General features: G+C 29.5%; 1 protein-coding gene across 1 annotated transcript; it reads right to left on the bottom strand.

The window, feature by feature from the left end:
• Nucleotides 1–19,835: 19,835 nt before the first annotated feature.
• On the bottom strand, nucleotides 19,836–48,695 carry LOC123298870. The gene is made up of 4 exons (XM_044880966.1): nucleotides 48,692–48,695; nucleotides 47,148–47,483; nucleotides 32,965–33,101; nucleotides 19,836–22,574 (listed from the first exon to the last, which is right to left on the bottom strand). Exons 1-4 carry the CDS (start codon nucleotides 48,693–48,695, stop codon nucleotides 19,836–19,838), a joined length of 3,216 nt encoding a protein of 1,071 aa, XP_044736901.1.
• Between the last annotated feature and the right edge of the window lie 23,394 nt (nucleotides 48,696–72,089).

Genomic DNA, 72,089 nt, shown 5'->3' with positions numbered 1-72,089 from the left:
GCGTAACACGAAATGGTTCAATTCATTTTGAAAAGTGAAATGGTAAAATAATTAGGTACCTTATTCAAAAAAATAATTCAAAAGAACAAACTCAACTCAAATATTTCAATTTCAATTAAAATATTTCCAAAAATTTGTCCCAAAAAAAGATAGTTCTCTAAGTATCCTTTTCATCTCATCTGATGTCCTTGACCATATCACTTTGATATTGATTTAAGAAGTAGTGTTATAAGTTTAAAGTGTTTATCTGTGGGTCTGTAAGATTTTCATTAGCATCGTAGCCCCTAAACAGTCGAACCGACTTGATTGAGAACATTTTAAGTCTCCTAAAAAAGGGTTTACATATGGAATAAATCGCATTTTTTCGGGGGTTTTTTAAATTTTGTAAATTTCACTTGTTTATGAAAATGACTATGCAGGGGATTTTTTGGGGCGAAAAGTCGATCTAGCTAGGTCGATCTATATAAAACGTCGTTTTATCCGTCTTTTCATGAAAAACTGAAACATACACTGCAAAATATGACTCTTCCTGGCATCTATTGGTGTATATCGTAGTTAACGATATAAAGTACATTACCGGGACATTCAAATTGGTATTTATGTGGAGTTTTAAACAGTAAACTAAAAAATATTTGTATCTGAATGTCGGTAGATCATCTTCTACATAAACTTGTACACACCATTGCTATTTATTTGTTTATTATTTAAAAGTTATTTTCAATTTAAGAACAATAATTATTTATTTGTTATACAAAATATATTCATGTAACAAACTTTTGTAAAGTAATTTTATTCAAATAAATATACTTCACTATGTAGCTGTAGGTATGTATGATGATATTATATTATATTGTAAATGAAATACAAAATAATAATAATCTTAGTTTATAATTATAATTTAATTGTTTTATACGCGACTGTTATATATAAGAACGACTGACTATACGAACGATCATTGTTGTATGTGGTTTAACAATGTGTTCTATTTCTTAATATACACAACAACATTGTTTATATTTATTAATTTTTATATAACAAATAAAATAATAATTTGTTACAAATTGTTAAGTTTTATGAAAATTTTGTTGTTGGTTTGATTTTATTTCTTTCACATTGGAAAATGTTATTAAACTTGGATTTTATTGTTATGGAAATTAGTGTTTTGTTTCCAAGATTGAGAGTGATTTTTATATTAATTGCAGAAAAGAAACTTAGTTCTTTTTAATACAATGATATCCTTGAATGCATCATACCTGAGATCTCAGATCTGATCATGAAAACTGCCCAAAGAGTGACACTATTTATCGAAAATATGAAACAAGTAGAAATAAGTAGATGGAATTATGGAAACCATAGTAATTTACAACAATAATGTTTAAATGTATGAATGATCTGACTAATAAAAAATAGCCCAATCTTGTAATGTTCTAGTTGTACCCTAGACCAGACATGGGCGAGTTATTTTAAGTCGATGTCACCATTGTTATAACTTTATTGTGTGTCATAAACTATATTGTGTTTCTTTATTCAAGTCCGTATTGCTCATAGAGGAGGAAGCGAGACGGGTATACGATTCGTCTACCTATCTCACTTTCTCTTATAGTCACTGATTAGATTATCACTGTCTTACTCGTATGGTAGTTACAGTAGTCTGAGGGACTTCTCTGAGCCACGTTTGCCCATGCCTGTTCTAAACCACTGTTGCCTTTTTTTAAGATTTAAGCCTATTTATGACTGCCATATTAATTGCTTGAGGGGATTTTCCCAATATTAACATCTGTAAAAGACACTGTCATGAGGTCTACAAATAGCTTCAGGTTTTAGAAGAATAAATGGCGTCACGACTTTTAACCCGAAGACAAAAGATCTGACGACAAAAGGACCACAACAAAGATTCGAGGACAAAAGATCCAATAACAAATAATCCGATGACAAATGAATAAAGAAGTTACGATTTTATGATTTCGGCTTTTTGGCTTTTTTGGTTAACCCTGTGACAGCGTCCACTTACACATCCAAGGGTTAGTAATACCATTAATGGGGTCGAGCTAGCACGAAAAGCGCCTTAATATGCCATAGCTGCGATAAAGAATGCACCTATATTTTGTAATATTTCTCATCCAGAGAGAAAATGGCTGTATTGAAGATCCTAGAGGATAACATAAAAATATTATATTAGCTAATTTGTGGAGTATAAATTTAGTTAGGCTTTATTTTACTCTTAAGAATAAAATTTAAGCTGTGAACAAATTACCCTTTCATTTTTAATCTGAATCAGGTAAGCGATCTAGGTTCCAATAAACACATCTATAAAATGTATACTCAATTTATTCAAATATAAAATGCAATTAATAATTGAATTATTAATCTATTTAAATGGAAAACTCAAGTTAAGTTACACCGATCCAATCGAATAGATTACACAAAGAAATCCGGTTTAAGTTTGAAAGAGGCTATAAAAAAAGAAACTTTGATGCTTAAACCAAAAATTTTATTATTGTATCGATATTTAAAAGGAGAAAGAAAGTAACCAACAAAACGTTTGAAATTAGAAAATGTTTTCGAACATATACATAATATAAAGTTTATATGAAAATAGGAAAATATACTGAAACTTTTAAAAAATAATTTTCCATTATAATTTCCTAATAAAATATTTATAGAAAAAAAAAGTTAAGAAAAATTATATTGTTTTGTTTTTTCTATTAAGATATTCAATTTTAGAAAAAAAAGAACTTTTAAACATACAATAAAGTATTATATTCAGATATGGTAGTCACTGGCCGGGATTGAGTACTCAGAAAAGTGGTGGAATATATTTTTTGTTTAGTCAAAGTAAAGAGAGTCCTTTATCTAATCAGGAATAACGATAATATAATGTAGTTAAAATTATTGTTATTTTTGGAGTCGGTGTCAGCCAACGAAACAACTCTGACAGAACAGTTTGCTACATTAGCTTGGCTGACACCGACTCCAAAAATAACAATAATTGTAAATACCTTATATTATCTTTTTTTTTTTTACTTTATAGTGCATATTAATTTCTTTGAAAAAGTTTTTCTTTTGAAGACGGTTTTCTTTTTGTTAAAAGCTATTTTTATTTTGTGATTTTTAGTGAATCTGAAGTACACTAACTAATTTGTCACTAAAAAAAGAATCATCGAAATCGGTTGGCGTGATAATGAGTTATTCGTCCTCTTGTAGTGCATACTTAATGCAAATTTAAGACTTTTATGGTTTTTCATGGATGCCATGGTTAGAACTGGGCCAAAATGAAATGGGGCCACACGAAAAGCACCAGTTTTAAAATAGAAAAAGAATTATCAAAATCCTATCATCCATTTTGACTATCTCTGAATCCTAATATGAAAATATTTTCTTTAGTTTAACGTTTGACCTAGCTGGCCTAAACTAAGAATTATTCCGGATAGTTTACATTTTAGAAAACGCTTATGGTAAGTCACTTTTACGCCAAAGTCAACTTTGAAATGTGGATCGTAATGATGAAGACTGAACGTCCAAAAAAGTCAGATAAACATCAATAAGATATAGTTGCAATCTTTTTTTTTTTGTATTTATTTTGTTAATAGGACTCTTAGATGTTTATGTAGAAAAATTAAAGATAAAATTTTGTATGAATACAGTCCTGAAAATTGGAAAGATATTTTATTAAAGAAAAAACAAAAATAGTTAAGATATTGTATATGCCAACCGCATTGAAGAAGAAAAAAAACAGGCAAAAGGCCATCTTGAATGTAATACATTTATTAGGAAATATGTGATACGTGCTTCAAGTATAAATTTATTTTAGTACTACCTCAGATAGAAAAACCATACTGTACATGGTTCACACGTTTGATGATCAATAAAATAAAAGTCTGTATTTTTATTTTTCGAAGTGCAAGAAAATTCTATTGCTAAAATAATTTATTTAGAAAATGAAATTTTCTTAAACTTTTCTTGTCAATTTGCCGGTGGCTTTTTTCTCTCCCCCTTTTTCTTCGCACCTTGAAAAAGAGAGAGCTCTGAGGATTGAGCTTGAGGGCAAATATTCATGAGTCACATATGTGTAACAGTATAGCGGTCTGATGTTTAATGACAGAAGAAAAAAGTACAAAATGATCTTACAAAATTGAACATGTGCATAATCAATCATTCAAAACAGCCAAAAAATAAATCTGAGAAAAAGTAAGCGTTACATTTATAATATTCGAAGATACGATGGGAACATAGTTCCTACCGTGTGTCCTACGATACCTATCGTTCTTTTTTATGCATGAAAATCTTTGGTTGGGTTGAAAATGTCTACACACGTTACAAGATGATGAACGTTCTATCTAAGATAATATTCACAAGCTAATACAAAGGTGTTTGTTTTCTGTATACGTACCTAGAAATTCATTTAAAACTCGAAAATAAGAATAACATAACTATCAAAATAATATACCCATCATTTTATCCTAAATGTTTATTATTTATAACGGAACAACCCATTTAAATGTATATAAAATTGAACGTGTACCTTAGATTTGAATAAAGGGGTTACATAAAAATGGTATTTATATATTGTATTTCGATTACCTTCCTGGAATAACTTAGATGAAACATCGCGTCTTATGAGTATATCGGGAAATTGTAAGATGATGAATGATCTTTTTAATATTATGAAATTTTGAAAAGTGGATAAAATTTAGATTTGCGGATATTTAACAGTGATAAGGGGAAAATAGACACAAAAAACGTCAAAACCGTGAAAATTTCAAAAGCGACATGGATCCAGATGCGGATTTTTTGCATTAGGTTCTAGAAGGTATTTATAAACTTTCTGACAGTTGAAAAAAAGAATTCTTGAGAGTACTTGGGGGCTGGGCATCCTTATTTCAAAAGCAGAACTTCAAAGGATTTCAAATTTATATTATTTCCCAAATTTTTATTATTATACCTCCATTTACTACACAAAATTTTCCGTTTCCATAAGTGAAGCGAAAAGCAGATTTTTCTTTTGAATGTTGAATTATTATTTTCAAGCAAAGAATTTGGTAAATCATCCAATAAATAACGATCAAAGACAGCTAGGGGAAATTTTCAAGTGTGGTTTAAGCCCTTCGATGAGGAAAATCGGTCCATATAATTAGCTTCAATGCAGAAGACAATTTAAAAAAAATTTTTGCTTTACTGAAATACATATCTTTTATTCGAAACATTTTTCGTAAACTAAATAGATTTCAGTATTTACAAGATCAAATTCAAGAACTCTAAATGTCTCTAAATAAGCTTTTCTATTGACGACAAAAGCAATTATGTAACAAATTTCTGTCAGCATGTAAAATTCTTAAAGAGTGGTTTGATCTGCTTAAGAGAACCAAGCAGATTAATTCGAGACAGTTTTTTTCTGCTAAAAATTAAAAAAATTTCTATGAATATTATTAATTAGCGGTTCTTTTGAAAAGTAACAAGAGATCATTATTCAAGTTAAAGTTGTTCTTGACTAATAATTGAAATCTGCATGATGACAAGAAAGTTTTGCTTTAGGTATCTGTCATAAGTTTCGTCACATTCATATCAAGACCCAACGCAAAGAGCTTTTCAAACAATCCCTTCTCTCTGTCATGCCAAAGCCCAAAAACCAACACAATAGCATTTACAAATACATGCAAATAACAATAATGCATATTATGTAACTATAGAAATAAATCGGATTTAAATTGTCAAATAGCTGCTTATATAAAATAATAATAACAATAATAACAGTTAGAACAGACAGACAGACAGACAGGCAGACAAGCTTTGGCTATGCTTTAGAATAGAGAGCTGTAGTAAAAGAGGAGACTACATCCATAACATTTAAGAGAATGAATCCTCTCTAGACATATAGTTGTACATATACATATAAACACACAATATATACATACGTCATACCACTTGAATAAACTTGTACAACAACTACGTCAAGCATAAATAAGCAAGTGATGTATGACAAGTTAAAGGAAGTACGCAAACAATGCACAATGTATGTGTGTATGAAAAGTCTGCAAAATATTCCAGGTCAAATTATATTTCATGTAGTGTTATCACCTGAAATGCCCCAGTATTATTCGTAGTTAAGGTGTCAAGAAAATTCTTTCAAAATCTTTTAAATGGCTTTTAAATTATATCCTTTTAAGCATATCACAGTGGAGTATTTATACCAGATTTCCGAACAAAAGTCAGAAAGGTGTTTTTTTGATGTAGTTTGATAACCACTCCATCACGAATAGGTCACTTGAGTTACGTTACCCCCGCCGCCTGTATTGTAAGTCGCAAACTACCTGCTCTTACAGATGCATGTTATTGTTGTTGTTGCTCTCGATTTACCGTGTCATTTAATTCACGTTTACTGTGTTGGTTAAATATTTGCTGTTGAAAAAGGTAACTTTTTTTCATTAAATTTATCTCAAAGCTTTTTGCGTATGTATTTTGCCCGGTAAAATTTTTTTGTAATGTTTAAGTATTCTATAACATATTTATGAAAAAAATCTTCGCGAACTTGCGTCTTTTCTTTTAAGACTTAGGAGATAAGGATAGTGATTAAGATAGCTTAAATCAAAAGTCAAAAGAGCAAGCAATTTTCCAGTGAAAATTTGTAACTTATTATTCGAAAAACACCTAAGGTGGAAACAAAAGGCAACATAGATAAGCAAAAAAGTGGTACAGAAGGAAAAAACAATTAAACAATTCAGAAATTAAAATAATTGGATTTGACGACGAAAAGGCTATGGTAAGCCACATAAAGGGAAAGGATTCTAAAGAGGCAGAAATTGATCCACGTAGTTTATAAACACTCCTTGTGGTGGATAGAATTTGTAATTCTTATGTTCAATGTTATGTATGTAATCATCGTTTATATGTATATAGTAGAGTATTTACTTGAGAAATGGTGGAAGCGACGAGTAGTAGGTAATACAATGCTATTGTGGATATACCACTTGACTTCCCACACCCTCCACCATTTTGGTATATATTTTGACTTTAAAAAGAAAGAAAGATATTAGTTAGTAAATTTATCTTGAATATTTTACAAATTCCCTGTAATAAATAATACGATATTGCACTGAATGCTTACTATTTACGTGAGTATTTATGTTACAGTCAAAACTATAAACTAATTCTTCATATTTATTCGTTTTGGATGGTTGGAACTACGAGGTACCATCAAAACATACCAACAATAACGGAACTTGTATGCAATTTCATTGTCGTAGAAAAAAAAACAGTGAAATATTTTATAAGATGGTTCCTCTTGAAATAAATTATCATCAATCATGCATATAACTTAAAGCAAAGTTATACATTTGTTGCTTGTGAAAATCACACATCGTTAGAGATTCAATTATCTTTAGAGATTTTTTTAAATTATCTTTAATTTAAAATATAGGTTATGCACCAATAAGAATGCTTTCAATAAAAATTAACTGTATTTATTAAAATTAATAAATACTTATTAATTAATATCAAAATTATTACACAATCGAAGGTAATATTTGTTTGATTACATCTTTAGTCTCGTGATTTGAAGGGCTTGAAAAAGAATTTTAAATGGAGCGTAATCAAAATGATCATAACGGGAGTGCCGCCGAGTTAAAAAATGCGTAAGTTAAATCCGTATTGATATTGTATTTTTTTGGTAGCATCTAACATCACTAGTAATCGGATTTATGTAAATATTCAATAAATAAAAGTAATATAAATAATCGTCTTTTGACTATGTAATTTACGAGATATAATTTTTAAAACTTCACATAAAAATCTTTGTTATTTCACGTCTTAAATTTGTTATGTTACGTTTTGAAAATTTAAAATGTAAAAACCCAAAACAATTTGTGGGTTTTCTGTATGACTTTAAACGTTAATAAAATAGAATCTTTATTTTTATTGGAAGAAATTTTACATTTTCTAATAAAATTAAGTTTCAAATGTTGTTAAAACAATAAAAAAAGATGACACACTCTTAAAAAGTTTTGTTTCATTATTATTACTATTCACAACAAAAATGTCATAATCGATTGTCAATTTGTCATTTACATTAACATGTTCCAATAACGTGTTATAGAGCACATATAAAAGATGAAAAAGTATCATGTTATATGTATTATATGAAATTTTCTTGAACATACAAAGTACTCTGTCCTCCAAGTTTCTCACAATATTTTTATACATAAAAATTCCTATATTTATGGTCGAAAAACTCGAAAAGTAGTCGATGGATTGTCTTGAAATTTGGATAAGCCATTCAATGTATATTCAAGAGCGTTTGTACATAGAGGAGAGTGGGGTAAACATGGACACCGGCTAATTATGGGCTGTCTCAATCGTGTTCACCATCGTTAGTGTACAGATAGTTATCAAGACGGTCTGCTGCGTACACTTGCGAAAGAAAGTTAATTTAAATACAGTAGAATCTCGATAAGTTAAAGTCCAAGGGAAACACAAAATATTTTAAGTTATAGAGGTTTTAAGTTATCAAGTGTCTATGTTAGGTAAAGGTTAATATAGAGGTATGTACATGTTTCTATGTACCCTAGTTAATATAGAGGTATGTACATGTTTCTATGTAGTTACTGAGGGCCTATACAGAGATTATTTATTTAAGTTATAGAGGTTGCGTATTTTAAGTTATAGAGGTTTTGGGCTCTGATGGGAAGGGAACATAGTATTTTTTGAAGTAACAGAGGTTTTTATGTTACCGAGGTTTAAGTTATCGAGATTCTACTGTATTTTGTAGGCATTTCTTATTATTTTTAAATAACTTGTATTTTATGTTTACCTATTATTATAAACAACGCCTTAAATCTTACTTGGCTTACAAATACTTAGGGTAAACGTAGGTTTAATAGCGCAATAAAGCAACAATATCAATGGCGGACACTCGTCTCAAGGAAATCTCGGACGTCCGTTATTACCCAAATATTAAAATGAATTGAAATAATGCTTAAATATGTTGAAGATGCTTCAAAGCTATAAAAGAATAATCGGTAATAAAACCTAGAAACTTTGCAAAATGTTGTTCGTAAAATAACAGAAAAAGAAGTGAGTTTTAGAAAAGCTGAAGAAAAATATGACGCTCTAGCTCAAGAAAGCTAAAAAAAAAACGTGGTAAGAAGCCTCTTTTAAGCACAAGATTTTACAGGTGGTACGTAATCAAAGGGCTACATTTGTAATTTGTGTAATAAGTACCTAACTGTTCGCAATTTCCCAATTTTTGTCCGCATTTGCCCGAAACACTATTGGAGCTTTCCCATAGTTATCCGCAATTTTCTCACTCTCCCCTTCATGTATTACAAAGTTCACCTGGGAACAAATATTTAAAAATCACTGAAAAAAGGATGAAAGTTATATAAATGTCAAATATGTTTCTGGACTATTTTTATTAACTCCCCTAATAATTAATATCAGACAAAGCCACAGCGAAACATTCCCGAGTTTCGCTATTTTGTTAATACTATAATTAATTTAAAAAAAATTACACAGTTATTCCAAAGTTTTAAGTTTCCACTTCTATTGGCAGTCCTTATGACTGCCTATCATTTTTTTAATGAGTTTTTCATCTGGTTTTCATATATTTTTTTAACAATCATTTATTTTATGACATTTATATTTAAGTATATGTTACTCTAAAATGGATAATAAAAAAACAACTTATTGTATGAAAATTTAACAAAAATAGGTGAATTTCATGTTGTTTGTTGTATTATTATTTGAAAACAACAACAACAACAATAACAAATGATATTGGGTGAATGTGATGTTGTTGTCAAAAATAACAAAAACATTTTTATATATTTTTATACATTTTCTGAAAAGTCTTGTTACTTCTTTTTTTCTGTTGTGAATGGTGGTACGTGTAACACATTTATTTTATTCGTATTTTTCTTTAATTTTTATTGTATTGTTTGTGTTTTCTTATATTGGTAGTAAAAAAAGTAGTCTGTATATACGTTATGTGTTTGTGTATACTGACGGATACGAAAATTGGGTCACAGGTACAGATGGAGTAGAGCAGTGTTTGATTTTAAAGATGCTGTAAATCGGATCAGTTTTTCAAATTATTTTTAGGGATAAATTAAATTATTTTATCATATTACCAATTTAAAATATATTAAAAAAATATTTAAGAAAATAACAGAAATTGGGAGAATGAATTTTTGTTGACAAATTAGCCGGGATGTCTGGATTCATTTTAATGAACATCCCTTTGAAGTAATACGAAAAATTCTTTTATAGGGTAATTTTCATCAAATAATTTTAAAAATCACATTTATTTTAACAGATATTTAAAAGCTAGTTCATTATTCATTAACGAAAACAGGGCGGATGGCAGCAAGAAGAAATGTGAGTTGATTTGTGGAGTGGTATGACATGTAAACGAAACATAAGTAAATGAAATTGTCTCGACTGTCAAAAGAAAACGGTGGCAAGCCTCCAGAACATTCTTGTTCCTGCCTAAAAGTTGCCGAGCTTGATGGGAATTTAGAATTTAGATCCAAAGACGTAAGAAGTAGAATAATACTTTAAATTAGAAAGCTGATTCTCATTAAAAAACTAACATTTTTTATTTAAAACATTTTTTCGGATATCGTTAGCGAGAAGCAGAAAATACGTTAATTTTGAAAAATGTTTTAGGCAAAATTTATCAAGGTCATTAAAAGACATTCGTCTGTGTTAATAATTTTTAAGTGCAGGTAAATTTTTAAGATCATTTGAAGATCAAGGTCAAATTATCTTAAAAGCTAGAAATCCAGGTCAAAGTCATGGACACAGGCAAATATCTTGTATTGTCCTTGACAACTTTTGGCTAAAGCATTTTTCTAAAGCTATCGTATTTTCGTTCAATTAAATGCAATAATGACATTTTAAATCGCATTACCTTCGAAAGGTAACGATAATCGAAAAAAGTTTGTTTTTTTATGAGGATCAACTTTCTAATTCACAGTGTTAACTTCATACTTTTTAGGACTTAAATTGATTATTAAAACAACCCGCGGAACTAGGTCCAGTTTGAAGTCAGAACATGATGTTCCCTATAAAATTCAGTAACTTTTGCTTAATTTATTTTTGTTAACTACAAAACGTGCTATTAACCATAATAGATTAAAATAATTCATCCTGTATTTCAATTTTCCTTTTGCCAAGGATTTACAAAATTTGGAATTAATGTGATCGGATTTTTAACCCTCCAGTATAATAGTATTAGAGGTGATATTTATATTGTTCTTGTGTGCTCATTCATAGCAAGTAAATTAAATATAAAATGTTTATTTTAGTGACGATTGTAAATAAAAACCACAATTACTCTCTAAAAACTTAAATAATTATTTATCTTTTGTAATTGCATGTTCGAGATGGAAAACTTTATGTATGTTTTGATGTACTCGTTTTCATATTTGTTTTCGTCAAACTAGTTGGAGACGGTTTATTTTTATTTTTTTTTCGTTTTTTCACAAACATGTACAGGAAGCTTCAAAATTACATGGCACTATTTTATGAGCGTTTTCTTTAGCTTAGTCCGTTATCACTCGCATCAACGATTTGCTAGTTTATAGTCGCGTTGCAATACATAATGTATTACAAAAGGAACATAGTTACGACCCAGTGTCCCATGACATCTGTGATACTTTTAATTAATGAGATGACAACAAAGAAATGCTCCGACTATTCGAAGATAACTCGAAAAATTTTAGAAATCGAATTATACTTTTAACAATTTGAGTAGTGTATTGTTAAAATAATTATCTTTTTTCACTAGTATCTTTATATGAAATTTTTAAGACACCCTGGATAGACAAAATAAATATTTTGGCGTTGTAAAATGATAATGTTCTATGTAACATGTTGTCTCGTCACTACGAGTATCTCGTCAATTTGGTAGTCTTGTCTCATATGTTAAGAGAAAAAATTATTTGCACTCTTGTCAAATAACAAACAAATCTTGTATTATGAAATACCAAGTGTTTACCAAGCATCAAGGAAAATTACAAATCTATACGTCTTATTAAGAGCAATGCTCGTAGGCATACTACTTCTTACTTTCGTTTATCCACTGCTACGGTCATGGAGGTATTGGAAAATTAATTTATACGGGATAAGAAGAAGTCAATGTTACTCCAAGACATCGAGGTCTCCCTGCACATAAAAATCACATTCATCTGAACTTTGACGTTTTGGCGTGAAAGAAAGATAAATAAACAAAGTGAAATGTTGATATTGGGAAAGATGATATTGGCAAGGGGGAACCGATGTGTTAAAATAGAACTACAATAAAAAGTTTAAATTGGGTTTTAGCTTGAAAAAATGGATAGAAATTAAGAAACCATAGTTGTTTACAACAATATTCTTAAAATGTTAAAATGATCTGTCTAATAAAAAGAGCCACTATTTTAATTATCTAGTCATTCCATAGATCACTGCTGTTTTTAAGCCTGTTTATGACTGATAACCACGTGATGAGTGATTTTCTCACTAGATAGATTTACAACGTTTCACTTTATTTGATATTTTGAATGGCTTCTTATGATCTAATTGTTCGTATCTCCAAAGACTTGAGATGAAAGACTGAAAGTGCTACTTTAAGTTTACTATATAGAATATAATATATTAATTCACTATTAAATGTATACACAGTTGGAATCGTAATACGAAAAGGTTTCACTGTAAAATCCCAGAAGAGCTATTATTATTCTCAGCTCTAACCAGAAAGTTAACATAATTTCTATATAGATATTTAATTAATATACCTTTTAGCTAAAAGCATTACCATCAATTTAGAATACAAAATTATCTTGTATTGAAAAAAAAATTCTCTGCTTATACAGCAAAATAAAAATTTAACAAATCTAGTGAATAAAATAGAAGGTTATCGCCAAGAATTTGTTCTGCAGAAGAAAAATTTATTCTGCGACAATGCATATGGAGAGTTTGTTCAAGTGATTTTTTACTTTAGCCAAGGTTACTTAGAATATAAGCTCATCTATGCTAATGGCTGCTTTTTGCCGTGCATATCAGCCAGTCTAAATGTTAACGTTTACTCCAGCGTTCCTACTATGTTTCTTTCTTCCAGCAAAGTTAAAAATTATGTGTTCTTTGGGTAACGTAGTAGAATTAAGACCGTCACAAGTTAACATGACCTCCTTTACATTACTTTTAATATTTCAAGATTTTTGTTCTCCCTATCTGTCAAACATACGATAAAAAACGTAGTTCCCAAAAAGTCTGCGTTAATCTTAAAATCGGCTTATGTGACACAATACTAAAAATAATGACTTAAAAAAAGTGTAAAAATCTTTAATTATAGTTTTCCACAGAAACAAAACGATTATAATTAAAAAATTAAAATAAAATAATTTGAAAAATAAAAAAGGATCTTATTATAAAGTTTTCAAAAAATAAAAAATATATATGTTAAAAAAATACATAAAACAAACACATGCAATTTTAAAACCATTTGATATCATTAAAAATTATAAAAGTTTATGTAAGATTCTATTATTATTATGGTTGGCTTTTATTTTAACACAAAGTATATACTTGGTATATACGTAGGTAGAGGTAGGTACCTACTACAATGGAAAAAAGATGAGAAAAAAAAACATGATGAAGTATAACAAAAGTTGATATAAAATAAATGGCGTAGTTAGTTAAAATTTATGTATACAGGTGAATAATATTTAATGTTATTTATTTAAAAAGCTAGCTGTCTCTCGGGACTTTATATCTAAGTTCATCTTTTTGATTACCAAGTAAAAAGAGTGGCCGGATTTGTGGTGAAGAAAATACTGGACAATTACGTCTTTTCGGTAAGTAAAATAATTTTTGCAAACTTAACCAGCTTTTTTTGCAGGATGATAAGAGCCTATACTATAGGAAACTAATACTCATTACCTGTCAACTTGGTTACCGGGGCAACGGAAACGTTATCCATAATTATGAGTAACTAGCAGATACTCATAATACCGCCCGCTTTCCTGGGAAATTTCTCCTTCAAACACAAAGACTATGACGTTATAGTCCTCACTTATCTTCTCTTTTGTTAACAATTTTATGGATTTTAATTTTTTGGTGGGGATCTCTAACTTTTTTGAAAATGATGTTTTGCCCATGATACTCGCTGACATTGTAACTTTCTATAGGTCCAATCATTAAATTAACCTGAATTTTATACTTTTTGGATCAAAATTACCCCATCCACCAAGTTTCATCAAATTCCAAAGCAAATTTTTTTTTTGCGTTTTTCTCGATTTTTTCAAAGGGGTACCCCTTAAAAATAAATAAATCTCCAATTTCGATAAAACTCAGTATATAAGGTAATTTTGACCCAAAAAGTACAAAAATCGGGTGCATTTGCTGACTGGTCGAATAGTTTTTGAGATACGGACTAAAATGGATCCAAACAATATATCTCAGAAAACTCTGCATTGTAACTTATTATCGGAAATTTCCCCGAACAACCAATGTGATTTTACAGGTTCTTAGAGATAAAGAATTGAAAAAAAAAGAATTTTTTTGATAGATTTTTATTACCGGTGGCCCTAATTTTTAAAAACTGCGTAAGTGCCCGATTTATTTTAATCCGTCTTCTCCCGTTATAGTTTCCAAACACTTTTTCTCTATTAACACTTGATACACTAAAACATTTTTTCAATTTCCTGTATTGTATTTTTGTACTGCATAAACACAGATTGGGGACATCGCATGATCTTAATAAATAATTTTGAAATATTCGAAAAATATGAAAAATTTTGCAGTAAAATGCATAAATTATCATTTTGCACTACACAATCTCTTTTTTTATTTTTAATAAAAATATTTATTTTCTAAATAAAAATTGACAATTTGAAGTATACAAGCAACTGCAACAACATACGTGTCACGAAATGAGAGAAAATTTATTCGAGAGAATATCGAATAAATTTCTACATTTGATTGTATATATTGAATGTATTATAAATGCGAAAGTAAGCATGTTTGTTTGTTACACTTTCATGCTATAACTAGCGTATGGTTTTTAATGAAACTGCACGGCAATATAGCTTATATATCAGAATAACACATGAGATATAATTTTAAAGATATATTAATAAAAAAATTTTAAAAATTAATTTAATTTGACATTACCATGAATTACACATTTCTGTAAAAATAGTCAATTTAAATATTTCACGACCATCTTCTCTGATATACTCAATGAATAATTACTAATATACATTTAAAAAAAATTGAATACCATACATATATTTTACCTGTGTAAAACAATCCTTACCATTATTTCGAGTGTTATATCTCATTATTTTGAGAGCCATCTTTATCAATCTTTACTTTTAAACCCAGCGAAGCGGGTGGGTATCACTCTGGTATTGTATGTATTATAAAAATGTATGTTTTTTTATTATAACACGACTCGATTCGATTCTTTGCTGACAGTTCTTGATGGATAACATATATACGTTTTGTACATTCCAACAACCAGATTCTAACAAGAGAGACAGAGAGTAAATAATGGTATATACAAGTATATAGTATGATAAAGATGAATATATATCATAGATTGTGTTTCTGAGTTTGAATGGAGTAGTTCACCACTCCATTTCAAACAGGAGTAAAAGTATTTAACATGAAAACATGTTGTGTTTTTATAAATAATAATACTTATTTTCTTATTCTCTTCAATAATTTTAATATAATTTTCACATACTGCATAAATATGTACAACATGCTACAAGATGAATGATCTTTTAATTGTTTTCCGTCAGGTAATTTCTTTAAGGTAGTTGCACCGCGATTGCAATATATTCAGAAATTTACAAAGCTTGGAAAATATGTTAAAATTTAAAATTAAGATAAGCGTGGAAAAATTAAGTTAACTTTATTTTTGCTTAGAAGAATTATCACCATCTTTCTAAATAACTTATTTCTGCTAGAATAATATACTTATAATTAGTCAAAAAAATTGAAAATTATTCGCCTCGTATGAAAAATTAAAAGTAATCAAACATTTAGACGATAATTTTTCATGCAGGGGATACCGAAAGAATTGTGTGAACAAGATAATTAATTTAGAGTACCTATTGTGGTTGTAATAGAATCAAATATAGTAGAAGTATTGTAAACAACTGATCAAATTCATGCCAATACACCTCCGCTGGTACAGTATTGGATAAAAATTAGATTTCATTTTACCACAAGCTCATACACTCTTACCGTGTGTATTCATTTTCTAATAACTCCAACAGATTTGTAGAAAAATATGACGACCAACAAAACGTTAAGCTATAAATAAAGTTGATGTTGTTCTTTCTAGAGTTAATGTCCTACTCGATAACGTGCGATAGAACGCATGCGCCAAAGAAAATGATTTTACCAGGCAGAAAGGCAACTATCTCTAAAGATTGTAATTAAGAAACTTAGGCCTCTTTTGATATGAAATTCCAATCCTTTTAATAACCTCATTTTCTGTTGTTCCAAACAAGCTTCAAGAATGTTTTCGTCAAATTGTGAACTTTTTCAAGTTCTATCGGATTGTGTGAAAATCAATTTTACCCTCATCTTTCAATCAAGCATTTTCTTAAACTCTATTATGATTGAATTCGTTTTTGCGTTCAATATACCTTAAGAAATTATTGCTAGATTTTGACTAATGCCATCCGTTTAACTGGATTTGAACCCAGCAAAAAGCAAATATGTGACTGTGAGTAACTAAGCCTGTTTCAAAGTTTTAAATTCTTTTATTCTCCGTTATTCTCCTTTGTAGTAAAATGTTCTCCTCCGAAGATATAGAAAGAACTACCAACTTTACAAAGACACATTATAGTAAAGCAAACTTAAAATTTCGAAACTTCTTGTACGAATAATGACAGAGTAAAAAATGTTGATAAAAGTGTAATAAATGAGGCTCTCAAGTATGGTCTGCACGAATAGCAAAAAAATATGAAAAATAGACTAACATAGAAATTTATAAAAAAAAACACTTCAATCTTCACATAAATTTTTAAAAAAAATAAAAACCCGAATATATCGATTGACTGAAACATTTACTTTCAAAGTACTCTCAGTAATCATATTTGAGTGACTATTTCAAAATTATGATGTGCACCTCTTCCATAACGGTAGAACAGTGATGATTGATAATGTAACAATGATTGATAGCCAGGTCAAACATATGTTAGAACATATTCACTCACATCTACTTTACACGTCATCAAAATTTAAAAAAAAATAAATACATTTTTCGAGAAAAAAAATTTATATAGAAAAAATATTATCGATAATAAAAATTATTCTAAATACAACTATAAAATACTTCTCTTTGTTTTTATATCAGTGAAAAAATAAAAATACAATTTACATATGGTGTTTTTTTTAGACTAGATGGTATGATCGCTGTTATTTCGAAGTGAATTCGAATTGATACTAGTTAAAAACATAAGCCATCTCCTAGATAACACGTTTAGTATTGAACAATAATTTCAAAACGGTTGGAAATTTGATAATTTGTTGCCAATATCGTGTTAAAATTTTTTTAATAACAATAGGGTACCTTCGGTAGTGAAAAATAAATTGTGAAAATTGAAAAAAGTTAAAATTTATGTAAAAATATACTTAAATATTCTGATTTCGAGTCATAAAAGCACATTTTCTTGTATAAAATTAAAATAAAAAATAGTAATTTTTAAACTGTATATCACCCACGTGACCTAAAACGCGGGCAAGCCCTGATGTGATGTCATATCGGTATGAACCATAGACCAAAAGTTAGTTCAGTGCAGATAGCTGGGTATAATATATCCATATATAATAAATATTTATATTTATTATAATTAGTTGTCTATGAATATATCTGTCAAACTTATCAGTGTTATTTCATATAATGATACCGATATTACGTCACCAAATTGAATGCCTGTGTTTTTGACAGTTTAAAAAAGGTTTAAAATTTAATTTAGATTTTGGCAAGCGTGTGTATTTTTCCGAAATAAATTTTTGGTGGCTTTTTATTAGCAACATTTTGAAGTACTTTTTCAAATATGGTAGAATACCCTATTCATAACAACGAAAATATTTATAAAAATATCCACTTCGAATTTATTCCCAAATGATAACGTCCGGACTATCTAGTCTAATTTATGTTTCATGCAATTTTAAATTAATAATAAGCAAAAAAAGAAAAAAACAAAAACAATAAAACGCCATTAAAAACAATTCGTGTATACCCGGTGTATAAATCGATTTTTAGTTGTTAGTTATTTTGTGTAAAATTAAAAATATAAGTTTTATTTCAAATAGAATTTTAGTAAATAGAATTTTATCAAAATTTTATTCACATTAATTTTTTAATATTTTTGTTTTAATTTCTAGAATTTTTTTTCATTTAATAATTTTTTTAAATATTATTTAAAATTTTTTTAATTTTAAAATGAATGAATTTTAATTACGTTTTTATTTATATGTTTGTTTTAAATATATAGTTTTTTTGTTTTTTATTTCTAAGTTTTAATTAGTATATAACAGTCTGTAGTTTCGTTTTTAATTCTGTCTTTTTCGAGTTAATTCAAATATATTCGACTAGATAGAACTGTAGTTGTTTGATGATTTTCTTTTTCCTGGACAATACTTTTAAACGAGTTACTTTTTTTTTAATAATAAAAAAGGCAATTTTTTAAATATAATTCTGAGCTTTGTTATATAAACGTAATTATTTTTTAATATTAATATGATTGAATTTTTTTTAAAATCACAATTCTTTATTAAGAAAATATTGTTTAATAGACTTACAAAATTACTTTATTTTAAATAGTTTTCGAAGGGGGATAAACATTTATTATTTGGAATTACTTTGGGATTACTTTTTCTACAACCAATAAAAATATATAAAGTAGGTAAGTATATAGGTTGGAATTTTGTAAGTCTAGTATTGTAAAAAAAAAAATTAGTGGATGCAGTTTCTTACTAATTTTTTTCGAATTTAATAATTTATTAATTTTTCTACATAAACTTTTTTGTTATATATATATTTTTTTGTTTTATTCTACATTTCGAAAAAAACGATTTTTATATACATGAAAATAATTCGTTAGATAGCTAGAGAAATATTAGATGCGCAATACTAGAAAATGTTGAATTTTGAATTCGAAAATGTTTTTTTTTTTTTTTTTTTTAATAAATTGACAAAATTATTCGTCCATATTGAAATGTTTTATGCAAAATACGCCGCGTCCTGATTTGTTTGAAAATTTATTTACAATAATTAAATTACTGTTTAAAGAAAAAACACAAGTAAATTTATATATATTTTTTCGTGCGTCTTTATTTTAAATCGTACAAAGCACTAAAATCGATTTCGTAGCACAATTTTTAAAAAACTGTTGGTTTTGTTTTAATAAATAAAATTTTATTTAAATTTTCTAACTTAATAATTAATATTTTGTTTAAAATATTTTCCGATTAATAAATATTGACATTTTTAATATTTTTTTTTTGGACGGTTGCATAAAACTTATAAAACACTTTAATTTATAGTCCAGGATTTTCGAAATTCTATCTGGTCGAAATTTTTTTTTTTTGTATTATTTATAGTAATTTTCAAGCACACTCACATTATAAATCCGTATCACTCTTCGCACTTCCATTTTTCTCACATACAAATTTAATTTTCAAAGTTCAATTCACGGGTGGTGATTGATGGCAGTATTCAATAAAAAAATTTGTTAAATTTTATTAAATGATTTAAAAAGTGGCCTAATTTCAGCCGTATTTCATACGGTTGTCTCTCTATCCACGTGGATATACTCCACGGATTGCCCCTTATGTCAGGAGGACAGCGTTGATCCCGTATCAATCAAAAATTCGTCGGTACCTATTCTACGTGGCATTGAACCTAAATCACTATTAATCAATTTCTTCTTGCCTAAACGTCGACGCCTTCGTCGAGCACGTATTCTATGTACGGCAGCGACTAATAAAAATAAGATAAATGCTGCAATAATAGCTGCCGTACAACTTATAGCTGTATACACTCCCCCCGGGAATAAGTTAAATATTCTACGTCCTACTCCACAATGTGATTCATTTTCATCAAATCCAGAAGGGCAATTTATTCGTCCGTCACACCATAAACTTGAACTAATGCAAGCATTCAATTCAGGGCATCGATATTGGCAGTCCCAATCGGGTGGTAAACCAGCCGAGGTTGTATCATTTGTTGTTGTGTTCAAAGTAGTTGGGAACTCGATTTGTAATTGTTGGAGTAACGACGATCGAGATCGAGAAATTTCCAACCAACTGAATGCCGCGATGCCTGATTCTCGATTAATAAACTCAACTAGAAAATTTGGCGGTCTATGTGGCTGTAAGTACATGGTCGATGGAGATTCTGCTGTACCCACACCGAACCATTCTTCGGAGAATACGTGCACTGCAAATTGTTTAGCATTTGGCTCTAAAGGGCAAACAACTTTCAATAACTTTGCTGGCCGTCCTGCGTATAACATTATTCGATTCTTTGTTAAACATCGAATTGGTTCATCAATTGCTGGCTCCAAGGGTAAAAATACACCCCACGTCAGGATAAATAAACTTTTATTTTCATGTGCTTCAACAAACCATGGTAAACCATCACAATAGGATTCAGATCGACTCTCTGGCGGATGTAGTAACTCAACTTCCCCACCAGAGCCACGCAGTCGTTGTTTTCGTGGACAATCAGGTGTACGAACCATTTCGAATGCAGCAAAGAAATAAATATCTCGAAAATCTTCGGTAATATTCATATTATTTATATTAAAGTGTATCTCGTACACTCGTGACGATGAAAGGAACACTAGAGGACGAGCATTGGTTTGTGTTAAAGATGAATTATCACAGAAACATGTTTTAGGAAGACGTACTTCACGCCATGGCACCTCCCATAACCGTAACTCACGAATAGCATAACCTTCTACATCTGTATTGTAGGTACATCGAGCTCGCCCTGTATGGGGATCGGGCTCCGTATAACACGACGGATTATCACCAAAAGAAATATTAAAAATAGTTAAACGAATACGTTCTCCAGCTCCAGCTTCAATTCGATAGACACATGATAAGTTTGTAGCACCTCCACGTCCAAATAGAAACACATTACGAGGCGAAACAATTTGTCCTTTGGATTGCTTTCGAAATACACGATAACATGGTTCACCTCGTCTTCCTGGCCATGCTTCACCTCCCAATCGAGTATCAACGAATTCATATTTTAGTTTAAATGTTGCCGGATGTAAAGCAGTGCCATCTTCTGTGTGATGTTCAATTGTCATATCCGAACCTTTTGATATGTAGCTTTCATGTGCTGCGCATGGTCGTGTCATTCTTGTTACATTACTTAATGACGTATGATCACATAATCGAGGCATTTCATCATCACAATGCTCCGCGATGATTTTATTTCCATCCCAGAGTCGTAATCGTGTGAGACATGCATCTACTGTGACATTATTGAATGACATTGACATTCCACCTAGAGTTTGATTATTATTTTCAGCGCCATCTTGTGAAGGTGGAGGTAAAAGAGCATGATTTGAGTATGATATAAAATAAATCCATATACGATCGTCGGGTTTACCACGAAACCGATATACACACGTGGTATTGGGTGGTAGAGTATGTCGAGGACTTACTAATCTACCTAATCGTCCTTTTTGTCGAGTCCATATCTCATCACTATCAGGGTTCGTTGCATTCACGTCAAACTCACAAGTTCTTACTTCACGAGAGTAATCCAATGAATCTGAATCGGCAAATATGATATTTACATCCAATTCGAATCCTCGTAATGGAGATGGCGTACTTTGTGAATGTAATGGGATACTAAAAGGGGAGGAATGAAATGCCACTAACATTTCAGGTCCACGAGATACTACTCGAGGTAACCAATCACCACCGCAATATTTTACAAGCACCGGATCGTTTGTTGTTCCTCCATCGTAAAATATTAAATGATCACGTTCTCCTGTGCAATCTTTCCAAGCTTTTAATGCCCTCCCAGTTTTATTTAAACTAGCAACACTGATTGAACGTTTCATTTGCATTTTATGAGCACTTTCCTGTCTAACGGAAATCATTGCATGCTTACATGTCGGAATAGTTTTCTGTCGTAAACTCCAATAGCACGTCACATTTCGTGGATACATTCCAGGATAATTAGGTGACTGTAAACGACATGGCTTACGATAACATTCTTCAAATTTACGCGTACAATAGGTACCAGGTGATACTTGACCACGTTCAAGTGGGGCACTAGGATGTCCAAATCGTACGATAGCTTCTAATTGGGACACGAATTTATAACGGAGGCGAAATTCAAAGGGCGTTGTACCATGTGCATGAAATAATTTTACGGATACTGTTATTGTTGACGTTTCACTGTAGTAAACAGCGTATCCCGTCGAGGAACCACACCAGGAGCCACCCGTGAACGGTCGACCTAATTCACTCAGTTGCATGTAACCATCTGGACAGCCATCTAATGCCGATGGTTCGTATCGACCAACATTGAATGCGTCGAATATTAACTGAAACCAATAGAAAACTATATTAGAAATTATTGAGAATATTAATTTCTAGAACATTGAAAATTAAAATACAAATTTTGGAATATCAATATAATTTATTGTATGCGAGCTTTCCGTTCGAGTAATAACTGTTCAAAAGTATATTATAGTTAAAACATTTGTGTTCCGAGCTGTAAGTTGTTATGTAAGTAAAGAATTAAATACATAAACATATAGTGTCTCAAAAAGACACCATTTTTTCCCAGAATGTTTCACAAGACCAGTAGTTGAAGCTACCTGCAAATTTTCAACTCTCTATCTTTCATAGTTTTGGAGAAATGGACATCAAAATTTTGCGTCTGCACGGGTAAATAGTGATGTTTACAAAATAATGTTTCAAACAAAAGTTGTTTATTTTTTTATAAGAAACATTTTTTATATTTAATTTTTTGTGCTATCTCTAACGACTTACCAGATGAAATTATGCAAAAAATCGTATAACTTGAAAAAATAGACAAACTTTAAAAAGCTGTATATCCAAAACTATTGGTCCTATAAAAACCGGCTTCGTCTCAAATTGTTGCAAATTTAATCTTTGTGACAAACAAATACCACAGTCTTTAATGTCAGTCCTTTCACGGCAAAAAACACCAAAAACTGAAATAAGGTCAAAATTGTAGAGCTTTTTCTGATTTTTCGACATGATTGGTCTTTTGCCGAAGTCGAAAACTTGCATTTAACATTGTCTTTACATTGCATACAAAATATCAAAAAAACAAACATAACTGATTTGATGCAACGTTCACCCCTCTTTTCATGTTTAATTTGATTGAATCATATCTTGAAACTAACATTCTTGTACCTCCATAAAAAGGAATAAAAATGCCTTATATAATATCACTACCTATACAGTAGAAACTTCTAGAAGATATTTTTTTTAAGTAGTGATGAATTACCTCAATTCAAGTGGATTTATTTTCCATTTTCATGTGGCATAATACTTAACTATTACAAATATTGATGTCATAGAATGTGTCATATAAACGAATAAAAAAAAATTGGGTAATGTTCGATAATACTCTCTCTCAGTGGGTGTGCTTGCTACGTATGCATGAGCGTGTGTGTGTGTGTGTGTATGAGTATTTGAATAATTTATTTGTTTTCTTATTTTTTCATCACTTTTCTTTCTACTTCGAGATAGATATTGTGTACATAACTTTGATTGCTATTCATATATTCATAGCAATTTGCTTATCGAAAACCTTTTTTTTTTCGTGTGTCTATTCAAGGATAAAAATTTCAATTCCTATATATACACATATATATTTGTATATGGAATATGTGGAATGTATTATAATACATGGATTGTTTATAGTAATTTTAGATTGCTGACTTGAAATATGAAATTTGTTTTTATTGTATTTGACATAAAGCTTAGGCTACACTCAACAGTTATATAAAGAAACATTAAGGTTATTTGGTAGAATTTATTTTAAAGTGGGATGAAATTTGGAAAGTTTTTTCTTTTTTAAGATACGTACACGGTAAGAAATGCACGGTATTCCAATGCTGGTATAGTATAGGGACAGATATTCAAAAACTATCTGATAATAATCGATATAATATTGCCTTAAGATACATAACTATGGCGTTATTTACAACAATCTATTGCTGTATGAAACTTTGGCACGACTTACATTAGTATATAGTAAGTTCAACTCGACAGTATGGCCTTGAGTCTCATACTAAATTCCAGCTGTCACAATGCTATTTGTTTTTCCGGCTATTATTTTTTTCTCATTTATCAAGACTCAATATTGAACTACGATCCAATTCAATATAGGTGTAAACTGCTAATCACTCTATTATTCTTAACCTATTTTGTCATTTTAATAAATATTGCTGGTATGCCATTAGTATCATCAGTGACATTACAGTGTTAAATAGTACTAGTCGCCAGAAGAATTGTGGTTATCACCTGACACATATGGGCCTGCCATCCAAAAAAAATCTATGTTTAAAATTATAGCAAATCGAAATCATCAAAATTATACAGTATTGCTTCCACGCCTATACTTACATAGTAATATCGGCGAAAAATTTCTAAGCGTGTAGGGATGTAATTTCTATCTGGCAAATTTAAATTTCGCTCATTAATTATAAAACTAAATCCTGTCGAAATTACAGCCCTATTAAAATGACTAAAAGGAAGTAATGAAACCAGCAATTTTCACAGCTTTTTTCGAAAATGCTCACTAGTAAACGCAGTGAACGCAATTGCTCTCAGTTGGTAGTCATATTTCATCTCTACTCAAATTTCAATAAGAATGAAATATCAAAAACTTTTCGTGACGTTGCTAACCCTTTAACTATCAGTCTCAGAAAAGCCTCCTAAGCTTTGTGTAAATATCGGTGATTATTTATAGGTAGGAATATCTACATATTTTCATCATCGTACGTTCTCATTATCCTTTAGTTTTTCCTCTTTTTATTATATCGGATCGTTCGTTTTAATAATCAATATGTTTTAAATGTAAAGGATTTTCAATGTTTTTTTTTACCTCAAAAAGATTTCTTCTTCTTTCTTCTCTCAATAATTTTCTTTCAAGAAAATGATAACGACTATCTTTCCGTATTTTAAATTCAAATTTAAAAAAATATTTTTTTGTTTATAACATACTGCGGCTTGTAGCCAAAAATAGGTACCGATTCATTTAAAAAAAATTTGGAAAAATATTTTTTGTGTGTGTTCCTAGTTAAATTTTTTTCATGGTTCGTTGTCAATTTAAAAAAAAAACCATTTCGATTAACTAAGACGAGAAGATTACAGGGAAATTAGAAATTGCCCTGGTATAATACGTAGAAAAAATCTCTAATCGACTCTAAATTTTAAATTTTTTTGACAGGCCATGAATCCATGTTTTAAGTCGAGAAACTCACCTTATATAATATACAATCAATTGAGACCTTCCAGACTATAAAAAACATGGCCATACTGTTCAGTGAAATTGAAGAACTTGAATCGAGATATTTCAATTTTGATAGAAAGATGACTTACATTTTCCAAAGTTAAGTTAAAATTGACGAATTTTAATGCTTTGTGTCCTTTTAGAGAGTACTAAAAATTTTTTTAGAATTCATGTTTATTTTCAAAGAAATCATTATGATTATCCAAAGTTATTTCTTTCTTTATATTGAAAGAAAAATATTTCAAGAACGTTTAATAAGAAAAATTGATCTTACAAGTAAAATATTTCAATGAAGTATTTGAGTATCAAATTTTATATTTTTCTATCTAAAAAGACATTAGTATACACTACTTCTATATATAGGTTTAAAATAGATTACCGTTATAGGATCAACCGGATTACCGGATCAAGATATTGCCTAAATTGCTATACAAAAATGAATTTATTCGGGTGCGGTATTGGAGGTGTTTCTATAAATGATAAATGCTCATATGGTTTTAAAATGAGTTAGATTTTAATAAACTAAAAACACGGAAATCTGCTTGATTTTGGAATTAATTGGAAATGTTGTACTTTGAAAAATACTTATTAAGTCATTGAATGAGTATTTTTTTCGGTAGTATTTACTCTATAGAATTCATAGACATGCAAATGTCGTAAATTTTTCGAATGAATCACCCCCTTCTATATCTCAAACACACGTGGATATCTTAGGATTAATCGTCCAATCGTCAAAAGAACTCAATTTTTGTATGTTTTGGATCAAAATTACTCTACATGTACATGAACATAGAGGTTAAAAGAAAATTCTTAAAAGAAATCAGCAAGCTTTTAGTCATTGCTTTTTCCTGCGACATAATACATAACAAATTTTTACAATAAATAGTGAAATACAATAGTCATCACATATTAAACCTGTTTTTTTTTTCATGTTTTGTACAGTACTTATATTCTGAGCTAGCCATTAGTGAGTAATAGTTCTCATACTTACAGACTGAGTGAGTAGTAGCGCTCTTACTAGAAATATACAGGGTGGTCCAAGTTTTCCATCAGAAGGACTTCCACAAGTGATAGATAACTTTAAAATATTGATAACTAGCTGTGAATTACCCGCTTTGCTGGGCAACATCCCCACTTGCACCCCTCCCTCCACATTTCCTTTCGTTGGATACCAGTTTTGTAATGTACACGTCATGCTCTTTTATTTGATACCCCACTTAGTTATATTTGTAAATATTCGATAATTCCTTCCCACTTTCTCGCTACACCTTTCTACCCTCCGAAGGTTAAAAGTAGATAAAAACAATAGATCTTTGAAGCTGGTTGTATATCGTGTCAATATTTGAGTTTAATCGATGCGCAACTTTTTTAGTTTTTGAAGCATATCCCTTTCAACCCCTATTTCAACCCCTTACTCTACTATAATATGTATGTATTATACATAAAAACCTTCCTCTTGAATCACTCTATCTATTAAACAAAACCGCATCAAAATCCGTTGCGTAGTTTCAAAGATTTAAGCGTACATAGGGACAGAAAAAGCGACTTTGTTTTATAATATGTAGTGATGTCTCAATAAACTTATACACAGGAAAGCCTGCTTTTTTAGATAGGTAAGGTTAGGTTATATTGGATGTCCACGAAGGCTACATTTAGGCCATAGAGCCCATTGTGATACCTTTATGTGTTTTACCAACTTTCCGCTCATATTTTCCTTCATGTATATACCATGCACTACAGCAGCCTAACTATTATCATTACCGCGTATGGAGGTGGTTAAGCTGCAACCAACTGAGCCACTAGGGTCGACTTTTCTAGTGGTTTTAAGTAGAGGAATTATCATTAATGTAATGTCCACTTTGCTGAGCTTTGCTTGTAAAACTTGGACCATCTTGTACAAAATTGCTATTGGTTGATGATGATAATGTTTAGTTGGGTAGTTGGCTGTTTTTTTTTCTTCTATGCATTTGCTAAGAACTAAATAGAAAATACCATTTTACTTATACACAACACACAACTTAACGGTTTTTATACGGATTTTCTTTTGTGAAAACATTGACAATTTATTGTGTCACTTATATATAAAATACATTTTTAAATATACTGAAAGACATAGGAAATATGATTATCAAGTCTTTTTAGATAACTGTATTTGCGGAAAAATTGGGTTTGTATAGCAGAAATAGACAGTTAATGCGAATTCACTTTTATGTGGACTCTAGGTGGAAAAATACTTTGTGTCTAGCATAAAACTAAAAAATTGAAAAAGCAACGCTCTACGTGGAATAAGCTCATTGTAAGTAACAAATGCAAAATGGAGGAGATATAAAAGAATCTATAAAAGAATCTAACTAACCGAACTAAAAATGCTCAGAAATTTATTATGAAAAGTAATCAAGGAGAAACTGAAACAGAGATTGTGGAGTTAAATAGTATGATTTAAATGAAAATGTCTTGTTGATGTTACTTTTTTTAATTTGACTTTCAAAGTTTTTAAAGGAATAGATTTTCAAAAAACCGAATAAATTCCACAGAAATCGAAAAATCAGTTTGTAGTATTTAATCAATTTCTGGAATTATTCAAGATAACTTTAAATTAGAAAATTATTCATTCCTCGATAAATGGATAAAGAAAACTTTTGCGACCATTTTTGATTAACTTCTTTTAACTTGAACTTTTTGATCAATTCACTTTGCAAATAAATAGCTTTATTGGTAACTAAGTGCTATTTAAGTCATAGTGTGGTGAAAAATTTGATAATAATAAAAAAATGGTTCTGCCAATCCATTTTTTTTGTATATCAGTGTACATTTATATTGAAATGTTGCGTCTTTTTCGATTTATTACTTCTAAAATAATTGTATTTTATCCATTAAATAAATCAGAAAGACTCCAATTTATTAGAAGACTGATGTTTAAGTTTTCATAGATAATCAAGTAATGGATTTTGAGTTCGCTAAACTTAATCACACTAAAAAAAAGTCATCCAAGAATGGGGAATGGGACGCAATAAAGACTTGGTAACGGAAATTTTAAGTGATTTTAGATGTTTACTAGCAGTAATTTCTCCTTTAAAAATAAAGACTATCGGGTTTGTTCACAATTTTATGGACTTTAATTTTTCGGCGGGGAACTCTTTGGAACCATGATACTCGTTGACATCGTAACAATCTATAGGTCCAATCATTAAATTAACCTGATTTTCATACTTTTTGGATCAAAACTACCCCATCCACCGAGTTTTATCAAATTCCAAAACATTTTTTTTTTTTGCGTTTTTCTCGATTTTTTCAAAGGGGTACATACCCCTTAAAAAAATGCAAAAAAATCGAGGAATTTTTGGTATCTCCAATTTCGATAAAACTCATTATATAAGGTAATTTTGACCCAAAAAGTACAAAAATCGGGTGCATTTGATGACTGGTCTAATAGTTTTTGAGATACGGCGATCAAAGCGATTTTTTCAATAAAATAACCCGATTTTTATACTTTTTGGATCAGTTTATATTTTCAGATCATCTCTAGTAAAATAGTACAAAATGATTAAAAACTATAAAATAAATGAAATTAATAAAAAATTTATAATAAAACTAATCAAATTTTTGTTTGTCCTATTAAATAATAATTTAAAAAAAAAAAAAAATTAGGTTGAATTTTTTTAATAAGCTATCTCTACCCACCTTGCTCTAATTGAGCTAGAGTCAGTTGTAATATTTGACAGACATTTCAAAATGCTTTAGGTCCTGTGTAACAACTTTATTCTCTAAAACAACATAAAGAGATTTCTTTTTCAAATTTTGATTGCAAATGCATACCACGCCCCCTCCCCGTCTCCTCAACTCCGTTATACATTCAGAAGAGACTCCTGAACATATTCCAAAAATAAAATCCCTCTTGTATAAAGTTTCTTTATGTAGAGTTGGTTTATTTTATGTTGGACCTTACAAACAAAGAGAAAAAATAATATTACATATATACATATGTAATATTATTTACTCTCTTTATTTGTAAGGTCCAACATAAAATAAACCAAGTCTACCTGCTTTTTTTGCTCGGACTATTGGAGTATTCTGTTTAATTATTCTGAAATGAATGTCAAATGTTACGTTTGACCCTAAACCCACCCACATACCCTTAAACAAAAACAAAATTAAAAAAAAAAAACATGAATAATAATAACAACAATTATTATCAATTCATTAGTAATTTAATTAATGATTACAATGTATATTTTAATTAAAATAAATTTTAACATGAGCATGAATGGTGAATGGTGAATGGTGATGTTGAATGAATGTGATAAATAACATTATAAAATTTATTTTTAGATTTTTAATTAACAATATATAATTAAAATATTTTATAATTTATAGATATTTATTAAAAAATATAAAATGAATAATATAATATTATATGATTTTATATTATAAATTATATATTATATGATACTTATTATTAGGTAAACTGGTGTATAAATAGAGTAAAAATTAATAAAAAATATATACTGAGTATAGTTTTTAGAAGAGCGGATTCATAAAATTGTTTGGATGGGGTAATTTAATCTATAAATCAAAAGTTTTTCAAAAAGGTTCTTTATTTCGACTACCGCCCCCAAGAGAGAGCACCCCTGCAGATCTCTAACGCCCACAAGAGAGAGTTATCGCCTACTTTGAGAAAAATAGCTTTAAATGAACATTTTGTGAATAACTTCAGTCAAAATCGGTTTTCATAACGAACCGGTTATACAGGATTAAACTTAAACAAGATTTGCTGAGATTGATGGAGGGGGGGGGGTATAATGGGAAATTATTTAATTATTAATCGAAAGAAAACACGCTGACTACGGAAAGATACTTTAGCTAAAAGTTGTTGGGATTGGTTTAACGATTTTGCCAAGATTTTGCAAAAAAATTCTTTTATTTTGAAACGATTATGAAGGTAACACGAAAAATACTAATCTCAAATGAACTTAATTTTTACATTATTCAAGTAAACAAGAGACTCGAAAATATGGTTTCTTATGCGATTGCACGATAACTTTCTGAGACTTTGACAGAAAAAATTATTCGGAATCATTACCCATCACAAACTATTTTATTTGATATTTTAGAAACTACTTGGCCAAAGAGATCTGATATTTGAATTTTTTGGATCAAAATTATCCTTAAAAATAGTTTTTACTATCCAAATTGTTTACGAAAATTTTTCCCTTTGAATAAATTGAGAAAATTATATCCCATATTTTATTTTGAAATTTAATGAAACTAAGTAGTATATAGGGAATTTTTGTGCCTAAAAAATAAAAAAATCTGGATCATTTAACGATTAGGTCAGTAGTTTTTGAGATATCATCTAAAATTATGTAAAAAAAAGCTTTTATTTCGAAGCGATATTGGAGATATTTGCAAATTATTCTAATCTTATCATGAAATGTCTTGATATTTAGGTAGGATATTTATTTTACGAAAATGTGGTTGATTTTATTTGAGTTCGACTAGTTTAAGAAAAACATTCTATATATACTCAATGTCAGAAAAAATGCTCGTTTTAAAACATTCTAAGTGTAACTATTATAACATAACATATGATGAGTACGCTTAGAATGTTTTAACTGTGGCATTTTTTTTGACAGTGAGTATACATTGTTCATTCTATTTATAGAATCCCCGAAAATTCACAAATATTGAACAACAGCCACCCCATTAATATAATATATATAATAACAACAATATATTTACAATGCACAACAATTGTTACATATAGATAGATTGTTTCATTGCATTGTTAGCAGTCACATTGAAGTCTAAAAGCATATAATGCTGCTTGTTACTTATAGAAAGATAACTACTATATTGTTGAAGAGATCAGACAACAGATAATATTGTTATTACTATATTATTTGGTTCACTATTTAAACTAAACAAGACGTGGATATGAGTTTTAGAGATAACATCAATGAGTTTCTGATTAAGTTAAACCTTTGAAACTCCATTTAATCGTATAATTTTACCTATAGTAGATAACCACTCATTTCCGTTACAATATGAATATTTCTATCTAAATATTTTAAAAAGGAGCTTTTTAATCGTATCACTATAAAATACCAACTATGCAATAAAAAAAATAAAATTGAATCTGTTTGGGCCGTTCAGCATGAACTAGTTGAACGCTCCCTAAATTTCTATCCTTTGACAGCTAAAAGATTGGTAGTTGACGCCATTTTTTTAAAGTTAATTTCCAGTTTATTTTCATGATTTATTTGTTTATTTTCGTTGGAAAAACATCTTTTCTCCAACTTTAATTCAATTGAGGTAAAGCGTTTGTGTTTGGATTGTAACTTGAATATTAATCCATTCAAAAGTGCACAACATAAAATAATTGTGTAATTTTATATTCCAGTCTTTACACATTTGAATTCCGTACTTAAACATTGTGTCTTTTGAAATCACCGACGTGACATCATGTGCAGCGTTCAAGAGACGAGATCCAGCAACGAGGTTTGATCGTCCTTAGAGATATTTCCCACTTTTCTACCCTGTTTTCCCGACCAAACCTTATGGGTATGCAAATAACATCGAAACACATGTGAGTACATTTTCAAAATCAGTCCACTGTTTCATTCTTTTTGTTTGGGAGTTAATACCCCAACAGAATCAATAATAATACTGTTAAGAATATATTTTTATTTTATAAATAAAATATACTTATACAGGATGGTCTAAGTTATAATAGCAGAACTTCAACAAAGGTTTTTCAAATTTACAGATCTCTGTTTTCGATGAGTTTATGTATTGATTTAAAGTATTGTAGGTTCATTTATGATTTCGAAGAGGTTGGCAGCCATGACATTATTAATTTCATATTCGTTAAAGGGCAAAATGACATGAACATACTTCTCTTCTAAAAAAAATTGCAGATATTTCCTCAAAACGTTAAAATATCATATGATTCATTGTTCGATTACGAGGCGCATCTAAGTACTTTGTATCAGAAAGTTAATTATATTACAAAAACAGAACATCATCGTTGATAAGTGCCAATTCACTTACTTATAATGGTACACACTGTATTATAACAGACAATGAAATCCTACAGTCATTGAAATAATATTATAATGATATTATTTTAACGATGAAATTAAACGAAATAGCTAAGCTTTTAATTTTACGAAAATTTACAACGTAATGAACATTTGTAGGTTAAATGACATTATTTTTGGCAAGAAATCGGAAAGTAATGACTAGATATATATATTGTTATATAATGTTGTTAGCCTTCGTAACAGGACAAACAAAATTAGAATGAGATCCACAAATGGAGCTACTCACTTTCTCAGTCCTTTGAATAAAATTACAGACTTTGGAAATATAATGATCGTTTCTCCATTTTGGAATTATTTAAAAATATTTTGTATAGAAAATTTAATAAAATTAATACTAACCTGTACAATATCGCCATGATTATGACCATTGGCGGTGAATGTTAGATGACATAAAAATGGAAGACGCCCTTCTAATGGTTTTCCCAATTCTAGCTCATATGTTTTACCAACATCACCATAATACGTTCTGTTACACACTGTAATCAAAAGAATAATAAAAATCAATACAACATTAAACAAATAAATAAGGCAATTATCTTTCAGAAAAATTATAAAATATCTTGCCAGAAACATTGGCTCTTTGATCATTCAGTATTTAAAGTCAGAACATGAATAATTTTCTACGCAAAGTAATCCAGACATTTCATAGTGTCTTATATTCCAATAATTATTATGCATCTCAATTACAATAATAGTAAGAGATAGAAAGATTAAATGACGTTGAAGAACAAATGACCTAATGAATTATGTATGAAAATGAAAATATATAGAATGACTTCATAAACCGGATGAATTTTATGCGATTTCAAGTTTGGATTAGGATGACAGCAGCTATGGAAGTAAGTAAAAGATTCCAGACAGCAATCCGGGTATTGGTATAATATCGAAAGTTACTAGTTCAAAGATGGTTATAAGTTGCAGAAAAGCGATTTTAGTGATTCGAAGGAGTAAGATATTTTGCCGTAGGAATGCAGTCGGAAACGGTAATAAAGTAGATCAATGGTGATACAGTGAGGATTGAAAAATAGTAATAACACTTAGGCCTGAATATAGAAGTAATACATAGACATAGAATAGCATGATTCAAAAAAGACAAGGAAAATCTTTTAGACGTAAGCTTTTGAACAACCACAATTATAGAGGATGTCTCGGGACAGACCCCCTGATTGCATCAGGTAGAAAATAAAATTCTAAGACGAAGATTTCCATTTTTTTAATCCGATGCACTTACATCCGACCCTTTCTACACATTCACATACGTCAGAGTAACGTTGAAGCTGTCGCATCCCACTCCCCTCGTTTCCGACTATTTTACCTCCCCCTACTTTTTTGTTTCTGTAGTCCGCTTCTGATTGACTATCTATTTTAACAAAGGCGCCCGTTACTTCTGGGTCACCCTGTATAGTTGGAGTGAGCTTTTCGATATGGAAAATCGAAAACCGTAACTATTGCAGAGAATGTCATGAGAGTTTAGTTCGCTGGGTAAGTGTTTGCAACGGCAAAACTGTCTGGTTATAATAATTTAATGCGTGAATATGCTCTAGTATAACTGAGTTAATTTAGCCGCTCTCAGGTCTCAGGCGCATTTCATCCCTGCCTAATTTGAATAAGAAAAGAAATATTCAAAATTTTGCCGTCTTGAAATCTACTCATTCATGATTAGTGGCAGGTAAATGGTTATTTGATACGACAGGAAGGATTGATAAATCCTTTTCTAGAGACTAAATGTACCTACCCTTTATTATTAAATGCAAACCCCTAGACTCTATATATATTCATTTCTTCATGGTTTGATCCGATATAGAGTTGGGTAACAAATAACAAACCACAATTACCACATTGTGGAACACAATAAACAATACAAACTCTCCCTCAGGCTACAAAAACGAACGAAATACGGGAGTAAAAGGAAGAATCAAACAATTGTGTATTTTCAAATCTAAACATTCCAACTTGCAGAATTTTAATAGAGGAATAAATATATATATATATTTTAATTGTATATCGTGTTGATGATTACAATTGGCAAAACAAGGATAAAAAAGTATTGTGTGCGGTTAGGTTTTAAAACCATGTTTATTTTATCAGAGTAAAAAACTACCTAATTAAACTGTTGTTGATTCTATTGTAGGGTTGACAAGCTTCGTAAAAATTCTCTCATAATTTTCACTTTTTATACCCGGTTTATTTACCAACTATATCCTTTTTCATTTCTAATAAAAATATTTTCCGAACATAAAAATTATCTTTGTAAAGATGTTGGATAGCAGTGAATTGAGCTTTCGGCTCTTTTCATAGGTAGTTCATTTTCGTAGTTGGTAAATGCTAGAAAACAACTTTCAAATAGGACATTTTTTCGAAAACTGAATAAATTCTGATGTTTATTTCTGATGATAATGATGGTAAGAGATAGAAGGAACAAAAGGAACTTCACTTCTGTCTCGAATATTCCCGTAATCCAATTAATATTAATTTCGTAAAAAAAGTAATTTGAAGCGTCTCTCTATCTTCAAATACTTGAAATCGACACTTTTCGAACCAAAGAACTTTCAAAGGTCATTTTTGGGTAAGAAACTTGTCTGATAAAATGAAATGATCAGGATGAAAGCTATTTGTTTTATCGAGCAATGGGTTGGCCCATTGCTACAATGAGATGCAACTTTCGGCTTGACCGAAATGGAGGAACTTAAGATAAAACAACTAAAGTGAAGTATTGACTTATCATTTATAAAAAAGATGAGTAGGTTCGATAGTGACCAAAGAGGTTGAAAAAAATGATCCTGATCTGGTAATGAGTAAAAAAAAGTTGAAATAATAATTTAAGGCCTAGAAATTCCACTACGATTACACTATAATCGTGTTATATTTTAATAACAAGACAGGTGAGTAAAACACTTCTTCGTCGTAGCAACAATTCTTGTTTTATAGCTACCGATTTTAACAAAACCACAAATTACAAAATCTAATAACGATTATCAATAATTCGATAATATTAATAAAAAGAAACCATTGAATTTGAGATAATGATCATTTCTCTAATCTTACACAACATACATAAATGGTTTTCCATTAAGAGTGCTATAACTTTTCATTAAGTTCTAAGAGATTATAATTTTTGTGATAGTTGTGTGATATACCTACGATTGTCAGCCAAATGCCAATGGCAGCTTTGCTTTTTAATTTATCAAAATAAGTATTAAGTTGGGACTGCTTACCGTCTACTATTTTCATCGTTTGGTAATTTTGTACACCCGTCTGTCATGAAAACTAAGAGTTACACTTAAATGGTATCATATATCACCACAGAGATAATACCATGAAGCTCAAAAATAGTCAGCTCAAAAAAAGGTTGATCGCAGTAGAAAGAGAGAGACAGATAAAGTAGGAACGTATAGATGTAGAGAGACAGATAAAGATGACGCGTGTATCTACCTTCGTTTCTCTTATACGTCCACAATTTCTGTCTTAATTTACCTCCTACGTCTATACCTGCAGTGCTGGACAGACTTTGACTTTATTGTGATCAGAGTGACTTTTAGCAAAAGAGGTATGTTCCGAAGTGAGATGGATGGTGTATTGTATGTATGCAAAGCTGAGTTAATCTAAAGAGTAATCATTGCTCATCAGTGGTCAAAACAGCTCTATGGTATTATCTCTATGTATATCATTGCCATAAAATGCTATACTCATAAAAAAAAGTTTTATGACATCTCATACACAAGTAGTTCAATTTTTGGTTTTAAATTTCTCGTTCTCATTCTTAATTGAAAACCTTTTACATAACAGAAATACCTTCCTATTGAATACCACAAAGTTATAGTTTCAAAATCTGTTCAATTCTATACAGCTACGTATGTCGTATAGACAATGCAGACAGTAACTATAATATAGAGAGAGTACTTATCTATCTGCTCGAACAAAACTCTCCTGATGCTTCTAATCTTTTGAAAATGATAATAATAACCTTCTAATACATAATGTCATATATTGGTATCCTATCTATGCTATTAAAATTTATTTTATTTTATTGGTATTTGTACCGTGTGCCACCGAAACAAGTTGATTCAAAATTCTTAACAAAATTTAAATAAAAACAAGTGAAAACAAACAATTGACTGAGTTAATTATTGAAATACCATGTATAGACAGTGTTGATGAAGCAATCGTTTGTTTTTTGACGTCACGTAATAAAAAAAGATATCCACTTTTAAATAACTACACACACACACTGATATTCCCATATTAATGTATACTATAAAATTTACACCTAATAAGCGCCCTCGTGGGTAAACCGTGATGTTTACAAAAAAATGTTTCAAACAAAAGTTGTTTATTTTTTTATAAAGAATATTTTTTACTTTTTTTAAACTTTTGCTCTATCTCTAACGGTTTACAAGATGAGTCCTACGGACCCAAGACCCAATTGACCCATATTGCTCATTTACGAACTTGACCTCAGTTATAGGTCCTGAGTACGCTATAAAAATTTCATCTTGATATCTCTTTTCGTTTTTGAGTTATCGTGTCCACAGACGGACGGACGGACGGACAACCGGAAATGGACTAATTAGATAATTCTATGAACACCTATACCAAAATTTTTTTCGTTGCATGAATATTTTTAGGCGTTACAAACTTTGGACTAAACTTAATATACTATGTATATTTCATATATACATGGTATAATAAAGGACAATAATTTATTATACTAAAAAGTAAAAAATAATTATTTCTATGATTTATTCACCCAATATAAAACTTTGTTCGGAGTACTTCAAGGTTTTAAAATTAGTCGTAGTAGTAGTTATAAGTTTGACCGCCATGTGTGTGTGTGTGTCTATCTGTGTGTTTGTCTGTCTGTGGTATCGTAGCGCCTAAAAGGATGAATCGATTTTGATTTTTTTTGGTTTTGTTTGAAAGGTAATTTAATGGAGAGTGCTCTTAGCTATGTTTCAAGGGAAATTAGTGTTCCGTATCCGAAAAAAATAAAAATTGGCGATGGTCTTGCAAATCGGCTCATCTTGGAAAAGGCTTTTGGTTTTGGAAAATATTTACTAGTATGCAAGATATGATCGTTTAAAATTCTTAGTTAAACAAAGAGAAAGGTACCCATCAGTCACGTCATCATACGTGAGTATCGTCATAAAGATTATATACAAAACTTTGTTTTGCTAAAAAGAGATGAGCATTGCTTAAACCTTCTTCGTTTTTTAATCAATTTAAATTTCACTTTCAAATTTTGTTCTAGTATCAAGTCTAGTTTTACATTCTTATGGTTAATATGGCCAATTTGTCATCAGGATTATCCCTTATTGCATAATATCAAGACTACTAGGATAATGATATTTTTTTGACACCCGATATGAATATAAAATATCGTAAAATACTTCAGACATTGGCTTTGTTGAATTATATTATTGTAATTTAAGATATTTATACAGCAAGTGTTGAGTAAACAAAAGTTAGAGAATGTTTTGAGTATTAATAGATAATATTACTCAGATGGTGAATTTTGTTATAACTTCACAGTATAAGAAGAAAAGTAAGAGTAAAATTTTTCGAAATCTGGAGATATTTTATAAATATCGGTTTTTTCGAAAATCAAGGCAGATAATGAAAAATTTTATTCTTATTTTTCGTCTACATTCATGAAGTTATAAGAAAATTCATCTTCAAAGTTGAAAATAAAGTACAAATAATTTCAATCACAAGTCTAAACTTGCCTTGGCGCTCGTACTACCTTAAATCAACAATTTTCTTCTTTCTCGACGCGACGATTATACATGGAATTTATACGTAACGTGACAGAATTTGCTTATATTAGTTAAAGAGAAATGCACGCGGGTGTGCTTATTAAAATTATATTTGTTGTATAGATAGTTTAAGAGTTAATGCTAGTAAAGGAATACATTGGCAAACATGTGCTAAGCCAGATTTTCGTCCAAGGGGGGGGGGAAGTAGGAAATATTGGCCCAGAGGGGAGCAAATTTTAATGTAGACACATACTTATCGAACAAAATCTATTGCAAGTCCACGTCAAAGGGGGGAGGGAAGCTTTTCGGATTTTCCACCTCCCCCTCCATCAGTACGCCCCTGGTAGCAAATAAAACAAATAGGTCAAGCAGTTTGAATTTGATATATTTTATATTGTTAAATGGATTGTGTTTAACAGGTCAACTAATATCAAAGACGATAACGTCTTTTGATTTTTGCGACCATCATTGTTAAATCAAAAGGAAATTGAAATGATTAAGTACTAACTTTTTATTTCAAAAAATAAAGTTGAATTATATGAAATTCTTGTTATTTACTCTTTTGATATTCTGCGCAGGGTCGTAAAACTCCATAGCATAAATATTTTTATTATAAAATCTAGATTTTTATATTTATTTCAAATGTTTTTGTGAACTAAAGATGGTTTTTTATTCGTTGTGTGCGTAGTCATGGTAGGGACAATAAAATCGATGCCATCGCTTCCAGTGAAAAACTTTTGCGTTAAAAGAGGCTGTTATGACTAATTTGCAGTTCTTTACATGTTAATGTTATAAAAAATGTCAAATTAAAATTATTGAAAAACACTAATTAATTAAACTTAATGCATTAAATATTGTGAAAATAAGAAATCAAATTGCACAAATATTATTTTTCAAATGTAAATTATCATACTTATTTATTTAAATTGGGATACAATAATATTAAATTTTCAATGTAAGTGATAAATGCAATCCATACAATTATATATGCATCCATACAATTCTATAATTAAAGTAGTGGTATCGTTACCATGGAACGCCTTAAAAAAAAAGTAACGAACGGTGCGAATAGACTGTTTTGACGTTCATGTGTCAATTTCCCAAGGATATACTTTTTGAAATTCGTAAGATCAATTTAACTTGAATTTTATAAAATTAAGATTTTTGCTTTGCGATGCCAACCATTAACTCCCAACCTAATAGTTTTAATTACTAAAATTCATGAAATATTTTAATGAAGCATACATATCTACATACATAAAATATCGCGCTATATTATTAATCAATGGGTAGATTATCCATGAACTTGTAAATAATTAATTTATAATTAATGTCATACTGTTTGTAATTAATGACTAAATAATGACATCATATGGATTCAATTATAATTATTGCAAAAGAAAAAAAAAAGTTTAATGTGAAAAAATAACAATTTTCTAATTCTTTAAAGAAAATGTTATTTTAATCGTTATTTAATATTATAATTAAAGAACGTTTTTAGAAATGCAAAAAAATTATAAAGAGTGTTTTTAAAATACATTCTTCTATAACCTATCACTGAAGTACCACCCATTACCCACCTTTTATCACTGAAGTACTACCCATAGTGATAAAGAAGTGTAACATTCCTTCCTGGCTCATGAGGAAAATTATCGGGCCTATACACTGGCACTGTCAAAGAAAAACTTGTTTGACGCAGAGATGTTCGGTGATTAGATCCATAACCAAAATAAAAAATGTGATATCAGTAGTTAAAAATGGAAAGCACCATGGTCATGTCTGGAATAATAGGCAAGCCGTACGGCCATTGAGCCACATGGGTGTGTTTTACAGCCTGCAGAAAACTCTTAGATTATTGTCTGACAAAATTTGCCCCCTCCCCGAAACGAAGGGTTGACAACCGTCAGATGGAGAGATGAGCTTGAAAAATATGAAGTATGCTAATGGACATGATTGGTAAAATACAGATACTAACGGGCTAAATTAACCAAGTTAATAAGGAAGTGTCCATAAACTACGTGACTCAAATCCAGCCTCTTTGGAACTCCACCTTCCCTCCATGTAGCCTTCCGTAGGTTCTAATATGACTTCCCACACTCGGAAGTTTTTATTTATTAATGAATTCTAGGAGACATTTTTTATTTTCCGAAACACTGGCATTGCGGTATTGTAACAATTATTTGCAAATTACTTTCATGGTGTCAAAAAATATATACTTAAAATAAGTGATCAACCTCGGAATCTAATGGAATAAGCTGAATTTTTGTACAAACCTTTATTTTGATAGTACAAATGTTGTCTCAAAAGTCACATATGGTTCAAGGTCAAAGGCCTCGAAAAGTTTTTTCTGGATATCTCGTTTCTTTTGTCTTCCATCGTATTAATATTTATTATAAAAGTTGTAGAGGATAAAATTTTCTGCAAATTTTGCCTGAAACTTTTTTTGTATGTTGAACTGTTTTTGAAATAGAGGGCGCAGAAGGTATTGCTCTCAAGGCGTCAAGAATGTGGCAGAAGAATCGAGATATTCACACAAAAACTTATTTTCGAGACCATTGACCCTGAATATCAAACGACGCGCACGTGTGACCAGAGCACGCGTGACAATATGTGACTTTTGAGACAGTATTTGTACTATCAAAATAAAGGGTTGTATAAAAATTCAGCTTATTCCGTTAGATTTTGAGATGAAATCATAAGATGATGGAGTAACAAGAATTGTTTCTATTTTTAAAAATTTAAAAAAAATTTTAGATATTTAATAAAATAGAAAACTTCTAAATTCGGCTCTGGAATCGATATAGGTAAATAATATACAAATTTAAATGTTATTGAACAGTATTTTGTACAATTATTTGTAGTAATTTTATATTCAGATCAAAAATTTTCGGTTATACATAATAATTTTATCTCTGTTAATGTTTGAAATCAATTTTGGAATGTTTTAAATAGAGAATTATATTATCATGTACATATAAAATTTGGATAATAAATCATCGATTTCAAACATATTATATGTTGTAATTTGTATACATGTTTGGGTATTGTGTAATTTACAAATTTTGTGAAAATTTACGAATTATGTTATATAAATATTAATTTTGTATGTAGAATGTCATTGGTAAAGTCCTGTTACCATGCTACAACCGGTTAAAATAGAACTACGATCTTCAATTTCGATAAAACTCAATATATAGGGTAATTAAAATCGAGTGCATTTGATGACCTGTCGAATAGATTAAGAGATACGCACTAAAATCGACCCAAATATTGCGATATCTCAGAAACTCTGTATCCAATCATTAAATTAACCTGATTTTTATACTTTTTGCATCAAAATTACCCCCATCCACCAAGTTTCATCAAATTCCAAAATAGAATTTTTTTTTGCGTTTTTCTCCATTTTTTCAAAGGGGTGATTTTTGATAAATACATCATTTAGCTTATACAAAAGTTCAAATGTTTTTTTTGAATTTGAAATCCATTCCCCAAATGAAAACAAAAATGTAATATATATCTTTTTTAACAGTTATTTTAATATATATAAAACATTGTTTATAATTAATTTTGTGGTGGTAATGTTTCAAAATTTCCATGTCAATAAAACAGTGTTGAATCGATACAATTATGGTTAATGTTGTTATTAAAAATAAAATTTATTGTTATTTTATTCAGTTGAATTGTTTAAATAAAATAATATAACTGTATATAATCATTTCATCGAATATTCCCAAACATCTGTTCGATGTCTTTTTGTAATCAGGAAATTTACTGATTCTATACAAATTTCGCCATTCGCAGATACTTTTGAAGATATTTCATAGATATACACTTGTAAGAGGGGCTTTTGTTCACAGCCGGAAGTTAAAAAAAAAGCAATTATGAAAAACAAACAAAATGCTTTCTAATTCAATGCCTTATTTAGAATATTTTTGAATTTATTTAGGCGATCCGATCAAGTCTCAATGTTTTCTTTTTAAATGTGTATTGATGATTTTTCAACGGTTTTCTGTCTCGTTAATGTATATAATTTGTTTGTTTTGTATTATTTTATAATCATTATTCTTGTCAATAATGGTTATTGATGATTTTAAGTAAATACTTATTATATAAAATAGTCCGAGAGTCCATGACCAGGAATGAAAAACAAATAAAAGTATCACGGTATGAAATGTATAGCGTTTACTATAATGCTGGTATTGTAAAGAGACAGACATTATAGTATCTATACGTTAGCATTAGTAATATTGAAGTATTGAATAGGGCTATTCATCAGAAGTATTGGGATATCGTCAACCCGTATGGGCCTGACTCCCATACTGCATTGACTCGTCGGTCATAACTATTGCTAATGTTACTATTCTCTCAATTATCATCAGTATGGCGTTCATACCGATAGTGACATAGTGATATCCACAAAAAATTTGGTAATTGTAATTATATTTCAAAATTTTATTTCAAGTTATTTTTTTTGTTGATGACATCAAGCTCCTTTACTATATCGATTGAACTTAAATATAAACCATGTACTTAATGTTTCTGTTGACATACAAAATTGATAACGATTTCTCTGATAAAATTATTATTATCTGAGTTGAAAGCACTTAAAAAAATGAATTTTAGCCTAAACAGTTTATTTAAAGTATTATTTTTGTTAATTTGGTATCGATTTTGTTTTGCTTTTTAAGAATCTAAACACAGAAAGTTCAAAAATAATACGGGAGTTCTCGATAACTTTTTTTGAAAGTTTATTTCGCGACTTTCATAATTTTCGATAAACAAACTAAACTTAATTGCATTTTTTCATGAAGCAACTTGCAAAATCATACTTCATAGTCTTCAACCCATTCAATGAGAATTTCTTGGGTCGTTATTGGATATATTTCATAGAAATGTTTTTAAAACTTTTCCGTTCCGAATAATTGTACCAGTATTTTTTTTGACAATATATTCGCATAAAGCTTAAATTTAGAGTTCGAGGATGGAATTACCCGTGATTAATATTTCTGTTTTTGTTTCTATTCTGTTTATTAACTTCAATTTATTAATCTGTCAGGTCATGAAATTTTAGAAAACAATATTCTGGAATTTTTATATTCAAGTTGCAAATGCTTTTCTTACACCCTGTACAAAAGAATACCAACACTCAATTTTTCATTAAAATAATATATTTTTACATAAAATACAGTAAATTTTCATCAAATTTTCTATACAAATTGTCACAGCATAATATATCTGTTATTTTTCATGAAAAAAAAAGGTTTAAATGTTTTTGACAAAAGCTAATAAAAGTAAAATGCTAAAAGACTTTTCAATTTTTTGTAACCATTAAAATACAATAAAAAAAAGAGTTTTTTGTTGTTAACTTCATTATGAAAAAATACCGTTTATTTTATTTTAAATGAACTCAAATCCGAAAGTATTTATGTAAAATAAATTATCCGTTTACTGTGCAATATTATGAAATAGTATCCTGTTTTTCCAATTTAGAAAAAATGGAACAGGTTTTGTTGTTATTATTCGATTTACAATGAAAATTGAAAAATCATAAAAAAATGTTTTAGTAAATGTTTTTGTTAGTAAAAAATTAATCGAAAATTTATGATTATTTACTGACTGACAACATTTACGTTCAAAAAAATTAAAATATTCGGGTCTTTTAATAATCATTAGAGCTAAAGCTTAAAATAAAAAAAGTTGTTTTTTCCCACAGAGTGTATTTTATTCTTAAAACTGTTTTGGATATTTCAAAAGAGAGAGATTATTTTCATATTTTTGAACTCATTTTGTAAAAGAACCTGATTGGTCCTCCTGACAAACAACGGTTTTACGAAAACTGACCGTTTAAACTCGACTAGAGGCTAGAAAAAAGCTTCATTAATTTTATAAAAAAAATTGTCTTACCTCTTTTTTTCAATAAATTATTACTTAAATTAATTTTTTTGTGGTACAAAAGAGGATATTTCATGAAATACTTCTATAAGTCAAACATAACGTATAATAATAGGCCGTGGTAAATAATACCTGTAAAAGCTTAATCAATAACTTTATAACTAAGTACATAGTATTGACAAAATGAAGTAAAATTTAAAGCTTTGCTTGTAATAAGTATTTCTTTTTTATTCTTTTAACTGACGAGAATCAATTTTGGTGTTTTAGAATAGAAACCGAGAAATTCGAAACTTTGAGCCCAATTCAGACGAAATGTCGTTACTAGAAATCGTTCGGGAGTTATTGTACGCCAAAAATTTAGCAATACATAGTAAGGCATTACGGACCTCACGTCCACAATTTTTGTCTGTCTTTTTAGCAATAGTTTATCCCATGTAAAGCGTTCTATTGTCATTTTTCTAACAGAATCTGTCACAACACAATAACAAAATATTTGTCGAAAAGTGGAGGTGCTCGGAATTAAAAGAGGAATTTATTTCGTACGAATTTCCGCCACGCTTTTTGATCTACTTAATTATCTTTTGATCTACAGTGAAACATCTGAAAGGCTATCCACAGACATGAAATATTCGTTCGTCGGATAATACAATTTCCATACCTATTTTTGTTTCGATTCTCGAGTTAAAAACAATATCTTTCTCTTAGAAAAAACTAATATCATCCTGTTTTTAAATTGAGCAGCAAGTCAAACTGTTTTGTGGTTTTATATACCTTTATCAAAAATTAGAATATGCTTTTTTTGTGTGTGTGTCATGAACTTTTGTGTCATTGTCACAAAAATAATTGACAAGAAAAGGGATAAAAAAAACACGGCACACTGCTAATTAAAGACATAATACATAATAAATTATACTAGCAACACTAAAATATTTAATTATTATCATAAATTATTTGATAATAGGGTAATTTGCATGGATGCTCTATGTATGTAGAGTAAAACATACAACATAGTTGACCTATGTGAATCCCTTAATGTCATAACATATTTAGAAAGTCTATACTCTATGTGTACCAACGTAGTATAATGAAGAGGGGAAAAAAGTGAACCAATGTGAAAAGAAAGAAGAATTACTCTTATTCCTTATTACTATTGCTCCTACCCCACTTTGGTGGAGTATCCTCCTGTGCAGTATCCCTGTGTGGCTGTCATCGAAGTGACAACTGTCGTAGTAACTTTGCGTATAGTTAGTACAATACGGTATTACACCCATTTTTAAAAAGTGTTTCAATTAGACTCTATAGTGCTAATAAACAACTAAAAGCGCATAACTTTTATTCAATCGATTAGACTTTTTATCAAAAACGCTGAATGCAGTGGACAGCATATTGCTTTGTGGTTATGACGTCAGTATACTATGTAAAAAATTGCACTGATATTGCCAATTATAATTTCAACTTTTTAGTTTATACAGCTGTATGACGTAATAACATGGCGACTACTTGTTAGTTTATGGCTAAATTTGTTAGTTTATGAACTAAAACTTACATTTTCCTACTGATTTTTGCCTAAGCTATCTCAATAATATTTTTTTTTAGATTATTTCTCGTATAGGTTTAAATACTCTATTATCTTCCAATAATAGGAAATAATCAATAATTGGAACTTTATACAAGCTACAATAGCTACCGAATTGCAAGAGTAATTACGAGAATGTGAAGCTGAAGCTCGTTTGAGTGCCTCGTTTTTTTTTTTTTGATTCGCGTACAAAAAGAGCTTAACTTTTAACGAAGTAGGTCAAAGCGAAGTATAAACGGATCCGGTTCGAAGCATATTAAAATTTTTTGATCGCGTGTGTATCACATATTCATGTTATTTTTCATCCTATTTCAAGTATAAACAAGGCCTTTATCATTTATTCCTTCTTTAATTATATAAGCGAACACAATGTATATCTATATATTATTATTATTATATATATATATATATATATATATATATATATATATATATATATCTATGCAGAGGCCTTTCTACGTGTACATAAGGGCATTATTTTCATTGTTTAAACATTTTGAATAATAAAATTGTTGTATATAGGAATGAAATGGGTTGAGAAAAGAGAATGAAAATCATATTATAAACTTTATATGTTTGCCTGATAACTTTGATATAAGCTGAAAAAAAAAAAATATGTAGAATTCTTTCCTTCTATTTTTGCTTCCAGTGGAAGGAAATAAATTAATTATTGCTGGGGTACTGTTTTCAATGTCGAAAAGTTTTCTTAAATTTTCTAATTAGGTATTACATCAAAATATTTTCGATTAAAATACTTGGTCTCTAGAGCGCCGTAAGTTAGGTTAGCTTAGGTTAGAGTGGCTGTCTTGGAGTGGGACACAATTACACCTGGGAGTCCGTTGTGATATCGAAAAGGGTTGGCCCATACCCGGTCACTAATCAATGAACCATTTGGAGCTGTTTAAGAACAGCAGAAGTGCTTTGACGTCGATGGACTTTAGGTTGGAGAGGTCGTCAAAGAGAGGCTCGCTCAAGTAAGTCCATCTTTTCATGGCAAGAGCTGGGTAGTGACAGAGAAGATGAGACATTGTCTCCTCCTCCTCACCACTGTGACAGTTCCTGCAGTAGTCGTGATACACTGCAGGCCCAGGCGTTCAGCATGTCTGCCGCCCAACCATTGTCCTGTAATAGCGTGCCGTAAAGAAAGAAGCATCCATACATTTAATAAACAAATAAAGACTGTTAAATATATTACCATCATTTGTATTGTGCAGTCGGGTAATAAGATAATTTCGAATAACGATTATTGGTTCAGCCTGTATAATAACAAAATTAAAATGCATATAACAACACATACATACCTGTACAATATCGTGGCTCATCAGACATATCACCACAATCATCAATACCATCACAATATCTATCTAATCGTACACAACGATTATTCCTACATGGGAATTCACTAATCCGACATGCGGGTGCTGTTGCCACAATATTCACATGTTCAAATAATGTCAATATTATGAATGACATTATTAATATTATTAATGAGATCATATTGTTATTAGTACTATATTGATTATTGTAACTACTATAACGTTCACGCTGATCACGCTCACTATTACGATTACGTGGAATTGTTGTCGTCCTATTGTTGCTTGGTGATTGTAACAATGATATTAACCACCACCACCATGCTGATGAAATATGGTAGTGTTTTTTTGTTAAATTTGAAAATGTTGTCATTTTTGTTTTTTGAATTGTTGTGCAGAAATTGTCGTTTTTATTGACATGAACGATGATGTTGAGTTAATTTCTTGAGCTTGAGACTATTAGTTGCAGATAAAAGATGACATTTTGGTAATGAAATTGATTCTGAAAAGAAAGAAAATGATGTTTTAGTGTCAATTTTATTTTAGCATGCATAAAAATTTCAGTTTTTCGATTGGTAGAGCTTAGAAGAATAAAAAAAAACTATTTTTGTATTAGATGTTATCCGCCAGGTTTGCTAAGAAATTTCAACAATAAAAACAAAAATTCCCGCGTTACAGCCTTCGATTCCCTTATCCCCACCCTCTTTTTGTCATAAATTTTTCTGTTATAATGCGATGACCTTAATTCATGTTGTATATATTCAAACATTTGAAGTATTTGTATAAATTGTTAAGTTTTGATACAATTATATGGTAATTTCAAATAAATCATATATTTATGTAACAAAATATTACCAAGTTGTGCAAACACATTTAAAGGTACAATTATATTTGATATACCTTACTTCAACCAAAAACTTTACATATTAATGAAACGATTTAAACTTTTAAACAGTTTATTTAACCCCCATCTACCTTACAATTTCATAGTATAGGGGAAGATTGTCTAGGTGAGATCTCCGTCTAGGTCGGTAGTGTAGACTTTTCTTGCTATTAAAAGTTTGGAAAGTCAAGTTTTGCGATTATTAGCATATAAATTTAGGAAAATGAAACAATCAGGGACGTTATAGTTTTTTTCTCGAAACGTGGCAATGCAAAAGCCATATCTCTACCGCTTGTTTTCGTAATAATACGTTGGGATATACAGAAAAATACTCTTTTCATCCATTCACTTTCAGTAATGCTTTCGGGTTTCCTAAATTCTTCGTCAAACGAAAACTATGGCATAAAGTAAAAAGTACGACCGCCCTTGATAACTTTTCCATAGAAATTAAAGATCATTTTTATTATATGTTTTCTAAAAAAAAAGGAACGGTTATAATGTTTTATCTCAGATTTCTCACTTATATACTTTATTGCATGGAATTAAATTTTTAGTAACATTTATTTTATGGATCATGCTACAGATATAATTAATGGTCATGTTTGTTAAGAAGCATTAATAAATTATTTCATACGTAGGTAGTACGTACCCATAATAGAAAAAATGAAAATCTTTAAGAAACACGCAATTTTCGTTATTTTAATTTGTACATAATTATATGTGATATAAATAAATTGTACATTTTTTTTTCGAGGTTAGATTAGTAAATTGTTTCGAGATTAGATTAGTAATGTGTGGATGTAATAGGGCTTTTGGATTTTCACTTTGGATCCCAATCGAACTTTTTAACTTTATGACGTCATCAGAATCCAAAAAATTTAATTTTGCTCTATTACATCCAAATTTTATCCAATTTTGATAAATCAAGTATGTAATCCTACTAAATATGGGTCATACTTTTCAAAAATGTGATCAAAATTAACCTAGCTCTAATTGGATTAAGAATGTGGAGTCCTGGTCTCGGAATTAAGAACATAAGTGATAGTTAAAGAAAAGTTGAGATCACAGCTGAAAAGAATGATACAAAATTAGTGGGTTTCAAAAAAAATTCCAATAAGATCGGATCAAATTTGCCTGTGTTAAAAATCGTATTTAGAATTCAAAAAATTTAATTTTGCTCCCTCAACCAAATTATGATATTTGTAATATTGTAAACTAATAAGCGTCTTTTACACGATTCATTACTAACTTTTTGTTGTACGTATAAAACATTCTTAATGTTTTGCGCCTCTATTTCTGTTGCGCCGGTGGCGGGTGCCTCCTTTGCCACTCCCTAGTATCGGACCTGCAGTCTCACTTAAATACCTACATTCTAATGCTGTTTTGGCGATGCTTCATTTTCTTTAAAATTAACTTTCCATACAATCCCAATAATCGAACACCCGTGGTTTTTGGTGATTCTACTTCATCAACTTGTTTTATTTAAAAACCTTAATAATTATATACCATTCAAACTTCATAAGCACAGTATTTAAGCAATTAGTTTTATTAGTTGTTATCTTCTTTTGTTTCTTAAAGAATTACGTTATGTGTGAGCAATTTTTGCACCAATTTTAAAATATGATAATCACAGTTAAGAAACAAAACAAAAAATAAAAAATTCTTCAACTTATAAGTTATATGCTACTTAATATAAAAAATTAATATCTATGCTAATTTTCTCTTTTCATTTTATGCAAAATTATTACTTTTTTTCGTGTTTAGTTTTTTTTTTCTTCTAGTATGTACACAGCGAGTAAAAAATATCAACACAAAAAAAAAAAACATTCCAGCACGCATTATAATGATTAATAACTCCACTATTTGAAAACATTCTTATAATGTTTAAGATAAATGTTATTTAATGTTGCTTTAAGAGACGGAAAGAAAATAAGAAGAGTATTTTTTTTTATTATGTAATTAAGGCTGCTACTTAGGTTGTTTATACCATGTATATATGAAATGTATATCAAGGTACACTAAGTTTAGTCCCAATTTTGTAACGCCTAAGAATAGTGACTCTACGAACAAAATTTTGGTATAGGTGTTCATAAAATCACCTAAAGAGTGAAGTCGAGTATGAGCAAGGTCAACTGGGTTTTGATTTTTCGGGAAAAAAGTTTTGTTTCCGATTTCGATAAAACTCTGTAGATAAGGTAATTTTGACCCAAAAAATACAAAAATCGGGTTTATGTATCGATTGAATGCATAGTTTCTGAGAAAATCGCTCTTCGTGTCCAATTTTGGATTATATTTCAAAAGCCAAGGGTCTTTACATGGTATTTCAATAAATAACTCAGTCAATTGTTTGTTTCACTTGTTTTTATATTGTTTATGAAAATATATAAAGGTGATGATTAATTAAAAATTTTTTTCAATGTTTTTCTTCGATTTATTGATTAAATCTTACTGAATACAGTATTAATAAAACGTAAAACTAAAATGCGAAAAGACTATTTGAAAACTACTATTTTACAAATTCCGATCTGAACAAGAAAAGAAAAAAATTCTGTTATCTATTCGCAGAGTATGATGAATAACTTCCTGTTACTGTCTTGAGCATGTGATGTTCTAACGCAACAATTGAAAAATCGGAATCGTTATCACCTGTCATTCATAAGAAATTGGGCATCAATCTAAACGTGGTATTAATACATTGTCCTAACTATGAAATGTAGAGACATGTTGGAAATTTTCCATTTGGTCGGTTATAAAAACGTCTCTCAACTGGGAAGTTTAATATTATTTTTAATGTTTCTTATGTTTTTCTAGAATAAGTTCTTCTAATTTATCGAGCTTGCTTTTTGCGTTAATTGGAACTTTCTTTGCGCTATCCTTCGCCATAATATTCTATATACTAATTTTCATAAAAATGTTCTGTTCAATTTTAAAAAAGTAAATAGAAATGAAATTAATTACATCCATAATAAAAAAAAAACCTTTTTCTCAGATCTAATTTCTTCCGTAAATGGTGAAAATTTCTTAGAAGTATACTTTTGAGTTTAATTTTTCCTTTTTTGTTACGCTAAAATAAGTAAAAGAGTGTAATTTCATAAAATATAATAATAAATTGCAACATTTTTATGTTTTATCATTGCATTTATCTCTTTTTAACTAGTTCTCATATTTTATTTTATCTATTAATCTAAAAACACACGTTAAGAAATAGGATAACAAACCATGGTGGATATGATCCTGAAAGTAAGAGTGGATACAGAATAGTTTTTTGAGGGAATATATTTCTCCAAGATATTGTCTCCAATGCTCCGAGATATACCGTCTTTGGGTACGATTTTGGACGATATCTCAAAAACTACACATTCGATCGATAAATGAACACGACTTTTTGTTTTTTGGATTAAAGTTACATAAGAAAATTGTTCATATTTAAATCGGAAACCTAATTCGTATTCAAGTCTTCCACATATCTTGAAATTTTTTAATAAAGAAATAAAAAAAAATCATGAAACAAACTTTTATTGTGGAATTTGATGAAACTTGTTTAGTCGAGATCCAAGAGAAACTTTTCTGTCAGAGAAAAACTCTTCTTGTAACTGCCAGAATGATTCGATTTTTGTATTCTTGGGCTAAAATTTCTCTAGAAAAGGATTTTTTTCCAAAACGAGTACAAAAACATTTGCATGTTTTTTAAATTTTCTTTAAGACACCTTTTTTGAAAAAGTCGAAACGGCTTTACAAAATTTTGTTTCGAAATTTGATGAGGTTTATTTGAATTATGTAGGGTATGAATGGGTTTGGTGACAAACTCATATGCTGGCTTACATACACTAAACCACATTTTAAAAATGGACTTGTAGATATTTTTTATTTAGATTTTCGGGATGAAAACAACCGTTTTTCTATCAGAAAGATAAAAAAGTATACGAAATAGAAAAAAAATGTTTTTTTCGTAAAAAAATGAAGAAAAAAAATGAAGTTATCCTGGGAGCAATGGCTTTGATATAATACATTATTTTATATATACGTATGTGTTAACTACTGTTGTATTGACTCACCCACTGTACATGCTAGTGATGAGGCGAATGTCCTATTTTAATCATTTGCAAGGCGGATGCGAATGCGAAAGTAATCTTTGAAATGAAACGCTCGCAAATTGTATAAACTTAATTCATGAATTTCTTTATTAGCGTAAAAGAGTCCGTTGTAAAAGACCATTGAAAGTAAATTTTATTTTGTTTTGATTGGAGGTTACTTTGCTATAATTTAATTTGCACAACGGTCATAAAAAATATACAGTGTGTCGCATTTAAGAGGAAGACGCCCTCATATTTTCGTTATTTATAAGAATATCGATTTGAAATTTTTCACAGTCATACAGGTGATGGGTCACATTTTTTAGGATACTCAACCGAAATCAGAACTTTAAACTGAGCCTACTACAAATTGACAAATAGGGCTGAATATTAACAAATAGGGCTGGATGCTCAGAGATATCAAAAAAGAAACTATTTGAAATAGAATAGAAAAGTTGCTTAGAAATTTTGTTTATACCCATATGCCGATTTTAAATGCGACACACTGTATATTCATTTTTTCTTATCAAAAACATTCGCATCTTTTTTTACGAATGCGAATATTCGTCACGTCACTAGACTACATACACTGACTGTATGTAGTTATAGTTAGTTCTGTGTGAAGCCAATTTACTGTGCAAAGGATTATTGCATACAAAAAAATATATGTATAATGGGAAATGTGGCGTAAGACTTAATATGAATTACTTTACTACCTAATACAATGTAATACAGGATGAGTTTAATATACGTACAACGATAAGTTTTATGAACTAATAAATATATAGAACATATTTCGAAGAAAATGGTGGAAATTTCTTTTTATTAATATCAATAATTCACGTTTTGGGAGAAGTTTTCTCAAAGTAATTCGTTTGAAATTCGTTTTTTAAACCATGTTGTTTTTTAGTATGCCGAAAACATTACATTGAAACAAATTAAATTTGAGGGTACTTTACTTCCAATTTAAAGAAATTCATTAAATTAAACATATGAAAATTTAATTGATTGTAAAATAGGCCGAAATTTTAAGGGAGGAGTCACTTGCGATTGGTCAGGGTTGAAGGAGTCACCGTGGAGTGGGTGTTAGTGGAAGAAAGAAAATGCCTTTCATCTAAAACGGTCATAATATAATTCCTAGACTTTTGCCTTTTTTTTTTTAAATTACAAAAAAAATTTGTTTTGTCACTCGTAATTTTTTTCTTTATTTAGTTTTAAAAATTTTAGTAAAACAGTCAAAGATTGTAGAGAAGCTTGAAATTATAATTTCATATATAGAATATTTCATAAAAACTTAAGTGCATAAAATAACAAATGGTAAAATCATAGTGATCCAAGTATCCTTTTTCATGTGGACACGAAAAACCCGTAATTTTTCATAATTCTTTTTAGTAAACATTAATTTCATTAAAACTAAAAAACACATTTTCTTTATTTACTCATAAATATAAAAATGTTACTTGGATCATAATGGTTTTACCGTACCCAAATATACACAACATAAAACTAAAAAACACATTTTCTTTATTTACTCATAAATATAAAAATGTTACTTGGACCATTATGGTTCTACCGTCCTCAAATATATACAACATAAAAAAATAAAATAAAATAAATTTTATAAAAACAATAATATAATATGAATAAGTAGGATAGCTTTACAACAAATATATGTTCATGTAAGTAAAACCTTGCACATCGCACACACACATAACCATCCATTAGTTTACTTTCTGCTTTATGTTTTTTTTGTTTTGTTTTCTTTATACAGAAAGCTTACCCTCCTACACAAATGTGTCATGGCTTATATTCAACGGAGTCGTTTTGTATGTCACTATGTGTTTTATGTTACAGCACATGAAATCGTATGAATTGTGTGTATATATGTATATGTCTGTAGATGTTTAGTAGGTAAACTTAACAGATATGCCAGCTCAATGGTAGTAGAAAATATATATTAAGACAGATATACAATTAAAGTCAAAACCTGTTATAACGACAAACCAGTTAGAACGACTGAAAACAAAAGGAAATTGAAAGGTCCCCACTGAATTCCTATATAATAACAAATATGAATATATCATTCATATAATAAACATATGAATGAATGTAAGATAATAATATCGATTATAACGACATCTACAGCGACCAATTTTCATATTATAGACATACTTTTTAAGTCAAATAAAACTACATCGTAAAACTTTTTTTAAACCTATTAACTTTATTTTGGATCTTATTAACTCATTTGTTGGTTATACTGACCAATCGTCCATGGTTTTAGTCAGCAATAACGACAGACATGTGAAGTACATTCTTTCACTTTGATATAAAAATGTACCTATCGCTTATTATGACTATGTGTTTATAACGGCCATAATTTTTGGTGTCTTTAATGTCATCATAATCGATTTAGAGAGTGTAAACACACATTGAAAGCTTACTAATGTCTCTAAAACTCAAACGCCGGAGAAATTTTTAATTTTATTATACTTCTTTAAACTTAGTGATTAAAAGTAAAATGTTTATGCCCTGTATTTCTAACACTTTGAAATATTGAGGATACGAACAATATTTTGGTAAAGTTGTTCTTAAAATCTTCTAATTAGTCCATTTCCGTCTGTCCTTCATCAAGATAGCTCAATAACGAAAATTATTGATATCAAGCTATTTAAATTAAGAGATATCAAGCGGAATTAAGACAAAATTCTGGTGTACATTTTCTCCAAAACTATAAAAGATGGGGAGTTGAAATTTGCAGGTAGCTTCAACTAGTGATCTTGTGGAAGATTCTCGGGAAAAAATTCTAGAAAATACTTTCGAAAACTCTTTTAAATTTTCGAAGCCAAAGCAAATAGCGACCGAAAGTCCCTCATAATTGTCTTGGATTTTAATACTTTCTAATTTATTAAAAATAATGCACCCATGGAAATTCAACAGCCTGGAAATTAGTTTGAGTTAAGTTTTCAAGGCTAAAAGCACCAACGTAATCGTTGGTGCTTCCACGAATACAATTTCCACGACGACCCGATTTTACATATACATATTTCGAAAGTCTCGGCTAGAAAACTAATACCTCTGTAGGCATTCATAAAGTATGCAAATGTCAATGGCCGATGAAGCACAAAACAAATATGTTTGTAAAACGAAAGAAATTTTGAGATAACCAACATCTATTTTCCAAAATTTACTATTAGTAAACAATTAATATACATAATAATGTGTTAACATAAGACATTCAAGAAACAAAGAACTTTTCATCTTTAATTTATGATAGCGATTTTCAATATAGAACGAAAACTCATTTATGTATGTCAAATTTCCTCAATTTTGAAAAACCACAAGACCAACCCTATTCTCTGCAATATTAACTTTGACAACAAACTTATTGAATCATAATAATCTAAAATGTCGTGTGCAATGTTTGTTACTTGAAGTAAACTCAAGTGATTTAATTCTATAAATAAAGTTACCTTGATTTCGTGCACACCTTTTTCATGTCTCCCAATTCTTTTGATACTAATAATAATAAAAGTAATTTTTATTTAAAAAAGAAAAAACATTAAAAAGTCTGTAAAATAAATTCAAGTAGACAGGAATATCTGCAGTGATAATCTTCTGTTTTACCGGTCAATGTTCTCAAATTATCCATATAATAAAAGTTTTTTTAGAATTATTTTTTGAAAAGTTTTTTTGGAATTTTATAATATCCGCAATATTGTGTGCATTTGATATTAAAGCTCTAGAATGATTTACGATAATCATGTTTAAAACTATGCACATAATTCATTGATAATTCTATTTATAGAGAAGTAATAAAGTTGTGCTTGTTTTATTATCCATAAATTTTTTAAATCATCATCACCTTTGCATTTTGTTACTTTATTTGTTCACATCTACAGTGAAATGGTTTTCATGAAGTTTGCAATGTGTGAAATCGAGATTCTTTCAAATGTGTTAAAATATAAAAACTCAAAAATTATGTTTAAGTTGAAGATTTCCATAAAATTTAAAAAAAAAAATGTTTCTGACATGTTAGCAATACTACTCTAGGGTACAATTTCGATCTGATAGCTCGTATGTTGATGGTAGATCAGAACAACTAATTTTTTCACTGAAGTGAGGGCAAATTTTTGGGGGTTCAAGCTACTAGAAAAACTAGATTTAATAACGCAGCCTTTTTGGCATTAACTTAGTCCCATTTCGCAGAATTCCCTTTTTTTAAACAAAAACCTTAAAAACAAAAATATATTATATACATTTATAGTCCAATAAAACGAAGATTTAAGCTACCACCAAAACGTAGGCCTGCAATTTTAAATATCAGTTCGTTTTGACATAAATAAGAAATATACATAGTTAAAAAATATTTTATTCTATTAAGGGGGTAGAAAAACATTAAAATCTATCCCCAAAATCCCTTTTTTGAAAATATATAGAAAATATGCGAAGAGATATGGAAAAAAAGTTTTAAATAGAAAATGTAGATATCAAAATTTTCCATAAAAACCATTTCTAATCATTTTTGACGTATTGCAATATAAACCGAGATATTTGAAATAACCAAATCTAATATATAGCCCAGCCGCATAAAATATCAAAAAATTTCCCCCCGGAGAATCGTAGAACCCCTAAATTTACGTTTATTAAATTCTATAGATGCTAGAAAGACGGTATTTTTTATGCGGCTAACTATAACTTAGAACTATAAATTAGATTTGTTTATTGCAAATATCTCGCTTTCTATTGCAAATAATAATTAAAAAGGTTTTTGGTTAATAGTTGATTGTACAGCTTTAGCTATTATTACATAGGCAATATTTTTTCGATTGAAAAAAGTTTTAGTTTCCTGGGTTACGGTTTTATATTCATAGCATATTGCTGACAATGATAATGCTGATGACGGTGATGATTTTCGCAAAAATATTTTAAAAGGTTTATCGATCCGGTCATATTATAATATTTCTACATGTGAGAAACGAGATAAAACAATTATGTCTTTTTATCATTTGGAAATATATTTTGATTTATAAACCAATTTTTATTTTAAAAACATTGCCATAATAACAAGATTTTCTTACTATTCATTTCTAAAATTTTCCTCATAAATCATGTTATTTCCGTTTTTCAAGTATCCTAACCTTAACCTAAATTCAAAGAAAAACTCTTGAATGAAAATATTTTTACCCTACTCTCATTTTATAATAACATAATAAATTCAATGGTTTGTTTTCTACATATGAATTTATATCAACCTGGAGCCAGCTCGAAAAAAGTGAAATGATTTTATCCTTCTGTCAATTTATAATCAATGTGAACGAGATTTATTTGATATTTTATCGAAACTTATCAAAAACTGTAATAAAATACTCTTTTAAGTCCCAAGGGAAACTGCTTTAAGAGGGTGATAATCGAGACTTAGTTTTGGTAGTTTTTTCTATGTTTTTCGAAAGCTGTTTTTACAATATTTGTCATAGAAATTAATTCGGGTATGTGAGTTTGAAATCTATATTTTAACCACAAGCCCTAAGTTCTCCTCAGTCAAGGTTATTCAAGAAAGCAGCAGGTTGTAAAAAGTTACTTTTGTCTTGTTGGCTCTTGATCTAATGTTATAGTACAGATACTACCTATTATATAAAACAAAATTAACCCTTACCAATATATTTTATTAAAATATAGGGGTTGAAAATGTGCTGTATTATGTTGTTGTTGGTGTTGAGTAAGGCAAAATATATTATTATAATGACATATACATACATACCTACGTACATACCAACATACATGTACATATGTGGTTTAATAACACTGATTATATGAGATTTTAATTGGATAAAAATTACATACATACAAAGTTTACATATTGTATAGTAATCAGTCGGTTAATGGGCGAAAATTTAGCAAATTCTTTCATTGTTCCTGCTAGAAGATAAGGAGAAACTGAATAGTCACATAGATCGTTACAATTTGATTTATATTTTTAAATGTATGGTTTGAAGGACCAAAAAAATGTTAAAAGAACAGAGAATAATGAACAGCAGACGATATGAAAAGCTGTTTGCACGATATATCCCCAAAACTTTTTGTAGAACGTCCAAATACAGGCAATATAAGTGATATCTGTCGAAATTTTGTAAACCACTTATAAAAACGTTAAACAAACGCGATTTTCCGTTTTTTACCTTATAATATACTTTCCATTAGATTACCATTCAAAAGAAACAAAAAAAAAAATTAAAATCGGTTCTTCCGGTTAGGCACTACGATGCCACAGACAGACAGACAGACAGCGAGACAGGCAGACACTCACACATAACGGAAGAACTTATAACGCCTCTTTTTTTAAGTTCGGGGTTTAAAAATATTCAAATCTAATTAATAATAAACATCCTATTTATATTATATTGTTTTAATGTAAAAATATTCAAATGAAAATGATAAATAAAAAAGGTTTATTAATTAATTTGTTTATTTATTTATTTATTTACCACCGATCATAGGAGCTTTCAATAATCAAAGTTATTGTGCTTGGTAATATTATTATTTCGAAAATAATTTTATTCCCTAAAATTCTCTCTATAACACCTGGTATATCAAAATAGAATAGCGTGTGTAAACTCGAAGCGTGTTACACTTTGGATCGATAAACAGATAATAATTATGTTATTAAAATTACGTACTGGAAACCATATAATATAAATACATACAAATAGAAGATGATTCGTTATTTCTTTAACAAAATAAAGCTTTATGAGCAGATTTTACAATACATAAATTTAATCATACTGTATATAATAAAGATGACGTTAGTTTATTATATTTGCATATAAAAAGTATTTCTTTATACCTATATACGAGTATTATGGTACGATGTTATTTCATTGTAAACCCGATGTACAGTATTAATTATATTGAACAAATTTTGGGAATAAACAGAAGAAAATGGTCCTGGCGACTTTGATATGGAAGTGGTCACTTTTAATTAAATACTTAAACAAACGATCAGGAAGACACCATGTTTTGAGTAAATGTGTTGTCTAAAATTTAACTTACATTTCAGTGTGATAAACGAAAACTTCGAAGAAAGGTTATATTTAATATGTGAGACTCGAGACGCGAGTTGCAATTGTAGATATCGAGGGTCTCAGACCTTTACAGGGGTACGCAGAATGAACAAGGAAAATATAATAGCCTTCGGAACAGCGTCGTTGATATGAGTACAAGAAACTATTCCGAAGAAAACATTTGACGCGAAGTAAAGGCTTTAGAAAAGGTGGAATAGAGATAATTCAGCAAAGCATTTTCAACGGGTAATTTTTTCTCGTAATATATACGTGAAGGTATGTATATAATCCATATACATATGTCATGCGGTGATGTATTCTAGGATACCAAGTAGTAAATACGAACGAGGTTATAAAATCCGTGTTATAGTCTTCTGCTCTCTATCTCTATAGGTATCTACTTTATGTAGTAGAATACACATCATCATCCTTAACTTAACCTACCTCTATCTGGTAGGCATACTAAACTACATACACACTGGTACTGGGTACAAACTCCCTAACATTATCATCAACAGCGATTTTCATTCTACATACATACATATACAAAGTAGGTATATCATATCACTAGACATTACTACATGTACTTGGATAAAGCTGCTACCACACTTTAATACTATTATACTAGAGAGAGCCACCAGTATGAACCTAGTATGTAGTTAAATATTTTTTGATGGAAGTAAATCGGAGCAAAATGCTTTAAATCACTTTCAAACGCCTTTATTCTAATTAAAGAGGTAAACTTTTCTTCTCTTTAAAGATTCTTCGGGACTTTCAGCTTTTGAGATTCCTTTTTAGAACAATCTATGTTTCACAGAATATTGACTGATTGAAGGAGTTGTCGGAATACTTGGATGGATGATAAGTGATTTTCTCTTTGGCGAGGAAAATTCCTGTAATGGGGGAATTAAACTTGTATGAATATGAATTATAAACAAAATGTGGTTGGGCGGCAGGCACGCTTCGGTCTGGCAGTGTATCCCGTCTACTGCAGAAGCTGTCACAGTGGTGAGAAGGAGGAGACAATGTCTCATCTTCTCTGTCACTGCCCAACTCTTGCCATGTGCAGATGGACTTACTTGAGCCAGCCTCTCTTTGACGACTTCTCCGACCTAAAGTTCGCCGACGTCAAAGCACTCTTTATATTTAGGAATGCTATATTAACTTGCTTTTAAAAAAATTTAAAAAGCAGAAAAGAATCTCCAAGCCGCGGAGGAGAATGGAAGCGAGTCGGAATTCTGAGAAGAACAGGATTATTGGGAAAACTACTAATGACGCCAAGTAGTTAATATAGCATTCATAAATTTTAAAGAAATAGCAGTAGTTTATAGGATGAATAAATCATTAAAAGAGTGAGACATTTTTTATCAGATAGTTCATTTCATATACACTTGAATAGAATTGTTGTAAATTACTATGGTCTCTCAATATGCATCTTATTTTATTAACGCCTGCTGAAACTCTATGTGTGTCTCGTAATTCTATTTTAAGACACCGACTGTCCCATTGCATAATGATTTTCCCAATTATGGTAGAATTGTGATCTTTGGAAGGAAGTGAATTAAAAAGTAGATTTATCTTTTCGGTTATGGGGGGGAGGCAGTTGTGACTTTTTTTTAAAATTCGTACCAACAATTTTCATGGATATAAGGAATGAATTGTTCTGCCCAGCATTTAAAAGGGTATATTATATAAATAGAATTGTATATTTTGTTATATCCATGAGTTCATAAGAGGACAAAAGTTAAATGGGCAAGTGAACAAAGGCGCTGGTTGGTTCGTTTGGTTTGGTTTTGCTGGTCATGACGATGAGTATATGTAACATCACTGACTAGCGAACGAACGGTGGCTATGTTTTAACTTTCATATACAATTTGTTGTATATATGGTATTCTACAGATAGCAATGTTATAAATAAAAAATGTATGAAGTTACACCTTTCTGATTTTCCTATCAATTTTATTAACGGAACGTTTATTTTAATAGATGACAAAAAAAATTTGTTGATAATTCAATTTTATGTACATTTGAATGGTATCAAGGGAAGCCATTTAAAGATAATGTACTTTGGTAGGAAAGTAATACGTCAGCATAATCTGATAAGGCAGGGAAAAATAATTTTGTTCGCAAAAAGTTCTACTTCTTAAATATGCTAGGTTGGAGCTTCCTTCATAGTTTCTACGCTACTTATCATAATTTGACAAATGAGAAATCGTTGAAAGCATCTTGATCGTCCGCTGGTTAAAGGCTATTTCACATTAAATTGAATATGGCGCAATCTAGAGGACATAAAGACATGAACTTCTACACCTCTAATTTAAAAACAAATCCATATAAGTGAAAAGTTGTTCGAAATTATCGTTTCGATCTCAACCTCTACTGCTTCCTACCAATTTTTTCTTCTTCTTTGATGTTCTCTCTAAAGCAAATGTTATTAACTGCACTGTACTGTATTTAGTGATTATTCCTCGTGGCTTGGCCTATAATATCTTTCCTGTTTTCAAACATCAATTTATTTTACACTTTCTCTAGCTCAGTCAACAAAAGCATGGCAGATGTTCATTATCGTTGGTCTATTATTCTTGCCCTAACCTAGTTTTTCCAGTCCATATTTCTTAGCGTATCTTTTCGTATATGTATGGCTAATAATTATACGAAAAGCAAGCTTGTTTTTTTAAACTCTTTTAATATTTTTATCGTTTCAAGCTTCCTTATTTCAGAAGATAGTTATTCTACCTAATCATCCTGCTCTACCAAATTTGTTGACAATTAGAACCCATTAATTTTGGTAACAATTACCTCAAAAAATTCTATTATATATAGTTCACAGTTTGGAAATGTCTACATTAGACGAAACATGCTATAATTTTTCCAACTGAAACTATTAAAAATATGAAAAGTGGGCAAGCTAAGTAAATTGGAAGTTTTTTTTCCTCAAATCTCAATATTATGGAATTCCACAATGTAAAGTCCTGAATATACATCCTCCCTGGGCACTTTAATTGAGTATTCGAGGGGTGTTACGACTTCATAACCATATTATATATAAAGACCGTCTATATAGTAATATAAATAAAGAGAAATAAGGAAGTTATATTTTCCATCAAGTATAGTGGTTAAAGCTTCATTATGGAACATCATTCATATTAACTAAGGAAAGAAAATGACTGCCAGTTATACTGTACACAAAAAAAGGTTTATGACTATGTGTCTATGAGAAAAAAAGAAATTGTCATTTTTATTAAAAAGTTTTGTATAAAAGTGAATTCGTTCATATATAGTTATCTATGGATATAGGATTTTATTGAATTCTATGTCTATGTGTAAATTGTATTTATAAATTTCTAGTACGAGATTCACTGATGAGTTCTACACGTCGTATAAATACAGTCATTATTTCATTTCTCGTAGATTATGATATAGAATTGATTATTAACCCGTAAGCACTCACGTCAATGCTTTGGTAATCTTAGTCACGCGATGAGGAATTTGCTCACGCGTTCTGCAGATGCATAAAATATTTCCGCATTAAATATTCTGTAACTTTGTAAATCATAACCTTAGTTTGATTACGTGATTATTGAATGATGTTTGATAGGGAAAATATAAGAGAAAAGAATTAATTTAAATAATTAAATTCATTTTTACTAATTTCACCATATTTCTATCACAAATGTTTCTTAAATTTACTGAGTATGATTTATATTAAACTAACGAAAGCACACGAACAGGCTAAAAAATTTCAGAGGTTATTGTTTTTTTCCGTACATTTTTACTCTCGTAATGAGAGAAAATCTCACAATTGCTGAAGGGCTTGAAAAAAAAAATATAGAAAATAGATAAAATTATTTGAAGATCTGTATCTGTAAAGTAAATAAGTAGATTATGGTATATTAATTATTTTTAATAAACAAACATGCATACACCATCTCTCGGAGTATGTTTATGAAGCGTATTTATACATAGAATGAATGCAAACACTAGTAGTCATTATATAAGTATTAGATAAATTGAAAATCAAATGAAAATAAAAATCTCTTTAATCCATTTCTAATACAAATCAATTCTGGTCAGTGATTTCAACAAAGATATTACTGTTTTTGCTAATCTTTTGAATTCGACGTAAATAATAATTTAAGCCTTTCTATATTTAATAAAATTCTTTTAATTCTTTAAATAATGCTCGAGCATTTTTGTATTTCATATTCATACTGATGTTAAAAAAACAATCACCTTAGAAAAAATTATTTTTAAATTTCCAGTGGACTTACGAACTGACCTAAAAGTTTGTAACAATATATTTTTTTATTCATTCATTCGATTGGATATTGTTTGGAGACCTTAAATCTGATTTTTCATATTCGCGAAATTAATCATTCCGCCATCATCTTGGAAAACAAATTCTTTTGGCGTTTTGGCCATATCGTGCGTTCTTTTCTTCTGAGTTTTATCTGCAAACCAGTTTCGTCGAAGTACATGCTACTGGACTATAGAGAGAATCTTAGAAAATAAAATTTAAAAGTGCAAAATTTAAGATAAAAAAAGTGCAGCGACCATCAGCAACAATCGCTGGTGCACTGGTTGGAAGTCCTAGAAGAATTACTATTAAAACTTCCCCCTTAGAGGCTTTTGCCTGCGATTTTTGCTTTATGTTGAGGACTAAACTGGAAAAAGATGAAAACAAATATTCCCTAATATCCAATTTTCTTCTTTAATATCCAATTTTCAAAAATACTATGACTATTTAGAAATAAATTAATATTTGAATATAAAAGGTTTTTAGTACAATTTTAAACGAGTAAAATGTTAAAAACACTATCACTGTAAACAATAGTCCCAGAAATTAGCATAGCCAATATCCGGAAAATTTTGATTGATAAAAACTATACTAAATAAAAAACTGTTTTTTTCCAGTTGATAAATTATTGATGTATTGGTATCAGAATAAAAAAAAAACTAAAACAAAAAAAAGATACAAATACAACACTAATTTATTATTTTTAATTTAGTATATACGTTAGTTATTGAGTATGTTAGCGGCTAAAACATAACGAAATAAATTGGATCCTATACTCTTACCTATATACACAAAAGTATAATAACATTATTATATTTTCATGAACAAAGTGTTTAGTCGCGTCATTTTACCATTTCAAAGAGATTTGTTTTATACCTCGACCTATCGGACTAATTTTTGTAAAAGATGTTCAGGAAGATGCATACATCAAAATCTATATCGAACTTGGTGCAGCAAGAAAGTTTGGCCATTGCTTTGGGCCAAATAGGTCAATTTCTACAATCCATTTTTGAGGTGATTTTGGAAAATTTTAAAAATATATAACGTATAGAGACATATACTCGGAAGTTTTCGGGGTCGCTGATCACCATTTCAAAGTCAGAATTTCAATATACTCCTCTGGTTCCAAAAAGCAATATACTATACTAGTTTTTGGGGTCGCTGATCCCGATTCCGAAGTTAGAATGTGTGAATTTTGACTTGGGAATCGTAAATCATGGGTACCCTAAAAACTCCCGAATATACTTTTTTGGCCAATTTTATTTTATATTTGCATATTCTGACTTCGGAATTCTGATCAGTGACCCCAAAAACCATTGAATATATATTTTGGGTCTATTATGAAGAATTCTAGCTGTTAATGCAAGTAGTGTCAAAATCATAGTCGCGACCCCTTTTTAGAGATAGGGGCTGATCCAATAGTCATATTATAAATGAATAGTGGAATTTTTTTCCAAATCACACTGTTAACAAATCTAGTAACGGTTATAGATGGTTATGAAAAACTAACTATATAATATTGAATACATATATAGACATATAACTGGCTTCTAATTGGATTTTTATACAGTTCACTGATGAAAACAAAAAAGAAGAATATAACAACGTTTCTGACTCTGTGTGTGTGTGTACATAGGTATAGCCAGGTAAAACGTCACAACCATTTGTACAGCAACACAAAAATTCTCGAATTTTTCTCTAAACAAATTGAAAGAAGCGAAAAAAAATAAATACTGGCCGTGGATTCAATCTGGATTTTTTTAAATGGTCTAGACGCTTAGAGAAGAATTTTTTTCTTAAGATTAGATTTTTGGTATTTTAATTTATGCCTGGGGTAACCGGTTTGATTCCCGCCGCCGCAAGAGTGATGGGCTGGTGTAGTGCATGGTATATGCATGAAGGAGGTGTACTCAACCTCTGAAAATAATTTAGAAGCTAATAAATGAAATTATCAGTAGAAAAGGTAGTAAAACACATATATGGTATCACAATGGGCCATATGGTCTAAGTGTGTCTCAAGTGGACAGCCAATATAACCTAACCTAATCTTGTAAGACTCAGTTGATTTTTACATTGAATGAAAATACAGAAGATACCTACTTGATTTTCATTTTAATGTTTTGTGCCATATTTGCTGACCTCGTCTTTTATAATTGCGATATTTTTCCTTGTTTTTTTATATAAATTTTGTACATAATATATATATAGATATATAGAATTTAATATACTTAAGTCGTATATACTTAAGCGCAATTTTCTTTACTGTGTAGAAAGAAAATGAGCCGGATAGGTCTCAAGGTGTTATAAATCATGGTTTTTCAAAATCATTTACAATTAGCGTGCAAATAATCATATTGTATAGGTATAATCAAGCTACTTTATTCATTCCAAACACCAGTTCTTTTGTCTGTGTTTGTTCGTTTGAGTTATTTATTTATATAAATATCATCCCTATGTAGCGCTATCGCTACTGAGTACACCACATAGTTATATGAGTAAGGCAAATTCATTTCCGGCTCAAATGGGACATATAATAATTATCATAATTATTGTTCATTTGTCATATGCGAAATGGTGATGAAAATTTCGAATATAAAAAATTGCCAATTATAAACATTCATCATAATTGGTTATAAAATCACCGCCTTATAATAATTATATTTTAGATAGTTTTAAAACAACGGAGATTATTAGAAACGTAATGTAAAAGTTCTCTCTTCTCTACTTCTACGAAAAATGGCAAGATTATGTTGTTAGAAAAAAGCTGAAGCTTGAAACATTGCTCTATTACCAGTCTATCAAGTTGCGATCAGGCCTAAAGCTTTTGCAATGAATGATTGGTAATTACCTATGTATGTTATTGTGTGATGTTTGTCTCCATTTCTACCTCCGTAGCTAAAAAATTTATATGAATACAATTTGTTGGGTCGGGAAAAAAATTGAATTAAAAAAATTTATATAAAATACTTAAATTAAATATCATATTTTCAACAAACAAAAATTGTCATAAATTGAATAATACCAAAAATAAATTGTTTTATATCTACTTTAAGTATCATATACTCATAAAAAATTTTACCCCAATACATGGCATGGCCTGTTTAAACAATAATTACTTGTCGAATTATTGTTTATGTATTTCATCCCCTATAATAGGGGGTGTGCTTACAATATTCTTGTATAATACGAGAAATTAAATTATAATAAATCTAGTTTCGGGTGCTCTGTTTCGCTCTAGATCTATTAGTGAGGGTTTAACCAGAAAAAAAAATTAATTTTATAACCGCATATTAAAAATATATATATAATAAAAATTATTATATATCCTTTTAATAGGTTAGTTGTTCATTTAAAGATTAGTGGCGTCTAGTATTAATATGATATTTATATTAAAAACGATATAATCTCGTTTATTATTCAGTGACCCGTTACAGAAAAAAAACTACTAAACTATAGCTTTATGATGGCTTTTACAATGTAGCCATTAAAATGACTTTATGCTTTATTTTGAATAATGTAATTTCGTCATTTAATAGCATAATAGTTGCATATTAATTATTTATGGATGCCAAAAGAGGAAAGATTACTCTGAATAATTTGTTTTCCCAACTAAGGTTATTCGAGTTCATGAAAGAATCTTATTCGTAACTAAGAAGGGTAATTTACGAATTTTCTGATTGGATAACATATATTAAACCAATGTTATCAAACATAAGTCACATATTTAACCAAGTAACCTGTGTCAACAAATACCAAGAATCATACCAACTATACAGTCAAATTAAACATCCGAAGGTATAAACATTCTCACCCACCTCAAAGTTGGTAAGATTGTTCAAAACACTATCATATATAAAATCTAAAAAGTCCTTATCGATCCGATACCTGGGAAAAAATTTACCCGGTGTCAAAAGTAACAAAAACGAGTTTTTCGCGATTTACTGAAAACCTGATTAACAAAAATGTTTGTTTTCAAAATTTTACTGTAAATAGTTTGTCAATCATAAATAAAAATGTTATCGCATTTGATGAGTAGCGTTACACTAATTAACTGAGCTTGTTTCAACACTTAACATAAAATTTATTTTTAAATTCCTGACCGTATATATCAGTTTTCTTCCTATTATTATTAAAATTTTTCCAGTTGAAAAGAATTCTGTTTTTATTTTTCACCCACATGTTATAAATATCGTGATAGGAATTTTACTAAGCTCACCATGAAAATCGAAATAAAATTTTGTATTATATAAAAATGTATCGGTCTGAATCAAATTGTAAACTTTGGTCAACTTTGAGTAATTAGCGATGACTTAAGAACTTCAGGAAGAGTTATGCATTGATGTGACGTCAATATCAATAAATTTTCAGCCAAGTATATTATGAAAAAAACGGGGAAACAGAACTAAGAATAAATTCATTCATGTCTGTCTATCCATGCGTGTCCATTCCAGTCTGTTCATCCGTGGACACGATAAGTCAAAAAAAAAGAGATATCAAGATGAAATTTAGCGTGCCCAGGACGTAAAAAGTGAGTCTAAGTTCGTAAATGAACAACATAGGTCAAGGTCCTGGGTCCGCCGGACCCACCTCGTACACCGTTAAAGAGAGAGCAAGAGTTTAAGCACAAAAAATATTCCTTCTAATAAAATAACAATTTTGAAAATTTTTATCGTAAACATCACTGTTTACCCGTGAGATCGCAAATTAGGTCAACCATTAAAAAATGGCTTTTGAAAATTTGCAGGTAGCTTCAACTAGTGGTCTTGTAAAAGATTCTAGAAAAATAAAAAATTATAGAAAATATTTTTGAAAATTTTCAAAATTTTGAAAAACAAATGGTTGCCGAGAGGCCGCCATAATTATGTTGGTTTTTTCAACTTTTCTACTTTATTAAAATTAATGCAAGCCTGGCATTTAACAAGTTTTATACAAGGTATTTCAACAGTTAACTCAGTCAATTGTTTGTTTTCACTTGTTTTATATTCACAATCAATAGCATATCAAAATAAAAGTATGAAATAAAAATATTTTTCCCTAAACACAATAACTGTCAATTTTAATTATGTACAAATGAATGGAAATATGTTATTTATATAATTGATGTGTTGTTTATTATTTCCTGTTAAATCTCACATGTTTATACAGAAAATTATTGTTTGTGAAACTATTAACTATTATCGGGAAAAATACTAATGACGCCATGCAATCAATATAGTGACCATATGCTTAAATACTAATAAATCTACTGTTAATATTTTCAATTTTTGCTATTTTGAAAATAACTCCCGATATCGAAACATTTTATTCCTATTTTTCATTTTATATTGTCAAGTTATAACGTAATATATATATTTTTAATTTGTGTCTCCACTACCTTGCTCATTCATCCGTAATTAGTCGAGCACAACGGGTTTTGTTTTGTTTTCAATAAGTTATTAAGGTTTTAATTTTAATTTTAATAGTTTTTTATTTCAATTTCCACCGACTAGTTCTGGAGAAATCTATGAAAACATATCATCCACCTACCGTTTTCTCATGAGATGTTAAATATGCATACTTTTGAAGTCATTTATTTATTTAAATAATCGGACAATCCCAACTATCAAACTTCATATTTAAAAAAAATCAAGGCTTTTATACGTTTTTAGGTAATTTTTGATTATTTGAATATAACTGTTCAGAAATTGCACACTGAATAATTTTACATAGAAACACAGCAGTGCAGTTCAATATAGTTTCCTTTAACATGTGTTCAATTTAAAATATTCAATAAACTTTTTTTACCCTGAATTATTAATTTTGTTAACACACAAAAAAAACCAAATTAAAAATTGTTAAAACAATTTTTATTTTATAGAGCGGAATCAAATCGTAATTGAATATGTAAAAATCTCTGAGAACATTTGTTAAGTTTATAGAGATTCGCATGGAGTTTTCTTGCTAGAATTAAGGATAACTAAGATTTTAGTCTTTTCAGTGATCTCTTCACTTAATTATTTACGTAAGTTTGATAGATATACAAGCTCAACCTGTCGAAAATTCCCATTTTTTAGCAAAGCAGATAGCTTAAACTATCAATAAAATTTTTTCAGAAAGGTGTAAACATTTTAAGATGGGGAGATATGGTACTGAAATAGGTAATATCCATATTTAAAAGGGCTAAGAACTGACAATAAATAGAAAAATGACAATAAATATTCAATTTAGAATATTAGCCTGCATAATGTTAATATTCTTAGCTTTTACACTAACTGAGAAAATTCTAGTTCATTTTGGAAAGCCAGATGATAGTAACTTTCATCGTCTTGATGTTATTATATAATTAGAATATCTAGTTGCTATATTTGAACAGTCATATGGAGCTTAATAGTAAATTTAGCGCTTTCAAATAAAAAATGTTGAATCAAGAACCATAAAAAATCGGTTTTCAAATTTGCACAAAATCGTAAAATTAATTATCATAAATATTTCTGTAAATATTTTTTTTTTTTTAAAAGCTGTAGTATTTTCCGTAATTTGAGGAAAGCTTTGCATGCATGTATAACTGTTTTCGGAATACTCAACCTCAAATAGTTCACCTATATTATTAAACTTTATTTCAAATTTTTCATATAATGCTGGGTTATATATGGAAAAACGAATACAATTTTCGTATGATTTATTAATTTACCTGTTTTCCACATATGGTGTTCTCTGCAACATGTATGCATTCACCATTTTTTAAATATGTATACGCGAATGGGTGTTTATGCGAATGTGTGGGTGTAGGTATACATGTTTGTGAGAGGGTTATCAAAATAAAATATTTTTGTACAGACAATATGTTCAATAAATCATATTTCATTCTATTCGAGTTGTCATTTAAATTTTGTTTATTAAAAAAAAATCGAAATATTGTTTAATAAAAATATCTATCTCAAATTCGTGGAAAATTTATTTTTGTATTGAATAGTAAAATTATATTCGTTATCTCAATTCTGTATGAGTATAATTATCATATAATACAATGGATATTTAGTCATGGTAAGTATTGCACTTAAGGTTCAAACCAATTACTTTAAGAAGTAAATTGTTGTAATAATTTCAGAAAAACTACGATTTCTATTACAAGAAAGAGGAGCCTTCATCCTACAATTAAGAACATAAGTGATAGATAGCGAAGAATTGACATCACAGCTGAAAAGAATGACCCAAAATTATTGGGTTTCAAAAAAAATTCAATTAAGATCGGATTAAATTTGCCTGTGCTATCAAAAAAATCGAATTTTTCAACTTTATGACGTCATCAGAATCCAAAAAAATTAATTTTTCTCTATCGCATCCAAACTTTATCCAATTTTTGATAAACCAAGTATGCAATCCTACTAAATTTGGATCATACTTTTCAAATTTGTTATCAGAATTACCCTAGCTGTAGTAGGTTTCAAGAATGTGGAGTCCTGGTCCCGAAATTAAGCACATTAGTGATAGCTAGCGAAAAATCGACATCACAGCTGAAATGAACGATCCAAAATTAATGGGTTTTTCTGAAAATCGTGAAAAAAAACATTGGACACGCCAATGCAGATTTTATTTCAGTTTTTGAGACGAAAATAAAAAATTCCGATCAGAATGTAGAAAATTTATGAAGGGTATTTTTTTAATACCGTCTGAAATTGTATGGTATTCACGTTAAAGGTGGGCAGAGGGTGTAAACCATGTGTGTTAGTTCACAAGCCTTAACACATTGTAATTGATAAATGGCTTAGAGATATTTTGTTTGTCCACCATAGTTTATACATGTAACAAGAGGTTAATTGCCTATGATTGTTCTAGTTTTCCTATTAAAATTTTACATGAAGTTAATTAAAATTTTACAATTTCATACTAAAAAATAACATCGCTAGATGTCGTCAATTGTCACTGTGTTATAGTTTAAAAAAATTAGTTTTGGCCACTGTTTCATTGAACAAAAGATACCATATTCAAAATTATGAATAAAATCAGTCGACTGGCATACAGCATGGGGCTCTGAGGAAATTCGCTTAGCTAACGAATATCCTACGCTACGATTTGTTTTTACTGTGTAGCTTCAAAAGCGAGCACCAATGGATAGATGATGAACGCAAAGCTTACAAAAACAATTAAATAGAATTACAACGATATAATAAGATTCAATTTAGACTTAAGGTTAGGCAAATAAATTCCACTAGTTAAACAATTCTAAACTTTTTCTTATTTTTTTCTATTCTAAAATAATATTTTACATATCCCGTAATTGAAATAGAACAAATACATAAAAAAAAAACTACTACGAAAGAATTCAAATAATAAAATCACAGGAATATTTATACAGGAGTTGTTGGAATATAAATAGGAATAACAGTAGAAAAAAATACAATTCTTTATTTTATATGTAAACAAAGTAATATTATATATTATATGATCCTTCTTCGGGAATCTATCGGGATACATAAAATGAACAAAAAAATATAAAAAATATAAATATTCGATGTTAGAACAGTCGAAACGATTTGAAAATATTTTTTATTCTAATAGTAAATATAAGTTTCTAAGAAATTTTTCTTTTTTATCGTCTAAAAGTTTATTTTAAAACGGTTGGATTTACGATATCTT

The sequence above is a fragment of the Chrysoperla carnea genome, chromosome 4 (assembly GCF_905475395.1).
Source record: "Chrysoperla carnea chromosome 4, inChrCarn1.1, whole genome shotgun sequence".
NCBI lineage: Eukaryota > Metazoa > Arthropoda > Insecta > Neuroptera > Chrysopidae > Chrysoperla > Chrysoperla carnea.
This window is presented reverse-complemented; position numbering and strand designations above follow the sequence as displayed.

What these genes read in the sequence shown, in the direction of transcription:
- LOC123298870 (XM_044880966.1), bottom strand. An exon ending in TGAGCCACGATATTGTACAG is followed by an intron (nt 33,102 to 47,147) that starts GTATGTATGTGT and finishes TTTTGATTACAG; the next exon opens with TGTGTAACAGAACGTATTAT. An exon ending in ATCATGGCGATATTGTACAG is followed by an intron (nt 22,575 to 32,964) that starts GTTAGTATTAAT and finishes TATTGGTTTCAG; the next exon opens with TTAATATTCGACGCATTCAA.